A 72,089-nucleotide genomic window follows, 5' to 3' on the forward strand; every position below is an offset into this window, starting at 1 on the left:
ATTGTCCTAAGCTTAAAATATGGAAGAAAAAAAACATTTACTCGTGTCGATAAGACTTCACAACCTCAACACTTACGAAAAGACCCTCGTGGAGGCACCCGAATCACTATACGAAAAACCATTGTTTCTCTCGATCTTTTTCGACGAATCTGTAAGGAACGCTCAAGATTAAGAATCTTACACATATAATTGGTGAAAATACGAATTTTTTTCAGTTTCGCTTCCGGGCCATTTTGGACTCAAATTCCGTAGGTGTTAACATAGGAACTTTTTTCCCCTTTGAGACAGGGTCGTTAACTCGATCTGAAAAGTTGTTTTCTCGCTTTAGGATCATACCATATCCACTAAGGATTGTCCTAAGCTTAAAATATGGAAGAAAAAAAACATTTACTCGTGTCGATAAGACTTCACAACCTCAACCCTTACGAAAAGACCCTCGTGGAGGCACCCGAATGACTATACGAAAAACCATTGTTTCTCTCGATCTTTTTCGACGAATCTGTAAGGAACGCTCAAGATTAAGAATCTTACACATATAATTGGTGAAAATACGAATTTTTTTCAGTTTCGTTTCCGGGCCATTTTGGACTCAAATTCCATAGGTGTTAACATAGGAACTTTTTTCCCCTTTGAGACAGCGTCGTTAACTAGATCTGAAAAGTTGTTTTCTCGTTTTAGTATCATACCATATCCACTAAGGATTGTCCTAAGCTTAAAATATGGAAGAAAAAAAACATTTACTCGTGTCGAAAAGACTTCACAACCTCAACCCTTATGAAAAGACCCTCATGGAGGCACCCGAATCACTATCGGAAAAACCATTGTTTCTCTCGATATTTTTCGACGAATCTGTAAGGAACGCTCAAGATGAAGAATCTTACACATATAATTGGTGAAAATACGAATTTCTTTCAGTTTCGTTTCCGGGCCATTTTGGACTCAAATTCCATAGGTGTTAACATAGGAACTTTTTTCCCCTTTGAGACAGGGTCGTTAACTCGATCTGAAAAGTTGTTTTCTCGTTTTAGTATCATACCATATCCACTAAGGATTGTCCTAAGCTTAAAATATGGAAGAAAAAAAACATTTACTCGTGTCGATAAGACTTCACAACCTCAACCCTTCCGAAAAGACCCTCGTGGAGGCACCCGAATCACTATACGAAAAACCATTGTTTCTCTCGATCTTTTTCGACGAATCTGTAAGGAACGCTCAAGATTAAGAATCTTACACATATAATTGGTGAAAATACGAATTTTTTTCAGTTTCGTTTCCGGGCCATTTTGGACTCAAATTCCATAGGTGTTAACATAGGAACTTTTTTCCCCTTTGAGACAGGGTCGTTAACTCTATCTGAAAAGTTGTTTTCTCGCTTTAGGATCATAGCAAATCCACTAAGGATTGTCCTAAGCTTAAAATATGGAAGAAAAAAAACATTTACTCCTGTCGATAAGACTTCACAACCTCAACCCTTATGGAAAGACCCTCATGGATGCACCCGAATCACTATGGGAAAAACAATTGTTTCTCTCGATATTTTTCAACGAATCTGTAAGGAACGCTCAAGATTAAGAATCTTACACATATAATTGGTGAAAATACGAATTTTTTTCAGTTTCGTTTCCGGGCCATTTTGGACTCAAATTCCATAGGTGTTAACATAGGAACTTTTTTCCCCTTTGAGACAGGGTCGTTAACTCTATCTGAAAAGTTATTTTCTCGCTTTAGGATCATACCAAACCAACTAAGGATTGTCCTAAGCTTAAAATATGGAAGAAAAAAAACATTTACTCGTGTCGAAAAGACTTCACAACCTCAACCCTTATGAAAAGACCCTCGTGGAGGCACCCGAATGACTATGTGAAAAACCATTGTTTCTTTCGATGTTTTTCGACGAATCTGTAAGGAACGCTCAAGATTAAGAATCTTACACATATAATTGGTGAAAATACGAATTTTTTTCAGTTTCGCTTCCGGGCCATTTTGGACTCAAATTCCGTAGGTGTTAACATAGGAACTTTTTTCCCCTTTGAGACAGGGTCGTTAGCTCGATCTGAAAAGTTGTTTTCTCGCTTTAGGATCATACCATATCCACTAAGGATTGTCCTAAGCTTAAAATATGGAAGAAAAAAAACATTTACTCGTGTCGATAAGACTTCACAACCTCAACCCTTACGAAAAGACCCTCGTGGAGGCACCCGAATGACTATACGAAAAACCATTGTTTCTCTCGATCTTTTTCGACGAATCTGTAAGGAACGCTCAAGATTAAGAATCTTACACATATAATTGGTGAAAATACGAATTTTTTTCAGTTTCGTTTCCGGGCCATTTTGGACTCAAATTCCATAGGTGTTAACATAGGAACTTTTTTCCCCTTTGAGACAGCGTCGTTAACTAGATCTGAAAAGTTGTTTTCTCGTTTTAGTATCATACCATATCCACTAAGGATTGTCCTAAGCTTAAAATAAGGAAGAAAAAAAACATTTACTCGTGTCGAAAAGACTTCACAACCTCAACCCTTATGAAAAGACCCTCATGGAGGCACCCGAATCACTATCGGAAAAACCATTGTTTCTCTCGATATTTTTCGACGAATCTGTACGGAACACTCAACATTAAGAATCTTACACATATAATTGGTGAAAATACGAATTTTTTTCAGTTTTGTTTCCGGGCCATTTTGGACTCAAATTCCATAGGTGTTAACATAGGAACTTTTTTCCCCTTTGAGACAGCGTCGTTAACTCGATCTGAAAAGTTGTTTTCTCGTTTTAGTATCATACCATATCCACTAAGGATTGTCCTAAGCTTAAAATATGGAAGAAAAAAAACATTTACTCGTGTCGAAAAGACTTCACAACCTCAACCCTTCCGAAAAGACCCTCGTGGAGGCACCCGAATCACTATACGAAAAACCATTGTTTCTCTCGATCTTTTTCGACGAATCTGTAAGGAACGCTCAAGATTAAGAATCTTACACATATAATTGGTGAAAATACGAATTTTTTTCAGTTTCGTTTCCGGGCCATTTTGGACTCAAATTCCATAGGTGTTAACATAGGAACTTTTTTCCCCTTTGAGACAGGGTCGTTAACTCTATCTGAAAAGTTGTTTTCTCGCTTTAGGATCATACCAAACCAACTAAGGATTGTCCTAAGCTTAAAATATGGAAGAAAAAAAACATTTACTCGTGTCGAAAAGACTTCACAACCTCAACCCTTATGAAAAGACCCTCGTGGAGGCACCCGAATGACTATGTGAAAAACCATTGTTTCTTTCGATGTTTTTCGACGAATCTGTAAGGAACGCTCAAGATTAAGAATCTTACACATATAATTGGTGAAAATACGAATTTTTTTCAGTTTCGCTTCCGGGCCATTTTGGACTCAAATTCCGTAGGTGTTAACATAGGAACTTTTTTCCCCTTTGAGACAGGGTCGTTAGCTCGATCTGAAAAGTTGTTTTCTCGCTTTAGGATCATACCATATCCACTAAGGATTGTCCTAAGCTTAAAATATGGAAGAAAAAAAACATTTACTCCTGTCGATAAGACTTCACAACCTCAACCCTTATGAAAAGACCCTCATGGAGGCACCCGAATCACTATGGGAAAAACCATTGTTTCTCTCGATATTTTTCGACGAATCTATAAGGAACGCTCAAGATGAAGAATCTTACACATATAATTGGTGAAAATACGAATTTCTTTCAGTTTCGTTTCTGGGCCATTTTGGACTCAAATTCCATATGTGTTAACATAGGAACTTTTTTCCCCTTTGAGACAGGGTCGTTAACTCGATCTGAAAAGTTGTTTTCTCGTTTTAGTATCATACCATATCCACTAAGGATTGTCCTAAGCTTAAAATATGGAAGAAAAAAAACATTTACTCGTGTCGATAAGACTTCACAACCTCAACCCTTACGAAAAGACCCTTGTGGAGGCACCCGAATGACTATACGAAAAACCATTGTTTCTCTCGATCTTTTTCGACGAATCTGTAAGGAACGCTCAAGATTAAGAATCTTACATATATGATTGGTGAAAATACGAAATTTTTTCAGTTTTGTTTCCGGGCCATTTTGGACTCAAATTCCATAGGTGTTAACATAGGAACTTTTTTCCCCTTTGAGACAGGGTCGTTAACTCTATCTGAAAAGTTGTTTTCTCGCTTTAGGATCATACCAAATCCACTAAGGATTGTCCTAAGCTTAAAATATGGAAGAAAAAAAACATTTACTCGTGTCGAAAAGACTTCACAACCTCAACCCTTATGAAAAGACCCTCGTGGAGGCACCCGAATGACTATGTGAAAAACCATTGTTTCTTTCGATGTTTTTCGACGAATCTGTAAGGAACGCTCAAGATTAAGAATCTTACACATATAATTGGTGAAAATACGAATTTTTTTCAGTTTCGCTTCCGGGCCATTTTGGACTCAAATTCCATAGGTGTTAACATAGGAACTTTTTTCCCCTTTGAGACAGGGTCGTTAACTCTATCTGAAAAGTTGTTTTCTCGCTTTAGGATCATAGCAAATCCACTAAGGATTGTCCTAAGCTTAAAATATGGAAGAAAAAAAACATTTACTCCTGTCGATAAGACTTCACAACCTCAACCCTTATGGAAAGACCCTCATGGAGGCACCCGAATCACTATGGAAAAAACCATTGTTTCTCTCGATATTTTTCGACGAATCTGTACGGAACACTCAAGATTAAGAATCTTACACATATAATTGGTGAAAATACGAATTTTTTTCAGTTTTGTTTCCGGGCCATTTTGGACTCAAATTCCATAGGTGTTAACATAGGAACTTTCTTCCCCTTTGAGACAGGGTCGTTAACCTTATCTGAAAAGTTGTTTTCTCGCTTTAGGATCATACCTTATCCACTAAGGATTGTCCTAAGCTTAAAATATGGAAGAAAAAAAACATTTACTCCTGTCGATAAGACTTCACAACCTCAACCCTTATGAAAAGACCCTCATGGAGGCACCCGAATCACTATCGGAAAAACCATTGTTTCTCTCGATATTTTTCGACGAATCTGTAAGGAACACTCAAGATTAAGAATCTTACACATATAATTGGTGAAAATACGAATTTTTTTCAGTTTCGTTTCCGGGCCATATTTACTCAAATTCCATAGGTGTTAACATAGGAACTTTTTTCCCCTTTGAGACAGGGTCAATAACTCTATCTGAAAAGTTGTTTTCTCGCTTTAGGATCACACCATATCCACTAAGGATTGTCCTAAGCTTAAAATATGGAAGAAAAAAAACATTTACTCCTGTCGATAAGACTTCACAACCTCAACCCTTATGAAAAGACCCTCATGGAGGCACCCGAATCACTATGGGAAAAACCATTGTTTCTCTCGATATTTTTCGACGAATCTGTAAGGAACGCTCAAGATTAAGAATCTTACACATATAATTGGTGAAAATACGAATTTTTTTCAGTTTCGTTTCCGGGCCATTTTGGACTCAAATTCCATAGGTGTTAACATAGGAACTTTTTTCCCCTTTGAGACAGTGTCGTTAACTCGATCTGAAAAGTTGTTTTCTCGCTTTAGTATCATACCATATCCACTAAAGATTGTCCTAAGCTTTAAATATATAAGAAAAAAAACATTTACTCGTGTCGATAAGACTTCACAACCTCATCCCTTACGAAAAGACCCTCGTGGAGGCACCCGAATGACTATACGAAAAACCATTGTTTCTCTCGATCTTTTTCGACGAATCTGTAAGGAACACTCAAGATTAAGAATCTTACATATATAATTGGTGAAAATACGAATTTTTTTCAGTTTCGCTTCCGGGCCATTTTGGACTCAAATTCCATAGGTGTTAACATAGGAACTTTTTTCCCCTTTGAGACAGGGTCGTTAACTCGATCTGAAAAGTTGTTTTCTCGTTTTAGTATCATACCATATCCACTAAGGATTGTCCTAAGCTTAAAATATGGAAGAAAAAAAACATTTACTCCTGTCGATAAGACTTCACAACCTCAACCCTTATGAAAAGACCCTCATGGAGGCACCCGAATCACTATCGGAAAAACCATTGTTTCTCTCGATATTTTTCGACGAATCTGTACGGAACACTCAACATTAAGAATCTTACACATATAATTGGTGAAAATACGAATTTTTTTCAGTTTTGTTTTCGGGCCATTTTGGACTCAAATTCCATAGGTGTTAACATAGGAACTTTTTTCCCCTTTGAGACAGGGTCGTTAACTCGATCTGAAAAGTTGTTTTCTCCTTTTAGTATCATACCATATCCACTAAGGATTGTCCTAAGCTTAAAATATGGAAGAAAAAAAACATTTACTCGTGTCGATAAGACTTCACAACCTCAACCCTTACGAAAAGACCCTCGTGGAGGCAACCGAATGACTATACGAAAAACCATTGTTTCTCTCGATCTTTTTCGACGAATCTGTAAGGAACGCTCAAGATTAAGAATCTTACATATATAATTGGTGAAAATACGAATTTTTTTCAGTTTCGCTTCCGGGCCATTTTGGACTCAAATTCCATAGGTGTTAACATAGGAACTTTTTTCCCCTTTGAGACAGGGTCGTTAACTCGATCTGAAAAGTTGTTTTCTCATTTTAGTATCATACCATATCCACTAAGGATTGTCCTAAGCTTAAAATATGGAAGAAAAAAAACATTTACTCCTGTCGATAAGACTTCACAACCTCAACCCTTATGAAAAGACCCTCATGGAGGCACCCGAATCACTATCGGAAAAACCATTGTTTCTCTCGATATTTTTCGACAAATCTGTACGGAACACTCAACATTAAGAATCTTACACATATAATTGGTGAAAATACGAATTTTTTTCAGTTTCGCTTCCGGGCCATTTTGGACTCAAATTCCGTAGGTGTTAACATAGGAACTTTTTTCCCCTTTGAGACAGGGTCGTTAACTCGATCTGAAAAGTTGTTTTCTCGTTTTAGTATCATACCATATCCACTAAGGATTGTCCTAAGCTTAAAATATGGAAGAAAAAAAACATTTACTCCTGTCGATAAGACTTCACAACCTCAACCCTTATGAAAAGACCCTCATGGAGGCACCCGAATCACTATCGGAAAAACCATTGTTTCTCTCGATATTTTTCGACAAATCTGTACGGAACACTCAACATTAAGAATCTTACACATATAATTGGTGAAAATACGAATTTTTTTCAGTTTTGTTTCCGGGCCATTTTGGACTCAAATTCCATAGGTGTTAACATAGGAACTTTTTTCCCCTTTGAGACAGGGTCGTTAACTCGATCTGAAAAGATGTTTTCTCCTTTTAGTATCATACCATATCCACTAAGGATTGTCCTAAGCTTAAAATATGGAAGAAAAAAAACATTTACTCGTGTCGATAAGACTTCACAACCTCAACCCTTACGAAAAGACCCTCGTGGAGGCAACCGAATGACTATACGAAAAACCATTGTTTCTCTCGATCTTTTTCGACGAATCTGTAAGGAACGCTCAAGATTAAGAATCTTACATATATAATTGGTGAAAATACGAATTTTTTTCAGTTTTGTTTCCGGGCCATTTTGGACTCAAATTCCATAGGTGTTAACATAGGAACTTTTTTCCCCTTTGAGACAGGGTCGTTAACTCGATCTGAAAAGTTGTTTTCTCGCTTTAGGATCATACCATATCCACTAAGGATTGTCCTAAGCTTAAAATATGGAAGAAAAAAAACATTTACTCGTGTCGATAAGACTTCACAACCTCAACCCTTACGAAAAGACCCTCGTGGAGGCACCCGAATCACTATACGAAAAACCATTGTTTCTCTCGATCTTTTTCGACGAATCTGTAAGGAACGCTCAAGATTAAGAATCTTACACATATAATTGGTGAAAATACGAATTTTTTTCAGTTTCGCTTCCGGGCCATTTTGGACTCAAATTCCGTAGGTGTTAACATAGGAACTTTTTTCCCCTTTGAGACAGGGTCGTTAACTCGATCTGAAAAGTTGTTTTCTCGCTTTAGGATCATACCATATCCACTAAGGATTGTCCTAAGCTTAAAATATGGAAGAAAAAAAACATTTACTCGTGTCGATAAGACTTCACAACCTCAACCCTTACGAAAAGACCCTCGTGGAGGAACCCGAATGACTATACGAAAAACCATTGTTTCTCTCGATCTTTTTCGATGAATCTGTAAGGAACGCTCAAGATTAAGAATCTTACACATATAATTGGTGAAAATACGAATTTTTTTCAGTTTCGTTTCCGGGCCATTTTGGACTCAAATTCCATAGGTGTTAACATAGGAACTTTTTTCCCCTTTGAGACAGCGTCGTTAACTCGATCTGAAAAGTTGTTTTCTCGCTTTAGGATCATACCATATCCACTAAGGATTGTCCTAAGCTTAAAATATGGAAGAAAAAAAACATTTACTCCTGTCGATAAGACTTCACAACCTCAACCCTTATGAAAAGACCCTCATGGAGGCACCCGAATCACTATGGGAAAAACCATTGTTTCTCTCGATATTTTTCGACGAATCTGTAAGGAACGCTCAAGATGAAGAATCTTACACATATAATTGGTGAAAATACGAATTTCTTTCAGTTTCGTTTCTGGGCCATTTTGGACTCAAATTCCATATGTGTTAACATAGGAACTTTTTTCCCCTTTGAGACAGGGTCGTTAACTCGATCTGAAAAGTTGTTTTCTCGTTTTAGTATCATACCATATCCACTAAGGATTGTCCTAAGCTTAAAATATGGAAGAAAAAAAACATTTACTCGTGTCGATAAGACTTCACAACCTCAACCCTTACGAAAAGACCCTTGTGGAGGCACCCGAATGACTATACGAAAAACCATTGTTTCTCTCGATCTTTTTCGACGAATCTGTAAGGAACGCTCAAGATTAAGAATCTTACATATATGATTGGTGAAAATACGAAATTTTTTCAGTTTTGTTTCCGGGCCATTTTGGACTCAAATTCCATAGGTGTTAACATAGGAACTTTTTTCCCCTTTGAGACAGGGTCGTTAACTCTATCTGAAAAGTTGTTTTCTCGCTTTAGGATCATACCAAATCCACTAAGGATTGTCCTAAGCTTAAAATATGGAAGAAAAAAAACATTTACTCGTGTCGAAAAGACTTCACAACCTCAACCCTTATGAAAAGACCCTCGTGGAGGCACCCGAATGACTATGTGAAAAACCATTGTTTCTTTCGATGTTTTTCGACGAATCTGTAAGGAACGCTCAAGATTAAGAATCTTACACATATAATTGGTGAAAATACGAATTTTTTTCAGTTTCGCTTCCGGGCCATTTTGGACTCAAATTCCAAAGGTGTTAACATAGGAACTTTTTTCCCCTTTGAGACAGGGTCGTTAACTCTATCTGAAAAGTTGTTTTCTCGCTTTAGGATCATAGCAAATCCACTAAGGATTGTCCTAAGCTTAAAATATGGAAGAAAAAAAACATTTACTCCTGTCGATAAGACTTCACAACCTCAACCCTTATGGAAAGACCCTCATGGAGGCACCCGAATCACTATGGAAAAAACCATTGTTTCTCTCGATATTTTTCGACGAATCTGTACGGAACACTCAAGATTAAGAATCTTACACATATAATTGGTGAAAATACGATTTTTTTTCAGTTTTGTTTCCGGGCCATTTTGGACTCAAATTCCATAGGTGTTAACATAGGAACTTTCTTCCCCTTTGAGACAGGGTCGTTAACCTTATCTGAAAAGTTGTTTTCTCGCTTTAGGATCATACCTTATCCACTAAGGATTGTCCTAAGCTTAAAATATGGAAGAAAAAAAACATTTACTCCTGTCGATAAGACTTCACAACCTCAACCCTTATGAAAAGACCCTCATGGAGGCACCCGAATCACTATCGGAAAAACCATTGTTTCTCTCGATATTTTTCGACGAATCTGTAAGGAACACTCAAGATTAAGAATCTTACACATATAATTGGTGAAAATACGAATTTTTTTCAGTTTCGTTTCCGGGCCATATTTACTCAAATTCCATAGGTGTTAACATAGGAACTTTTTTCCCCTTTGAGACAGGGTCAATAACTCTATCTGAAAAGTTGTTTTCTCGCTTTAGGATCACACCATATCCACTAAGGATTGTCCTAAGCTTAAAATATGGAAGAAAAAAAACATTTACTCCTGTCGATAAGACTTCACAACCTCAACCCTTATGAAAAGACCCTCATGGAGGCACCCGAATCACTATGGGAAAAACCATTGTTTCTCTCGATATTTTTCGACGAATCTGTAAGGAACGCTCAAGATTAAGAATCTTACACATATAATTGGTGAAAATACGAATTTTTTTCAGTTTCGTTTCCGGGCCATTTTGGACTCAAATTCCATAGGTGTTAACATAGGAACTTTTTTCCCCTTTGAGACAGGGTCGTTAACTCGATCTGAAAAGTTGTTTTCTCGCTTTAGTATCATACCATATCCACTAAAGATTGTCCTAAGCTTTAAATATATAAGAAAAAAAACATTTACTCGTGTCGATAAGACTTCACAACCTCATCCCTTACGAAAAGACCCTCGTGGAGGCACCCGAATGACTATACGAAAAACCATTGTTTCTCTCGATCTTTTTCGACGAATCTGTAAGGAACACTCAAGATTAAGAATCTTACATATATAATTGGTGAAAATACGAATTTTTTTCAGTTTCGCTTCCGGGCCATTTTGGACTCAAATTCCATAGGTGTTAACATAGGAACTTTTTTCCCCTTTGAGACAGGGTCGTTAACTCGATCTGAAAAGTTGTTTTCTCGTTTTAGTATCATACCATATCCACTAAGGATTGTCCTAAGCTTAAAATATGGAAGAAAAAAAACATTTACTCCTGTCGATAAGACTTCACAACCTCAACCCTTATGAAAAGACCCTCATGGAGGCACCCGAATCACTATCGGAAAAACCATTGTTTCTCTCGATATTTTTCGACGAATCTGTACGGAACACTCAACATTAAGAATCTTACACATATAATTGGTGAAAATACGAATTTTTTTCAGTTTTGTTTTCGGGCCATTTTGGACTCAAATTCCATAGGTGTTAACATAGGAACTTTTTTCCCCTTTGAGACAGGGTCGTTAACTCGATCTGAAAAGTTGTTTTCTCCTTTTAGTATCATACCATATCCACTAAGGATTGTCCTAAGCTTAAAATATGGAAGAAAAAAAACATTTACTCGTGTCGATAAGACTTCACAACCTCAACCCTTACGAAAAGACCCTCGTGGAGGCAACCGAATGACTATACGAAAAACCATTGTTTCTCTCGATCTTTTTCGACGAATCTGTAAGGAACGCTCAAGATTAAGAATCTTACATATATAATTGGTGAAAATACGAATTTTTTTCAGTTTCGCTTCCGGGCCATTTTGGACTCAAATTCCATAGGTGTTAACATAGGAACTTTTTTCCCCTTTGAGACAGGGTCGTTAACTCGATCTGAAAAGTTGTTTTCTCATTTTAGTATCATACCATATCCACTAAGGATTGTCCTAAGCTTAAAATATGGAAGAAAAAAAACATTTACTCCTGTCGATAAGACTTCACAACCTCAACCCTTATGAAAAGACCCTCATGGAGGCACCCGAATCACTATCGGAAAAACCATTGTTTCTCTCGATATTTTTCGACAAATCTGTACGGAACACTCAACATTAAGAATCTTACACATATAATTGGTGAAAATACGAATTTTTTTCAGTTTCGCTTCCGGGCCATTTTGGACTCAAATTCCGTAGGTGTTAACATAGGAACTTTTTTCCCCTTTGAGACAGGGTCGTTAACTCGATCTGAAAAGTTGTTTTCTCGTTTTAGTATCATACCATATCCACTAAGGATTGTCCTAAGCTTAAAATATGGAAGAAAAAAAACATTTACTCCTGTCGATAAGACTTCACAACCTCAACCCTTATGAAAAGACCCTCATGGAGGCACCCGAATCACTATCGGAAAAACCATTGTTTCTCTCGATATTTTTCGACAAATCTGTACGGAACACTCAACATTAAGAATCTTACACATATAATTGGTGAAAATACGAATTTTTTTCAGTTTTGTTTCCGGGCCATTTTGGACTCAAATTCCATAGGTGTTAACATAGGAACTTTTTTCCCCTTTGAGACAGGGTCGTTAACTCGATCTGAAAAGATGTTTTCTCCTTTTAGTATCATACCATATCCACTAAGGATTGTCCTAAGCTTAAAATATGGAAGAAAAAAAACATTTACTCGTGTCGATAAGACTTCACAACCTCAACCCTTACGAAAAGACCCTCGTGGAGGCAACCGAATGACTATACGAAAAACCATTGTTTCTCTCGATCTTTTTCGACGAATCTGTAAGGAACGCTCAAGATTAAGAATCTTACATATATAATTGGTGAAAATACGAATTTTTTTCAGTTTTGTTTCCGGGCCATTTTGGACTCAAATTCCATAGGTGTTAACATAGGAACTTTTTTCCCCTTTGAGACAGGGTCGTTAACTCGATCTGAAAAGTTGTTTTCTCGCTTTAGGATCATACCATATCCACTAAGGATTGTCCTAAGCTTAAAATATGGAAGAAAAAAAACATTTACTCGTGTCGATAAGACTTCACAACCTCAACCCTTACGAAAAGACCCTCGTGGAGGCACCCGAATCACTATACGAAAAACCATTGTTTCTCTCGATCTTTTTCGACGAATCTGTAAGGAACGCTCAAGATTAAGAATCTTACACATATAATTGGTGAAAATACGAATTTTTTTCAGTTTCGCTTCCGGGCCATTTTGGACTCAAATTCCGTAGGTGTTAACATAGGAACTTTTTTCCCCTTTGAGACAGGGTCGTTAACTCGATCTGAAAAGTTGTTTTCTCGCTTTAGGATCATACCATATCCACTAAGGATTGTCCTAAGCTTAAAATATGGAAGAAAAAAAACATTTACTCGTGTCGATAAGACTTCACAACCTCAACCCTTACGAAAAGACCCTCGTGGAGGAACCCGAATGACTATACGAAAAACCATTGTTTCTCTCGATCTTTTTCGACGAATCTGTAAGGAACGCTCAAGATTAAGAATCTTACACATATAATTGGTGAAAATACGAATTTTTTTCAGTTTCGTTTCCGGGCCATTTTGGACTCAAATTCCATAGGTGTTAACATAGGAACTTTTTTCCCCTTTGAGACAGCGTCGTTAACTCGATCTGAAAAGTTGTTTTCTCGCTTTAGGATCATACCATATCCACTAAGGATTGTCCTAAGCTTAAAATATGGAAGAAAAAAAACATTTACTCCTGTCGATAAGACTTCACAACCTCAACCCTTATGAAAAGACCCTCATGGAGGCACCCGAATCACTATGGGAAAAACCATTGTTTCTCTCGATATTTTTCGACGAATCTGTAAGGAACGCTCAAGATGAAGAATCTTACACATATAATTGGTGAAAATACGAATTTCTTTCAGTTTCGTTTCCGGGCCATTTTGGACTCAAATTCCATAGGTGTTAACATAGGAACTTTTTTCCCCTTTGAGACAGGGTCGTTAACTCGATCTGAAAAGTTGTTTTCTCGTTTTAGTATCATACCATATCCACTAAGGATTGTCCTAAGCTTAAAATATGGAAGAAAAAAAACATTTACTCGTGTCGATAAGACTTCACAACCTCAACCCTTACGAAAAGACCCTTGTGGAGGCACCCGAATGACTATACGAAAAACCATTGTTTCTCTCGATCTTTTTCGACGAATCTGTAGGGAACGCTCAAGATTAAGAATCTTACATATATGATTGGTGAAAATACGAATTTTTTTCAGTTTTGTTTCCGGGCCATTTTGGACTCAAATTCCATAGGTGTTAACATAGGAACTTTTTTCCCCTTTGAGACAGGGTCGTTAACTCTATCTGAAAAGTTGTTTTCTCGCTTTAGGATCATACCAAATCCACTAAGGATTGTCCTAAGCTTAAAATATGGAAGAAAAAAAACATTTACTCGTGTCGAAAAGACTTCACAACCTCAACCCTTATGAAAAGACCCTCGTGGAGGCACCCGAATGACTATGTGAAAAACCATTGTTTCTTTGGATGTTTTTCGACGAATCTGTAAGGAACGCTCAAGATTAAGAATCTTACACATATAATTGGTGAAAATACGAATTTTTTTCAGTTTCGCTTCCGGGCCATTTTGTACTCAAATTCCGTAGGTGTTAACATAGGAACTTTTTTCCCCTTTGAGACAGGGTCGTTAACTCGATCTGAAAAGTTGTTTTCTCGCTTTAGGATCATACCATATCCACTAAGGATTGTCCTAAGCTTAAAATATTGAAGAAAAAAAACATTTACTCGTGTCGATAAGACTTCACAACCTAAACCCTTACGAAAAGACCCTCGTGGAGGCACCCGAATCACTATACGAAAAACCATTGTTTCTCTCGATCTTTTTCGACGAATCTGTAAGGAACGCTCAAGATTAAGAATCTTACACATATAATTGGTGAAAATACGAATTTTTTTCAGTTTCGCTTCCGGGCCATTTTGGACTCAAATTCCGTAGGTGTTAACATAGGAACTTTTTTCCCCTTTGAGACAGGGTCGTTAACTCGATCTGAAAAGTTGTTTTCTCGCTTTAGGATCATACCATATCCACTAAGGATTGTCCTAAGCTTAAAATATGGAAGAAAAAAAACATTTACTCGTGTCGATAAGACTTCACAACCTCAACCCTTACGAAAAGACCCTCGTGGAGGCACCCGAATGACTATACGAAAAACCATTGTTTCTCTCGATCTTTTTCGACGAATCTGTAAGGAACGCTCAAGATTAAGAATCTTACACATATAATTGGTGAAAATACGAATTTTTTTCAGTTTCGTTTCCGGGCCATTTTGGACTCAAATTCCATAGGTGTTAACATAGGAACTTTTTTCCCCTTTGAGACAGCGTCGTTAACTCGATCTGAAAAGTTGTTTTCTCGCTTTAGGATCATACCATATCCACTAAGGATTGTCCTAAGCTTAAAATATGGAAGAAAAAAAACATTTACTCCTGTCGATAAGACTTCACAACCTCAACCCTTATGAAAAGACCCTCATGGAGGCACCCGAATCACTATGGGAAAAACCATTGTTTCTCTCGATATTTTTCGACGAATCTGTAAGGAACGCTCAAGATGAAGAATCTTACACATATAATTGGTGAAAATACGAATTTCTTTCAGTTTCGTTTCCGGGCCATTTTGGACTCAAATTCCATAGGTGTTAACATAGGAACTTTTTTCCCCTTTGAGACAGGGTCGTTAACTCGATCTGAAAAGTTGTTTTCTCGTTTTAGTATCATACCATATCCACTAAGGATTGTCCTAAGCTTAAAATATGGAAGAAAAAAAACATTTACTCGTGTCGATAAGACTTCACAACCTCAACCCTTACGAAAAGACCCTTGTGGAGGCACCCGAATGACTATACGAAAAACCATTGTTTCTCTCGATCTTTTTCGACGAATCTGTAGGGAACGCTCAAGATTAAGAATCTTACATATATGATTGGTGAAAATACGAATTTTTTTCAGTTTTGTTTCCGGGCCATTTTGGACTCAAATTCCATAGGTGTTAACATAGGAACTTTTTTCCCCTTTGAGACAGGGTCGTTAACTCTATCTGAAAAGTTGTTTTCTCGCTTTAGGATCATACCAAATCCACTAAGGATTGTCCTAAGCTTAAAATATGGAAGAAAAAAAACATTTACTCGTGTCGAAAAGACTTCACAACCTCAACCCTTATGAAAAGACCCTCGTGGAGGCACCCGAATGACTATGTGAAAAACCATTGTTTCTTTCGATGTTTTTCGACGAATCTGTAAGGAACGCTCAAGATTAAGAATCTTACACATATAATTGGTGAAAATACGAATTTTTTTCAGTTTCGCTTCCGGGCCATTTTGTACTCAAATTCCGTAGGTGTTAACATAGGAACTTTTTTCCCCTTTGAGACAGGGTCGTTAACTCGATCTGAAAAGTTGTTTTCTCGCTTTAGGATCATACCATATCCACTAAGGATTGTCCTAAGCTTAAAATATTGAAGAAAAAAAACATTTACTCGTGTCGATAAGACTTCACAACCTCAACCCTTACGAAAAGACCCTCGTGGAGGCACCCGAATCACTATACGAAAAACCATTGTTTCTCTCGATCTTTTTCGACGAATCTGTAAGGAACGCTCAAGATTAAGAATCTTACACATATAATTGGTGAAAATACGAATTTTTTTCAGTTTCGCTTCCGGGCCATTTTGGACTCAAATTCCGTAGGTGTTAACATAGGAACTTTTTTCCCCTTTGAGACAGGGTCGTTAACTCGATCTGAAAAGTTGTTTTCTCGCTTTAGGATCATACCATATCCACTAAGGATTGTCCTAAGCTTAAAATATGTAAGAAAAAAAACATTTACTCGTGTCGATAAGACTTCACAACCTCAACCCTTACGAAAAGACCCTCGTGGAGGCACCCGAATCACTATACGAAAAACCATTGTTTCTCTCGATCTTTTTCGACGAATCTGTAAGGAACGCTCAAGATTAAGAATCTTACACATATAATTGGTGAAAATACGAATTTTTTTCAGTTTCGTTTCCGGGCCATTTTGGACTCAAATTCCATAGGTGTTAACATAGGAACTTTTTTCCCCTTTGAGACAGCGTCGTTAACTAGATCTGAAAAGTTGTTTTCTCGTTTTAGTATCATACCATATCCACTAAGGATTGTCCTAAGCTTAAAATATGGAAGAAAAAAAACATTTACTCGTGTCGAAAAGACTTCACAACCTCAACCCTTATGAAAAGACCCTCATGGAGGCACGCGAATCACTATCGGAAAAACCATTGTTTCTCTCGATATTTTTCGACGAATCTGTACGGAACACTCAACATTAAGAATCTTACACATATAATTGGTGAAAATACGAATTTTTTTCAGTTTTGTTTCCGGGCCATTTTGGACTCAAATTCCATAGGTGTTAACATAGGAACTTTTTTCCCCTTTGAGACAGCGTCGTTAACTCGATCTGAAAAGTTGTTTTCTCGTTTTAGTATCATACCATATCCACTAAGGATTGTCCTAAGCTTAAAATATGGAAGAAAAAAAACATTTACTCGTGTCGATAAGACTTCACAACCTCAACCCTTACGAAAAGACCCTCGTGGAGGCACCCGAATCACTATACGAAAAACCATTGTTTCTCTCGATCTTTTTCGACGAATCTGTAAGGAACGCTCAAGATTAAGAATCTTACACATACAATTGGTGAAAATACGAATTTTTTTCAGTTTCGTTTCCGGGCCATTTTGGACTCAAATTCCATAGGTGTTAACATAGGAACTTTTTTCCCATTTGAGACAGGGTCGTTAACTCTATCTGAAAAGTTGTTTTCTCGCTTTAGGATCATAGCAAATCCACTAAGGATTGTCCTAAGCTTAAAATATGGAAGAAAAAAAACATTTACTCCTGTCGATAAGACTTCACAACCTCAACCCTTATGGAAAGACCCTCATGGATGCACCCGAATCACTATGGGAAAAACAATTGTTTCTCTCGATATTTTTCGACGAATCTGTAAGGAACGCTCAAGATTAAGAATCTTACACATATAATTGGTGAAAATACGAATTTTTTTCAGTTTCGTTTCCGGGCCATTTTGGACTCAAATTCCATAGGTGTTAACATAGGAACTTTTTTCCCCTTTGAGACAGGGTCGTTAACTCTATCTGAAAAGTTGTTTTCTCGCTTTAGGATCATACCAAACCAACTAAGGATTGTCCTAAGCTTAAAATATGGAAGAAAAAAAACATTTACTCGTGTCGAAAAGACTTCACAACCTCAACCCTTATGAAAAGACCCTCGTGGAGGCACCCGAATGACTATGTGAAAAACCATTGTTTCTTTCGATGTTTTTCGACGAATCTGTAAGGAACACCCAAGATTAAGAATCTTACACATATAATTGGTGAAAATACGAATTTTTTTCAGTTTCGCTTCCGGGCCATTTTGGACTCAAATTCCGTAGGTGTTAACATAGGAACTTTTTTCCCCTTTGAGACAGGGTCGTTAGCTCGATCTGAAAAGTTGTTTTCTCGCTTTAGGATCATACCATATCCACTAAGGATTGTCCTAAGCTTAAAATATGGAAGAAAAAAAACATTTACTCGTGTCGATAAGACTTCACAACCTCAACCCTTACGAAAAGACCCTCGTGGAGGCACCCGAATGACTATACGAAAAACCATTGTTTCTCTCGATCTTTTTCGACGAATCTGTAAGGAATGCTCAAGATTAAGAATCTTACACATATAGTTGGTAAAAATACGAATTTTTTTCACTTTCGCTTCCGGGCCATTTTGGACTCAGATTCCATACGTGTTAACATAGGAACTTTTTTCCCCTTTGAGACAAGGTCGTTAACTCGATCTAAAAACTAGTTTTCTCGCTTTCGTATCATACCATATCCACTAAGGATGTTCGTAAGCTTAAAATATGGAAGAAAAAAAATATTTACTCGTGTCGATAAGACTTCACAACCTCAACCCTTATGAAAAGACCCTCATGGAGGCACCCGAATCACGATCGGAAAAACCATTGTTTCTCTCGATCTTTTTCGACGAATTTGTAAGGAACGCTCAAGATTAAGAATCTTACACATATAATTGGTGAAAATACGAATTTTTTTCAGTTTCGTTTCCGGGCCATTTTGGACTCAAATTCCATAGGTGTTAACATAGGAAATTTTTTCCCCTTTGAGACAGGGTCGTTAACTCGATCTGAAAAGTTGGTTTCTCGTTTTAGTATCATACCATATCCACTAAGGATTGTCCTAAGCTTAAAATATGGAAGAAAAAAAACATTTACTCCTGTCGATAAGACTTCACAACCTCAACCCTTATGAAAAGACCCTCATGGAGGCACCCGAATCACTATGGGAAAAACGATTGTTTCTCTCGATATTTTTCGACGAATCTGTAAAGAACGCTCAAGATTAAGAATCTTACACATATAATTGGTGAAAATACGAATTTTTTTCAGTTTCGTTTCCGGCCCATTTTGGACTCAAATTCCATAGGTGTACATAGGAACTTTTTTCCCCTTTGAGACAGGGTCGTTAACTCGATCTGAAAAGTTGTTTTCTCGCTTTAGTATCATACCATATCCACTAAGGATTGTCCTAAGCTTTAAATATATAAGAAAAAAAACATTTACTCGTGTCGATAAGACTTCACAACCTCATCCCTTACGAAAAGACCCTCGTGGAGGCACCCGAATGACTATACGAAAAACCATTGTTTCTCTCGATCTTTTTCGACGAATCTGTAAGGAACGCTCAAGATTAAGAATCTTACACATATAGTTGGTAAAAATACGAATTTTTTTCACTTTCGCTTCCGGGCCATTTTGGACTCAGATTCCATACGTGTTAACATAGGAACTTTTTTCCCCTTTGAGACAAGGTCGTTAACTCGATCTAAAAACTAGTTTTCTCGCTTTCGTATCATACCATATCCACTAAGGATGTTCGTAAGCTTAAAATATGGAAGAAAAAAAATATTTACTCGTGTCGATAAGACTTCACAACCTCAACCCTTATGAAAAGACCCTCATGGAGGCACCCGAATCACGATCGGAAAAACCATTGTTTCTCTCGATCTTTTTCGACGAATTTGTAAGGAACGCTCAAGATTAAGAATCTTACACATATAATTGGTGAAAATACGAATTTTTTTCAGTTTCGTTTCCGGGCCATTTTGGACTCAAATTCCATAGGTGTTAACATAGGAAATTTTTTCCCCTTTGAGACAGGGTCGTTAACTCGATCTGAAAAGTTGTTTTCTCGTTTTAGTATCATACCATATCCACTAAGGATTGTCCTAAGCTTAAAATATGGAAGAAAAAAAACATTTACTCCTGTCGATAAGACTTCACAACCTCAACCCTTATGAAAAGACCCTCATGGAGGCACCCGAATCACTATGGGAAAAACGATTGTTTCTCTCGATATTTTTCGACGAATCTGTAAGGAACGCTCAAGATTAAGAATCTTACACATATAATTGGTGAAAATACGAATTTTTTTCAGTTTCGTTTCCGGCCCATTTTGGACTCAAATTCCATAGGTGTTAACATAGGAACTTTTTTCCCCTTTGAGACAGGGTCGTTAACTCGATCTGAAAAGTTGTTTTCTCGCTTTAGTATCATACCATATCCACTAAGGATTGTCCTAAGCTTTAAATATATAAGAAAAAAAACATTTACTCGTGTCGATAAGACTTCACAACCTCATCCCTTACGAAAAGACCCTCGTGGAGGCACCCGAATGACTATACGAAAAACCATTGTTTCTCTCGATCTTTTTCGACGAATCTGTAAGGAACGCTCAAGATTAAGAATCTTACACATATAGTTGGTAAAAATACGAATTTTTTTCACTTTCGCTTCCGGGCAATTTTGGACTCAGATTCCATACGTGTTAACATAGGAACTTTTTTCCCCTTTGAGACAAGGTCGTTAACTCGATCTAAAAACTTGTTTTCTCGCTTTCGTATCATACCATATCCACTAAGGATGTTCGTAAGCTTAAAATATGGAAGAAAAAAAATATTTACTCGTGTCGATAAGACTTCACAACCTCAACCCTTATGAAAAGACCCTCATGGAGGCACCCGAATCACGATCGGAAAAACCATTGTTTCTCTCGATCTTTTTCGACGAATCTGTAAGGAACGCTCAAGATTAAGAATCTTACACATATAATTGGTGAAAATACGAATTTTTTTCACTTTCGCTTCCGGGCCATTTTGGAATCAAATTCCATAGGTGTTAACATACAAACTTTTTTCCCCTTTGAGACAGGGTCGTTAACTCGATCTGAAAAGTTGTTTTCTCGCTTTAGTATCATACCATATCCACTAAGGATGTTCGTAAGCTTAAAATATGGAAGAAAAAAAACATTTACTCGTGTCGATAAGACTTCACCACCTCAACCCTTATGAAAAGACCCTCATGGAGGCACCCGAATCACTATCAGAAAAACCATTGTTTCTCTCGATATTTTTCGACGAATCTGTACGGAACACTCAACATTAAGAATCTTACACATATAATTGGTGAAAATACGAATTTTTTTCAGTTTTGTTTCCGGGCCATTTTGGACTCAAATTCCATAGGTGTTAACATAGGAACTGTTTTCCCCTTTGAGACAGGGTCGTTAACTCTATCTGAAAAGTTGTTTTCTCGCTTTAGGATCATACCAAATCCACTAAGGATTGTCCTAAGCTTAAAATATGGAAGAAAAAAAACATTTACTCGTGTCGAAAAGACTTCACAACCTCAACCCTTATGAAAAGACCCTCGTGGAGGCACCCGAATGACTATGTGAAAAACCATTGTTTCTTTCGATGTTTTTCGACGAATCTGTAAGGAACGCTCAAGATTAATAATCTTACACATATAATTGGTGAAAATACGAATTTTTTTCAGTTTCGCTTCCGGGCCATTTTGGACTCAAATTCCGTAGGTGTTAACATAGGAACTTTTTTCCCCTTTGAGACAGGGTCGTTAACTCAATCTGAAAAGTTGTTTTCTCGCTTTAGGATCATACCATATCCACTAAGGATTGTCCTAAGCTTAAAATATGGAAGAAAAAAAACATTTACTCGTGTCGATAAGACTTCACCACCTCAACCCTTATGAAAAGACCCTCATGGAGGCACCCGAATCACTATCCGAAAAACCATTGTTTCTCTCGATATTTTTCGACGAATCTGTAAGGAACGCTCAAGATTAAGAATCTTACACATATAATTGGTGAAAATACAAATTTTTTTCACTTTCGCTTCCGGGCCATTTTGGACTCAAATTCCATAGGTGTTAACATAGGAACTTTTTTCCCCTTTGAGACAGGGTCGTTAACTCGATCTGAAAAGTTGTTTTCTCATTTTAGTATCATACCATATCTACTAAGGATTGTCCTATGCTTAAATTATGGAAGAAAAAAATATTTACTCGTGTCGATAAGACTTCACAACCTCAACCCTTATGAAAAGACCCTCATGGAGGCACCCGAATCACTATCAGAAAAACCATTGTTTCTCTCGATCTTTTTCGACGAATCTGTAAGGAACGCTCAAGATTAAGAATCTTACACATATAATTGGTGAAAATACGAATTTTTTTCAGTTTTGTTTCCGGGTCATTTTGGACTCAAATTCCATAGGTGTTAACATAGGAACTTTTTTCCCCTTTGAGACAGGGTCGTTAACTCTCTCTGAAAAGTTGTTTTCTCGCTTTAGGATCATACCAAATCCACTAAGGATTGTCCTAAGCTTAAAATATGGAAGAAAAAAAACATTTACTCGTGTCGAAAAGACTTCACAACCTCAACCCTTATGAAAAGACCCTCGTGGAGGCACCCGAATGACTATGTGAAAAACCATTGTTTCTTTCGATGTTTTTCGACGAATCTGTAAGGAACGCTCAAGATTAATAATCTTACACATATAATTGGTGAAAATACGAATTTTTTTCAGTTTCGCTTCCGGGCCATTTTGGACTCAAATTCCGTAGGTGTTAACATAGGAACTTTTTTCCCCTTTGAGACAGGGTCGTTAACTCTATCTGAAAAGTTGTTTTCTCGCTTTAGGATCATACCAAATCCACTAAGGATTGTCCTAAGCTTAAAATATGGAAGAAAAAAAACATTTACTCGTGTCGAAAAGACTTCACAACCTCAACCCTTATGAAAAGACCCTCGTGGAGGCACCCGAATGACTATGTGAAAAACCATTGTTTCTTTCGATGTTTTTCGACGAATCTGTAAGGAACGCTCAAGATTAATAATCTTACACATATAATTGGTGAAAATACGAATTTTTTTCAGTTTCGCTTCCGGGCCATTTTGGACTCAAATTCCGTAGGTGTTAACATAGGAACTTTTTTCCTCTTTGAGACAGGGTCGTTAACTCGATCTGAAAAGTTGTTTTCTCGCTTTAGGATCATACCATATCCACTAAGGATTGTCCTAAGCTTAAAATATGGAAGAAAAAAAACATTTACTCGTGTCGATAAGACTTCACAACCTCAACCCTTACGAAAAGACCCTCGTGGAGGCACCCGAATCACTATACGAAAAACCATTGTTTCTCTCGATCTTTTTCGACGAATCTGTAAGGAACGCTCAAGATTAAGAATCTTACACATATAATTGGTGAAAATACGAATTTTTTTCAGTTTCGTTTCCGGGCCATTTTGGACTCAAATTCCATAGGTGTTAACATAGGAACTTTTTTCCCCTTTGAGACAGGGTCGTTAACTCGATCTGAAAAGTTGTTTTCTCGTTTTAGTATCATACCATATCCACTAAGGATTGTCCTAAGCTTAAAATATGGAAGAAAAAAAACATTTACTCCTGTCGATAAGACTTCACAACCTCAACCCTTATGAAAAGACCCTCATGGAGGCACCCGAATCACTATCCGAAAAACCATTGTTTCTCTCGATATTTTTCGACGAATCTGTAAGGAACGCTCAAGATTAAGAATCTTACACATATAATTGGTGAAAATACGAATTTTTTTCAGTTTCGTTTCCGGGCCATTTTGGACTCAAATTCCATAGGTGTTAACATAGGAACTTTTTTCCCCTTTGAGACAGGGTCGTTAACTCGATCTGAAAAGTTGTTTTCTCGCTTTAGTATCATACCATATCCACTAAGGATTGTCCTAAGCTTTAAATATATAAGAAAAAAAACATTTACTCGTGTCGATAAGACTTCACAACCTCATCCCTTACGAAAAGACCCTCGTGGAGGCACCCGAATGACTATACGAAAAACCATTGTTTCTCTCGATCTTTTTCGACGAATCTATAAGGAACGCTCAAGATTAAGAATCTTACACATATAGTTGGTGAAAATACGAATTTTTTTCACTTTCGCTTCCGGGCCATTTTGGACTCAGATTCCATACGTGTTAACATAGGAACTTTTTTCCCCTTTGAGACAAGGTCGTTAACTCGATCTAAAAACTTGTTTTCTCGCTTTCGTATCATACCATATCCACTAAGGATGTTCGTAAGCTTAAAATATGGAAGAAAAAAAATATTTACTCGTGTCGATAAGACTTCACAACCTCAACCCTTATGAAAAGACCCTCATGGAGGCACCCGAATCACGATCGGAAAAACCATTGTTTCTCTCGATCTTTTTCGACGAATCTGTAAGGAACGCTCAAGATTAAGAATCTTACACATATAATTGGTGAAAATACGAATTTTTTTCACTTTCGCTTCCGGGCCATTTTGGAATCAAATTCCATAGGTGTTAACATACGAACTTTTTTCCCCTTTGAGACAGGGTCGTTAACTCGATCTGAAAAGTTGTTTTCTCGCTTTAGTATCATACCATATCCACTAAGGATGTTCGTAAGCTTAAAATATGGAAGAAAAAAAACATTTACTCGTGTCGATAAGACTTCACCACCTCAACCCTTATGAAAAGACCCTCATGGAGGCACCCGAATCACTATCAGAAAAACCATTGTTTCTCTCGATATTTTTCGACGAATCTGTACGGAACACTCAACATTAAGAATCTTACACATATAATTGGTGAAAATACGAATTTTTTTCAGTTTTGTTTCCGGGCCATTTTGGACTCAAATTCCATAGGTGTTAACATAGGAATTTTTTTCCCCTTTGAGATAGGGTCGTTAACTCTATCTGAAAAGTTGTTTTCTCGCTTTAGGATCATACCAAATCCACTAAGGATTGTCCTAAGCTTAAAATATGGAAGAAAAAAAACATTTACTCGTGTCGAAAAGACTTCACAACCTCAACCCTTATGAAAAGACCCTCGTGGAGGCACCCGAATGACTATGTGAAAAACCATTGTTTCTTTCGATGTTTTTCGACGAATCTGTAAGGAACGCTCAAGATTAATAATCTTACACATATAATTGGTGAAAATACGAATTTTTTTCAGTTTCGCTTCCGGGCCATTTTGGACTCAAATTCCGTAGGTGTTAACATAGGAACTTTTTTCCCCTTTGAGACAGGGTCGTTAACTCGATCTGAAAAGTTGTTTTCTCGCTTTAGGATCATACCATATCCACTAAGGATTGTCCTAAGCTTAAAATATGGAAGAAAAAAAACATTTACTCGTGTCGATAAGACTTCACCACCTCAACCCTTATGAAAAGACCCTCATGGAGGCACCCGAATCACTATCCGAAAAACCATTGTTTCTCTCGATATTTTTCGACGAATCTGTAAGGAACGCTCAAGATTAAGAATCTTACACATATAATTGGTGAAAATACAAATTTTTTTCACTTTCGCTTCCGGGCCATTTTGGACTCAAATTCCATAGGTGTTAACATAGGAACTTTTTTCCCCTTTGAGACAGGGTCGTTAACTCGATCTGAAAAGTTGTTTTCTCATTTTAGTATCATACCATATCTACTAAGGATTGTCCTATGCTTAAATTATGGAAGAAAAAAATATTTACTCGTGTCGATAAGACCTTACAACCTCAACCCTTATGAAAAGACCCTCATGGAGGCACCCGAATCACTATCAGAAAAACCATTGTTTCTCTCGATCTTTTTCGACGAATCTGTAAGGAACGCTCAAGATTAAGAATCTTACACATATAATTGGTGAAAATACGAATTTTTTTCAGTTTTGTTTCTGGGTCATTTTGGACTCAAATTCCATAGGTGTTAACATAGGAACTTTTTTCCCCTTTGAGACAGGGTCGTTAACTCTATCTGAAAAGTTGTTTTCTCGCTTTAGGATCATACCAAATCCACTAAGGATTGTCCTAAGCTTAAAATATGGAAGAAAAAAAACATTTACTCGTGTCGAAAAGACTTCACAACCTCAACCCTTATGAAAAGACCCTCGTGGAGGCACCCGAATGACTATGTGAAAAACCATTGTTTCTTTCGATGTTTTTCGACGAATCTGTAAGGAACGCTCAAGATTAATAATCTTACACATATAATTGGTGAAAATACGAATTTTTTTCAGTTTCGCTTCCGGGCCATTTTGGACTCAAATTCCGTAGGTGTTAACATAGGAACTTTTTTCCCCTTTGAGACAGGGTCGTTAACTCTATCTGAAAAGTTGTTTTCTCGCTTTAGGATCATACCAAATCCACTAAGGATTGTCCTAAGCTTAAAATATGGAAGAAAAAAAACATTTACTCGTGTCGAAAAGACTTCACAACCTCAACCCTTATGAAAAGACCCTCGTGGAGGCACCCGAATGACTATGTGAAAAACCATTGTTTCTTTCGATGTTTTTCGACGAATCTGTAAGGAACGCTCAAGATTAATAATCTTACACATATAATTGGTGAAAATACGAATTTTTTTCACTTTCGCTTCCGGGCCATTTTGGACTCAAATTCCGTAGGTGTTAACATAGGAACTTTTTTCCCCTTTGAGACAGGGTCGTTAACTCGATCTGAAAAGTTGTTTTCTCGCTTTAGGATCATACCAAATCCACTAAGGATTGTCCTAAGCTTAAAATATGGAAGAAAAAAAACATTTACTCGTGTCGATAAGACTTCACAACCTCAACCCTTATGAAAAGACCCTCGTGGAGGCACCCGAATGACTATGTGAAAAACCATTGTTTCTTTCGATGTTTTTCGACGAATCTGTAAGGAACGCTCAAGATTAATAATCTTACACATATAATTGGTGAAAATACGAATTTTTTTCACTTTCGCTTCCGGGCCATTTTGGACTCAAATTCCGTAGGTGTTAACATAGGAACTTTTTTCCCCTTTGAGACAGGGTCGTTAACTCGATCTGAAAAGTTGTTTTCTCGTTTTAGTATCATACCATATCCACTAAGGATGTTCGTAAGCTTAAAATATGGAAGAAAAAAAACATTTACTCGTGTCGATAAGACTTCACAACCTCAACCCTTACGAAAAGACCCTCGTGGAGGCACCCGAATCACTATACGAAAAACCATTGTTTCTCTCGATCTTTTTCGACGAATCTGTAAGGAACGCTCAAGATTAAGAATCTTACACATATAATTGGTGAAAATACGAATTTTTTTCAGTTTCGTTTCCGGGCCATTTTGGACTCAAATTCCATAGGTGTTAACATATGAACTTTTTTCCCCTTTGAGACAGGGTCGTTAACTCGATCTGAAAAGTTGTTTTCTCGTTTTAGTATCATACCATATCCACTAAGGATTGTCCTAAGCTTAAAATATGGAAGAAAAAAAACATTTACTCCTGTCGATAAGACTTCACAACCTCAACCCTTATGAAAAGACCCTCATGGAGGCACCCGAATCACTATCCGAAAAACCATTGTTTCTCTCGATATTTTTCGACGAATCTGTAAGGAACGCTCAAGATTAAGAATCTTACACATATAATTGGTGAAAATACGAATTTTTTTCAGTTTCGTTTCCGGGCCATTTTGGACTCAAATTCCATAGGTGTTAACATAGGAACTTTTTTCCCCTTTGAGACAGGGTCGTTAACTCGATCTGAAAAGTTGTTTTCTCGTTTTAGTATCATACCATATCCACTAAGGATGTTCGTAAGCTTAAAATATGGAAGAAAAAAAACATTTACTCGTGTCGATAAGACTTCACAACCTCAACCCTTATGAAAAGACCCTCATGGAGGCACCCGAATCACTATCAGAAAAACCATTGTTTCTCTCGATCTTTTTCGACGAATCTGTAAGGAACGCTCAAGATTAAGAATCTTACACATATAATTGGTGAAAATACGAATTTTTTTCACTTTCGCTTCCGGGCCATTTTCGAATCAAATTCCATAGGTGTTAACATAGGAACTTTTTTCCCCTTTGAGACAGGGTCGTTAACTCGATCTGAAAAGTTATTTTCTCGTTTTAGTATCATACCATATCCACTAAGGATTGTCCTAAGCTTAAAATATGGAAGAAAAAAAACATTTACTCCTGTCGATAAGACTTCACAACCTCAACCCTTATGAAAAGACCCTCATGGAGGCACCCGAATCACTATTGGAAAAACGATTGTTTCTCTCGATCTTTTTCGACGAATCTGTAAGGAACGCTCAAGATTAAGAATCTTACACATATAATTGGTGAAAATACAAATTTTTTTCACTTTCGCTTCCGGGCCATTTTGGAATCAAATTCCATAGGTGTTAACATACGAACTTTTTTCCCCTTTGAGACAGGGTCGTTAATTCGATCTGAAAAGTTGTTTTCTCGCTTTAGTATCATACCATATCCACTAAGGATGTTCGTAAGCTTAAAATATGGAAGAAAAAAAACATTTACTCCTGTCGATAAGACTTCACCACCTCAACCCTTATGAAAAGACCCTCATGGAGGCACCCGAATCACTATCCGAAAAACCATTGTTTCTCTCGATGTTTTTCGACGAATCTGTAAGGAACGCTCAAGATTAAGAATCTTACACATATAATTGGTGAAAATACAAATTTTTTTCACTTTCGCTTCCGGGCCATTTTGGAATCAAATTCCATAGGTGTTAACATACGAACTTTTTTCCCCTTTGAGACAGGGTCGTTAACTCGATCTGAAAAGTTGTTTTCTCGCTTTAGTATCATACCATATCTACTAAGGATTGTCCTAAGTTTAAAATATGGAAGAAAAAAAACATTTACACGTGTCGATAAGACTTCACAACCTCAACCCTTATGAAAAGACCCTCATGGAGGCACCCGAATCAATATCAGAAAAACCATTGTTTCTCTCGATCTTTTTCGACGAATCTGTAAGGAACGTTCAAGATTAAGAATCTTACACATATAATTGGTGAAAATACGAATTTTTTTCACTTTCGCTTCCGGGCCATTTTGGAATCAAATTCCATAGGTGTTAACATACGAACTTTTTTCCCCTTTGAGACAGGGTCGTTAACTCGATCTGAAAAGTTGTTTTCTCGCTTTAGTATCATACCATATCCACTAAGGATGTTCGTAAGCTTAAAATATGGAAGAAAAAAAACATTTACTCGTGTCGATAAGACTTCACCACCTCAACCCTTATGAAAAGACCCTCATGGAGGCACCCGAATCACGATCGGAAAAACCATTGTTTCTCTCGATCTTTTTTGACGAATCTGTAAGGAACGCTCAAGATTAAGAATCTTACACATATAATTGGTGAAAATACGAATTTTTTTCACTTTCGCTTCCGGGCCATTTTGGACTCAAATTCCATAGGTGTAAACATAGGAACTTTTTTCCCCTTTGAGACATGGTCGTTAACTCGATCTGAAAAGTTGTTTTCTCGCTTTAGTATCATACCATATCCACTAAGGATTGTCCTAAGCTTAAAATATGGAAGAAAAAAAAACATTTACTCGTGTCGATAAGACTTCACAACCTCATCCCTTACGAAAAGACCCTCGTGGAGGCACCCGGATCACTATCGGAAAAACCATTGTTTCTCTCGATCTTTTTCAACGAATCTGTAAGGAACACTCAAGATTAAGAATCTTACATATATAATTGGTGAAAATACGAATTTTTTTCAGTTTCGCTTCCGGGCCATTTCGGACTCAAATTCCATAGGTGTTAACATAGGAACTTTTTTCCCCTTTGAGACAGGGTCGTTAACTCTATCTGAAAAGTTGTTTTCTCGCTTTAGGATCATACCAAATCTACTAAGGATTGTCCTAAGCTTAAAATATGGAAGAAAAAAAACATTTACTCGTGTCGAAAAGACTTCACAACCTCAACCCTTATGAAAAGACCCTCGTGGAGGCACCCGAATGACTATGTGAAAAACCATTGTTTCTTTCGATGTTTTTCGACGAATCTGTAAGGAACGCTCAAGATTAAGAATCTTACACATATAATTGGTGAAAATACGAATTTTTTTCAGTTTCGCTTCCGGGCCATTTTGGACTCAAATTCCGTAGGTGTTAACATAGGAACTTTTTTCCCCTTTGAGACAGGGTCGTTAACTCGATCTGAAAAGTTGTTTTCTCGCTTTAGGATCATACCATATCCACTAAGGATTGTCCTAAGCTTAAAATATGGAAGAAAAAAAACATTTACTCGTGTCGATAAGACTTCACAACCTCAACCCTTACGAAAAGACCCTCGTGGAGGCACCCGAATCACTATACGAAAAACCATTGTTTCTCTTGATGTTTTTCGACGAATCTGTAAGGAACGCTCAAGATTAAGAATCTTACACATATAATTGGTGAAAATACAAATTTTTTTCACTTTCGCTTCTGGGCCATTTTGGACTCAAATTCCATAGGTGTTAACATAGGAACTTTTTTCCCCTTTGAGACAGGGTCGTTAACTCGATCTGAAAAGTTGTTTTCTCATTTTAGTATCATACCATATCTACTAAGGATTGTCCTAAGCTTAAAATATGGAAGAAAAAAAACATTTACTCGTGTCGATAAGACTTCACAACCTTAACCCTTATGAAAAGACCCTCATGGAGGCACCCGAATCACGATTGGAAAAACCATTGTTTCTCTCGATCTTTTTCGACGAATCTGTAAGGAACGCTCAAGATTAAGAATCTTACACATATAGTTGGTGAAAATACGAATTTTTTTCACTTTCGCTTCCGGGCCATTTTGGACTCAGATTCCATACGTGTTAACATAGGAACTTTTTTCCCCTTTGAGACAGGGTCGTTAACTCGATATAAAAACTTGTTTTCTTGATTTAGTATCAAACCATATCCACTAAGGATTGTCCTAAGCTGAAAATATGGAAGAAAAAAAAATATTTACTCGTGTCGATAAGACTTCACAACCTCAACCCTTATGAAAAGACCCTCATGGAGGCACCCGAATCACGATCGGAAAAACCATTGTTTCTCTCGATCTTTTTCGACGAATCTGTAAGGAACGCTCAAGATTAAGAATCTTACACATATAATTGGTGAAAATACGAATTTTTTTCACTTTCGCTTCCGGGCCATTTTGGACTCAAATTCCATAGGTGTAAACATAGGAACTTTTTTCCCCTTTGAGACATGGTCGTTAACTCGATCTGAAAAGTTGTTTTCTCGCTTTAGTATCATACCATATCCACTAAGGATTGTCCTAAGCTTTAAATATATAAGAAAAAAAACATTTACTCGTGTCGATAAGACTTCACAACCTCATCCCTTACGAAAAGACCCTCGTGGAGGCACCCGAATGACTATACGAAAAACCATTTTTTCTCTCGATCTTTTTCAACGAATCTGTAAGGAACACTCAAGATTAAGAATCTTACATATATAATTGGTGAAAATACGAATTTTTTTCAGTTTCGCTTCCGGGCCATTTTGGACTCAAATTCCATAGGTGTTAACATAGGAACTTTTTTCCCCTTTGAGACAGGGTCGTTAACTCGATCTGAAAAGTTGTTTTCTCGTTTTAGTATCATACCATATCCACTAAGGATTGTCCTAAGCTTAAAATATGGAAGAAAAAAAACATTTACTCGTGTCGATAAGACTTCACAACCTCAACCCTTATGAAAAGACCCTCATGGAGGCACCCGGATCACTATCGGAAAAACCATTGTTTCTCTCGATATTTTTCGACGAATCTGTACGGAACACTCAATATTAAGAATCTTACACATATAATTGGTGAAAATACGAATTTTTTTCAGTTTTGTTTCCGGGCCATTTTGGACTCAAATTCCATAGGTGTTAACATAGGAACTTTTTTCCCCTTTGAGACAGGGTCGTTAACTCTATCTGAAAAGTTGTTTTCTCGCTTTAGGATCATACCAAATCCACTAAGGATTGTCCTAAGCTTAAAATATGGAAGAAAAAAAACATTTACTCGTGTCGAAAAGACTTCACAACCTCAACCCTTATGAAAAGACCCTCGTGGAGGCACCCGAATGACTATGTGAAAAACCATTGTTTCTTTCGATGTTTTTCGACGAATCTGTAAGGAACGCTCAAGATTAAGAATCTTACACATATAATTGGTGAAAATACGAATTTTTTTCAGTTTTGTTTCCGGGCCATTTTGGACTCAAATTCCATAGGTGTTAACATAGGAACTTTTTTCCCCTTTGAGACAGGGTCGTTAACTCTATCTGAAAAGTTGTTTTCTCGCTTTAGGATCATACCAAATCCACTAAGGATTGTCCTAAGCTTAAAATATGGAAGAAAAAAAACATTTACTCGTGTCGAAAAGACTTCACAACCTCAACCCTTATGAAAAGACCCTCGTGGAGGCACCCGAATGACTATGTGAAAAACCATTGTTTCTTTCGATGTTTTTCGACGAATCTGTAAGGAACGCTCAAGATTAAGAATCTTACACATATAATTGGTGAAAATACGAATTTTTTTCAGTTTCGCTTCCGGGCCATTTTGGACTCAAATTCCGTAGGTGTTAACATAGGAACTTTTTTCCCCTTTGAGACAGGGTCGTTAACTCGATCTGAAAAGTTGTTTTCTCGCTTTAGGATCATACCATATCCACTAAGGATTGTCCTAAGCTTAAAATATGGAAGAAAAAAAACATTTACTCGTGTCGATAAGACTTCACAACCTCAACCCTTACGAAAAGACCCTCGTGGAGGCACCCGAATCACTATACGAAAAACCATTGTTTCTCTCGATGTTTTTCGACGAATCTGTAAGGAACGCTCAAGATTAAGAATCTTACACATATAATTGGTGAAAATACAAATTTTTTTCACTTTCGCTTCTGGGCCATTTTGGACTCAAATTCCATAGGTGTTAACATAGGAACTTTTTTCCCCTTTGAGACAGGGTCGTTAACTCGATCTGAAAAGTTGTTTTCTCATTTTAGTATCATACCATATCTACTAAGGATTGTCCTAAGCTTAAAATATGGAAGAAAAAAAACATTTACTCGTGTCGATAAGACTTCACAACCTCAACCCTTATGAAAAGACCCTCATGGAGGCACCCGAATCACGATTGGAAAAACCATTGTTTCTCTCGATCTTTTTCGACGAATCTGTAAGGAACGCTCAAGATTAAGAATCTTACACATATAGTTGGTGAAAATACGAATTTTTTTCACTTTCGCTTCCGGGCCATTTTGGACTCAGATTCCATACGTGTTAACATAGGAACTTTTTTCCCCTTTGAGACAGGGTCGTTAACTCGATCTGAAAAGTTGTTTTCTCATTTTAGTATCATACCATATCTACTAAGGATTGTCCTAAGCTTAAAATATGGAAGAAAAAAAACATTTACTCGTGTCGATAAGACTTCACAACCTCAACCCTTATGAAAAGACCCTCATGGAGGCACCCGAATCACGATTGGAAAAACCATTGTTTCTCTCGATCTTTTTCGACGAATCTGTAAGGAACGCTCAAGATTAAGAATCTTACACATATAGTTGGTGAAAATACGAATTTTTTTCACTTTCGCTTCCGGGCCATTTTGGACTCAGATTCCATACGTGTTAACATAGGAACTTTTTTCCCCTTTGAGACAGGGTCGTTAACTCGATCTAAAAACTTGTTTTCTTGATTTAGTATCAAACCATATCCACTAAGGATTGTCCTAAGCTGAAAATATGGAAGAAAAAAAATATTTACTCGTGTCGATAAGACTTCACAACCTCAACCCTTATGAAAAGACCCTCATGGAGGCACCCGAATCACGATCGGAAAAACCATTGTTTCTCTCGATCTTTTTCGACGAATCTGTAAGGAACGCTCAAGATTAAGAATCTTACACATATAATTGGTGAAAATACGAATTTTTTTCACTTTCGCTTCCGGGCCATTTTGGACTCAAATTCCATAGGTGTAAACATAGGAACTTTTTTCCCCTTTGAGACATGGTCGTTAACTCGATCTGAAAAGTTGTTTTCTCGCTTTAGTATCATACCATATCCACTAAGGATTGTCCTAAGCTTTAAATATGGAAGAAAAAAAACATTTACTCCTGTCGATAAGACTTCACAACCTCAACCCTTATGAAAAGACCCTCATGGAGGCACCCGAATCACTATCGGAAAAACCATTGTTTCTCTCGATATTTTTCGACGAATCTGTACGGAACACTCAACATTAAGAATCTTACACATATAATTGGTGAAAATACGAATTTTTTTCAGTTTTGTTTCCGGGCCATTTTGGACTCAAATTCCATAGGTGTTAACATAGGAACTTTTTTCCCCTTTGAGACAGGGTCGTTAACTCTATCTGAAAAGTTGTTTTCTCGCTTTAGGATCATACCAAATCCACTAAGGATTGTCCTAAGCTTAAAATATGGAAGAAAAAAAACATTTACTCGTGTCGAAAAGACTTCACAACCTCAACCCTTATGAAAAGACCCTCGTGGAGGCACCCGAATCACGATTGGAAAAACCATTGTTTCTCTCGATCTTTTTCGACGAATCTGTAAGGAACGCTCAAGATTAAGAATCTTACACATATAGTTGGTGAAAATATGAATTTTTTTCACTTTCGCTTCCGGGCCATTTTGGACTCAGATTCCATACGTGTTAACATAGGAACTTTTTTCCCCTTTGAGACAGGGTCGTTAACTCGATCTAAAAACTTGTTTTCTTGCTTTAGTATCAAACCATATCCACTAAGGATTGTCCTAAGCTTAAAATATGGAAGAAAAAAAACATTTACTCGTGTCGATAAGACTTCACAACCTCAACCCTTATGAAAAGACCCTCATGGAGGCACCCGAATCACCATTGGAAAAACCATTGTTTCTCTCGATCTTTTTCGACGAATCTGTAAGGAACGCTCAAGATTAAGAATCTTACACATATAGTTGGTGAAAATACGAATTTTTTTCACTTTCGCTTCCGGGCCATTTTGGACTCAGATTCCATACGTGTTAACATAGGAACTTTTTTCCCCTTTGAGACAGGGTCGTTAACTCGATCTAAAAACTTGTTTTCTTGATTTAGTATCAAACCATATCCACTAAGGATTGTCCTAAGTTTAAAATATGGAAGAAAAAAAATATTTACTCGTGTCGATAAGACTTCACAACCTCAACCCTTATGAAAAGACCCTCATGGAGGCACCCGAATCACGATCGGAAAAACCATTGTTTCTCTCGATCTTTTTCGACGAATCTGTAAGGAACGCTCAAGATTAAGAATCTTACACATATAATTGGTGAAAATACGAATTTTTTTCACTTTCGCTTCCGGGCCATTTTGGACTCAAATTCCATAGGTGTAAACATAGGAACTTTTTTCCCCTTTGAGACATGGTCGTTAACTCGATCTGAAAAGTTGTTTTCTCGCTTTAGTATCATACCATATCCACTAAGGATTGTCCTAAGCTTTAAATATGGAAGAAAAAAAACATTTACTCCTGTCGATAAGACTTCACAACCTCAACCCTTATGAAAAGACCCTCATGGAGGCACCCGAATCACTATCGGAAAAACCATTGTTTCTCTTGATATTTTTCGACGAATCTGTACGGAACACTCAACATTAAGAATCTTACACATATAATTGGTGAAAATACGAATTTTTTTCAGTTTTGTTTCCGGGCCATTTTGGACTCAAATTCCATAGGTGTTAACATAGGAACTTTTTTCCCCTTTGAGACAGGGTCGTTAACTCTATCTGAAAAGTTGTTTTCTCGCTTTAGGATCATACCAAATCCACTAAGGATTGTCCTAAGCTTAAAATATGGAAGAAAAAAAACATTTACTCGTGTCGAAAAGACTTCACAACCTCAACCCTTATGAAAAGACCCTCGTGGAGGCACCCGAATCACGATTGGAAAAACCATTGTTTCTCTCGATCTTTTTCGACGAATCTGTAAGGAACGCTCAAGATTAAGAATCTTACACATATAGTTGGTGAAAATATGAATTTTTTTCACTTTCGCTTCCGGGCCATTTTGGACTCAGATTCCATACGTGTTAACATAGGAACTTTTTTCCCCTTTGAGACAGGGTCGTTAACTCGATCTAAAAACTTGTTTTCTTGCTTTAGTATCAAACCATATCCACTAAGGATTGTCCTAAGCTTAAAATATGGAAGAAAAAAAACATTTACTCGTGTCGATAAGACTTCACAACCTCAACCCTTATGAAAAGACCCTCATGGAGGCACCCGAATCACCATTGGAAAAACCATTGTTTCTCTCGATCTTTTTCGACGAATCTGTAAGGAACGCTCAAGATTAAGAATCTTACACATATAGTTGGTGAAAATACGAATTTTTTTCACTTTCGCTTCCGGGCCATTTTGGACTCAGATTCCATACGTGTTAACATAGGAACTTTTTTCCCCTTTGAGACAGGGTCGTTAACTCGATCTAAAAACTTGTTTTCTTGATTTAGTATCAAACCATATCCACTAAGGATTGTCCTAAGTTTAAAATATGGAAGAAAAAAAATATTTACTCGTGTCGATAAGACTTCACAACCTCAACCCTTATGAAAAGACCCTCATGGAGGAACCCGAATCACGATCGGAAAAACCATTGTTTCTCTCGATCTTTTTCGACGAATCTGTAAGGAACGCTCAAGATTAAGAATCTTACACATATAATTGGTGAAAATACGAATTTTTTTCAGTTTTGTTTCCGGGCCATTTTGGACTCAAATTCCATAGGTGTTAACATAGGAACTTTTTTCCCCTTTGAGACAGGGTCGTTAACTCTATCTGAAAAGTTGTTTTCTCGCTTTAGGATCATACCAAATCAACTAAGGATTGTCCTAAGCTTAAAATATGGAAGAAAAAAAACATTTACTCGTGTCGAAAAGACTTCACAACCTCAACCCTTATGAAAAGACCCTCGTGGAGGCACCCGAATCACGATTGGAAAAACCATTGTTTCTCTCGATCTTTTTCGACGAATCTATAAGGAACGCTCAAGATTAAGAATCTTACACATATAGTTGGTGAAAATATGAATTTTTTTCACTTTCGCTTCCGGGCCATTTTGGACTCAGATTCCATACGTGTTAACATAGGAACTTTTTTCCCCTTTGAGACAGGGTCGTTAACTCGATCTAAAAACTTGTTTTCTTGCTTTAGTATCAAACCATATCCACTAAGGATTGTCCTAAGCTTAAAATATGGAAGAAAAAAAACATTTACTCGTGTCGATAAGACTTCACAACCTCAACCCTTATGAAAAGACCCTCATGGAGGCACCCGAATCACCATTGGAAAAACCATTGTTTCTCTCGATCTTTTTCGACGAATCTGTAAGGAACGCTCAAGATTAAGAATCTTACACATATAGTTGGTGAAAATACGAATTTTTTTCACTTTCGCTTCCGGGCCATTTTGGACTCAGATTCCATACGTGTTAACATAGGAACTTTTTTCCCCTTTGAGACAGGGTCGTTAACTCGATCTAAAAACTTGTTTTCTTGATTTAGTATCAAACCATATCCACTAAGGATTGTCCTAAGTTTAAAATATGGAAGAAAAAAAATATTTACTCGTGTCGATAAGACTTCACAACCTCAACCCTTATGAAAAGACCCTCATGGAGGAACCCGAATCACGATCGGAAAAACCATTGTTTCTCTCGATCTTTTTCGACGAATCTGTAAGGAACGCTCAAGATTAAGAATCTTACACATATAATTGGTGAAAATACAAATTTTTTTCACTTTCGCTTCCGGGCCATTTTGGAATCAAATTCCATAGGTGTTAACATACGAACTTTTTTCCCCTTTGAGACAGGGTCGTTAACTCGATCTGAAAAGTTGTTTTCTCGCTTTAGTATCATACCATATCCACTAAGGATGTTCGTAAGCTTAAAATATGGAAGAAAAAAAACATTTACTCCTGTCGATAAGACTTCACCACCTCAACCCTTATGAAAAGACCCTCATGGAGGCACCCGAATCACTATCCGAAAAACCATTGTTTCTCTCGATGTTTTTCGAAGAATCTGTAAGGAACGCTCAAGATTAAGAATCTTACACATATAATTGGTGAAAATACAAATTTTTTTCACTTTCGCTTCTGGGCCATTTTGGACTCAAATTCCATAGGTGTTAACATAGGAACTTTTTTCCCCTTTGAGACAGGGTCGTTAACTCGATCTGAAAAGTAGTTTTCTCGCTTTAATATCATACCATGTCCACTAAGGATTGTCCTAAGCTTAAAATATGGCAGAAAAAAAACATTTACTCGTGTCGAAAAGACTTCACAACCTCAACCCTTATGAAAAGACCCTCATGGAGGCACCCGAATCACTATCCGAAAAACCATTGTTTCTCTCGATGTTTTTCGACGAATCTGTAAGGAACGCTCAAGATTAAGAATCTTACACAAATAATTGGTGAAAATACAAATTTTTTTCACTTTCGCTTCCGGGCCATTTTGGAATCAAATTCCATAGGTGTTAACATACGAACTTTTTTCCCCTTTGAGACAGGGTCGTTAACTCGATCTGAAAAGTTGTTTTCTCGCTTTAGTATCATACCATATCCACTAAGGATGTTCGTAAGCTTAAAATATGGAAGAAAAAAAACATTTACTCCTGTCGATAAGACTTCACCACCTCAACCCTTATGAAAAGACCCTCATGGAGGCACCCGAATCACTATCCGAAAAACCATTGTTTCTCTCGATGTTTTTCGAAGAATCTGTAAGGAACGCTCAAGATTAAGAATCTTACACATATAATTGGTGAAAATACAAATTTTTTTCACTTTCGCTTCTGGGCCATTTTGGACTCAAATTCCATAGGTGTTAACATAGGAACTTTTTTCCCCTTTGAGACAGGGTCGTTAACTCGATCTAAAAAGTTGTTTTCTAGCTTTAGTATCATACCATATCCACTAAGGATGTTCGTAAGCTTAAAATATGGAAGCAAAAAAACATTTACTCCTGTCGATAAGACTTCACCACCTCAACCCTTATGAAAAGACCCTCATGGAGGCACCCGAATCACTATCCGAAAAACCATTGTTTCTCTCGATGTTTTTCGACGAATCTGTAAGGAACGCTCAAGATTAAGAATCTTACACATATAATTGGTGAAAATACAAATTTTTTTCACTTTCGCTTCTGGGCCATTTTGGACTCAAATTCCATAGGTGTTAACATAGGAACTTTTTTCCCCTTTGAGACAGGGTCGTTAACTCGATCTGAAAAGTTGTTTTCTCATTTTAGTATCATACCATATCTACTAAGGATTGTCCTAAGCTTAAAATATGGAAGAAAAAAAACATTTACTCGTGTCGATAAGACTTCACAACCTCAACCCTTATGAAAAGACCCTCATGGAGGCACCCGAATCACGATTGGTAAAACCATTGTTTCTCTCGATCTTTTTCGACGAATCTGTAAGCAACGCTCAAGATTAAGAATCTTACACATATAGTTGGTGAAAATATGAATTTTTTTCACTTTCGCTTCCGGGCCATTTTGGACTCAGATTCCATACGTGTTAACATAGGAACTTTTTTCCCCTTTGAGACAGGGTCGTTAACTCGATCTAAAAACTTGTTTTCTTGCTTTAGTATCAAACCATATCCACTAAGGATTGTCCTAAGCTTAAAATATGGAAGAAAAAAATATTTACTCGTGTCGATAAGACTTCACAACCTCAACCCTTATGAAAAGACCATCATGGAGGCACCCGAATCACGATCGGAAAAACCATTGTTTCTCTCGATATTTTTGACGAATCTGTAAGGAACGCTCAAGATTAAGAATCTTACACATATAATTGGTGAAAATACAAATTTTTTTCACTTTCGCTTCCGGGCCATTTTGGAATCAAATTCCATAGGTGTTAACATAGGAACTTGTTTCCCCTTTGAGACAGGGTCGTTAACTCGATCTGAAAAGTAGTTTTCTCGCTTTAATATCATACCATGTCCACTAAGGATTGTCCTCAGCTTAAAATATGGCAGAAAAAAAACATTTACTCGTGTCGAAAAGACTTCACAACCTCAACCCTTATGAAAAGACCCTCATGTTGGCACCCGAATCACTATCCGAAAAACCATTGTTTCTCTCGATGTTTTTCGACGAATCTGTAAGGAACGCTCAAGATTAAGAATCTTATACATATAATTGGTGAAAATACAAATTTTTTTCACTTTCGCTTCCGGGCCATTTTGGAATCAAATTCCATAGGTGTTAACATACGAACTTTTTTCCCCTTTGAGACAGGGTCGTTAACTCGATCTGAAAAGTTGTTTTCTCGCTTTAGTACCATACCATATCCACTAAGGATGTTCGTAAGCTTAAAATATGGAAGAAAAAAAACATTTACTCCTGTCGATAAGACTTCACCACCTCAACCCTTATGAAAAGACCCTCATGGAGGCACCCGAATCACTATCCGAAAAACCATTGTTTCTCTCGATGTTTTTCGAAGAATCTGTAAGGAACGCTCAAGATTAAGAATCTTACACATATAATTGGTGAAAATACAAATTTTTTTCACTTTCGCTTCTGGGCCATTTTGGACTCAAATTCCATAGGTGTTAACATAGGAACTTTTTTCCCCTTTGAGACAGGGTCGTTAACTCGATCTAAAAAGTTGTTTTCTAGCTTTAGTATCATACCATATCCACTAAGGATGTTCGTAAGCTTAAAATATGGAAGAAAAAAAACATTTACTCCTGTCGATAAGACTTCACCACCTCAACCCTTATGAAAAGACCCTCATGGAGGCACCCGAATCACTATCCGAAAAACCATTGTTTCTCTCGATGTTTGTCGACGAATCTGTAAAGAACGCTCAAGATTAAGAATCTTACACATATAGTTGGTGAAAATATGAATTTTTTTCACTTTCGCTTCCGGGCCATTTTGGACTCAGATTCCATACGTGTTAACATAGGAACTTTTTTCCCCTTTGAGACAGGGTCGTTAACTCGATCTAAAAACTTGTTTTCTTGCTTTAGTATCAAACCATATCCACTAAGGATTGTCCTAAGCTTAAAATATGGAAGAAAAAAAACATTTACTCGTGTCGATAAGACTTCACAACCTCAACCCTTATGAAAAGACCCTCATGGAGGCACCCGAATCACCATTGGAAAAACCATTGTTTCTCTCGATCTTTTTCGACGAATCTGTAAGGAACGCTCAAGATTAAGAATCTTACACATATAGTTGGTGAAAATACGAATTTTTTTCACTTTCGCTTCCGGGCCATTTTGGACTCAGATTCCATACGTGTTAACATAGGAACTTTTTTCCCCTTTGAGACAGGGTCATTAACTCGATCTAAAAACTTGTTTTCTTGATTTAGTATCAAACCATATCCACTAAGGATTGTCCTAAGCTTAAAATATGGAAGAAACAAAATATTTACTCGTGTCGATAAGACTTCACAACCTCAACCCTTATGAAAAGACCCTCATGGAGGAACCCGAATCACGATCGGAAAAACCATTGTTTCTCTCGATCTTTTTCGACAAATCTGTAAGGAACGCTCAAGATAAGAATTTTACACATATAATTGGTGAAAATACGAATTTTTTTCACTTTCGCTTCCGGGCCATTTTGGAATCAAATTCCATAGGTGTTAACATAGGAACTTTTTTCCCCTTTGAGACAGGGTCGTTAACTCGATCTAAAAACTTGTTTTCTCGCTTTAGTATCATACCATATCCACTAAGGATGTTCGTAAGCTTAAAATATGGAAGAAAAAAAACATTTACTCCTGTCGATAAGACTTCACCACCTCAACCCTTATGAAAAGACCCTCATGGAGGCACCCGAATCACTATCCGAAAAACCATTGTTTCTCTCGATGTTTTTCGACGAATCTGTAAGGAACGCTCAAGATTAAGAATCTTACACATATAATTGGTGAAAATACAAATTTTTTTCACTTTCGCTTCTGGGCCATTTTGGACTCAAATTCCATAGGTGTTAACATAGGAACTTTTTTCCCCTTTGAGACAGGGTCGTTAACTCGATCTGAAAAGTTGTTTTCTCATTTTAGTATCATACAATATCTACTAAGGATTGTCCTAAGCTTAAAATATGGAAGAAAAAAAACATTTACTCGTGTCGATAAGACTTCACAACCTCAACCCTTATGAAAAGACCCTCATGGAGGCACCCGAATCACGATTGGAAAAACCATTGTTTCTCTCGATCTTTTTCGACGAATCTGTAAGGAACGCTCAAGATTAAGAATCTTACACATATAGTTGGTGAAAATACAAATTTTTTTCACTTTCGCTTCCGGGCCATTTTGGACTTAAATTCCATAGGTGTTAACATAGGAACTTTTTTCCCCTTTGAGACAGGGTCGTTAACTCGATCTGAAAAGTTGTTTTCTCATTTTAGTATCATACCATATCTACTAAGGATTGTCCTAAGCTTAAAATATGGAAGAAAAAAATATTTACTCGTGTCGATAAGACTACACAACCTCAACCCTTATGAAAAGACCCTCATGGAGGCACCCGAATCACTATCAGAAAAACCATTGTTTCTCTCGATCTTTTTCGACGAATCTGTAAGGAACGCTCAAATATAGAATCTTACACATATAATTGGTGAAAATACGAATTTTTTTCACTTTCGCTTCCGGGCCATTTTGGAATCAAATTCCATAGGTGTTAACATACGAACTTTTTTCCCCTTTGAGACAGGGTCGTTAACTCGATCTGAAAAGTTGTTTTCTCGCTTTAGTGTCATACCATATCCACTAAGAATGTTCGTAAGCTTAAAATATGGAAGAAAAAAAACATTTACTCGTGTCGATAAGACTTCACCACCTCAACCCTTATGAAAAGACCCTCATGGAGGCACCCGAATCACTATCCGAAAAACCATTGTTTCTCTCGATGTTTTTCGACGAATCTGTAAGGAACGCTCAAGATTAAGAATCTTACACATATAATTGGTGAAAATACAAATTTTTTTCACTTTCGCTTCCGGGCCATTTTGGACTCAAATTCCATAGGTGTTAACATAGGAACTTTTTTCCCCTTTGAGACAGGGTCGTTAACTCGATCTAAAAACTTGTTTTCTTGCTTTAGTATCAAACCATATCCACTAAGGATTGTCCTAAGCTTAAAATATGGAAGAAAAAAAATATTTACTCGTGTCGATAAGACTTCACAACCTCAACCCTTATGAAAAGACCCTCATGGAGGCACCCGAATCACGATCGGAAAAACCATTGTTTCTCTTGATCTTTTTCGACGAATCTGTAAGGAACGCTCAAGATTAAGAATCTTACACATATAATTGGTGCAAATACGAATTTTTTTCACTTTCGCTTCCGGGCCATTTTGGACTCAAATTCCATAGGTGTTAACATAGGAACTTTTTTCCCCTTTGAGACAGGGTCGTTAACTCGATCTGAAAAGTTGTTTTCTCGCTTTAGTATCATACCATATCCACTAAGGATGTTCCTAAGCTTAAAATATGGAAGAAAAAAAACATTTACTCGTGTCGATAAGACTTCACAACCTCAACCCTTATGAAAAGACCCTCATGGAGGCACCCGATCACGATCGGAAAAACCATTGTTTCTCTCGATCTTTTTCGACGAATCTGTAAGGAACGCTCAAGATTAAGAATCTTACACATATAATTGGTGAAAATACAAAATTTTTTCACTTTCGCTTCCGGGCCATTTTGGACTCAAATTCCATAGGTGTTAACATAGGAACTTTTTTCCCCTTTGAGACAGGGTCGTTAACTCGATCTAAAAACTTGTTTTCTTGCTTTAGTATCAAACCATATCTACTAAGGATTGTCCTAAGCTTAAAATATGGAAGAAAAAAAACATTTACTCGTGTCGATAAGACTTCACAACCTCAACCCTTATGAAAAGACCCTCATGGAGGCAACCGAATCACGATCGGAAAAACCATTGTTTCTCTCGATCTTTTTCGACGAATCTGTAAGGAACGCTCAAGATTAAGAATCTTACACATATAATTGGTGCAAATACAAATTTTTTTCACTTTCGCTTCCGGGCCATTTTGGACTCAAATTCCATAGGTGTTAACATAGGAACTTTTTTCCCCTTTGAGACAGGGTCGTTAACTCGGTCTGAAAAGTTGTTTTCTCATTTTAGTATCATACCATATCTACTAAGGATTGTCCTAAGCTTAAAATATGGAAGAAAAAAATATTTACTCGTGTCGATAAGACTTCACAACCTCAACCCTTATGAAAAGACCCTCATGGAGGCACCCGAATCACTATCAGAAAAACCATTGTTTCTCTCGATCTTTTTCGACGAATCTATAAGGAACGCTCAAGATTAAGAATCTTACACATATAATTGGTGAAAATACGAATTTTTTTCACTTTCGCTTCCGGGCCATTTTGGAATCAAATTCCATAGGTGTTAACATAGGAACTTTTTTCCCCTTTGAGACAGGGTCGTTAACTCGATCTGAAAAGTTGTTTTCTCGCTTTAGTATCATACCATATCCACTAAGGATGTTCCTAAGCTTAAAATATGGAAGAAAAAAAACATTTACTCGTGTCGATAAGACTTCACAACCTCAACCCTTATGAAAAGACCCTCATGGAGGCACCCGAATCACTATCCGAAAAACCATTGTTTCTCTCGATCTTTTTCGACGAATCTGTAAGGAACGCTCAAGATTAAGAATCTTACACATATAATTGGTGAAAATACGAATTTTTTTCACTTTCGCTTCCGGGCCATTTTGGAATCAAATTCCATAGGTGTTAACATACGAACTTTTTTCCCCTTTGAGACAGGGTCGTTAACTCGATCTGAAAAGTTGTTTTCTCGCTTTAGTATCATACCATATCCACTAAGAATGTTCGTAAGCTTAAAATATGGAAGAAAAAAAACATTTACTCGTGTCGATAAGACTTCACCACCTCAACCCTTATGAAAAGACCCTCATGGAGGCACCCGAATCACTATCCGAAAAACCATTGTTTCTCTCGATGTTTTTCGACGAATCTGTAAGGAACGCTCAAGATTAAGAATCTTACACATATAATTGGTGAAAATACAAATTTTTTTCACTTTCGCTTCCGGGCCATTTTGGACTCAAATTCCATAGGTGTTAACATAGGAACTTTTTTCCCCTTTGAGACAGGGTCGTTAACTCGATCTAAAAACTTGTTTTCTTGCTTTAGTATCAAACCATATCCACTAAGGATTGTCCTAAGCTTAAAATATGGAAGAAAAAAAATATTTACTCGTGTCGATAAGACTTCACAACCTCAACCCTTATGAAAAGACCCTCATGGAGGCACCCGAATCACGATCGGAAAAACCATTGTTTCTCTCAATCTTTTTCGACGAATCTGTAAGGAACGCTCAAGATTAAGAATCTTACACATATAATTGGTGCAAATACGAATTTTTTTCACTTTCGCTTCCGGGCCATTTTGGACTCAAATTCCATAGTTGTTAACATAGGAACTTTTTTCCCCTTTGAGACAGGGTCGTTAACTCGATCTGAAAAGTTGTTTTCTCGCTTTAGTATCATACCATATCAACTAAGGATGTTCCTAAGCTTAAAATATGGAAGAAAAAAAACATTTACTCGTGTCGATAAGACTTCACAACCTCAACCCTTATGAAAAGACCCTCATGGAGGCACCCGAATCACTATCCGAAAAACCATTGTTTCTCTCGATCTTTTTCGACGAATCTGTAAGGAACGCTCAAGATTAAGAATCTTACACATATAATTTGTGAAAATACAAATTTTTTTCACTTTCGCTTCCAGGCCATTTTGGACTCAAATTCCATAGGTGTTAACATAGTAACTTTTTCCCCATTTGAGACAGGGTCGTTAACTCGATCTGAAAAGTTGTTTTCTCATTTTAGTATCATACCATATCTACTAAGGATTGTCCTAAGCTTAAAATATGGAAGAAAAAAAATATTTACTCGTGTCGATAAGACTTCACAACCTCAACCCTTATGAAAAGACCCTCATGGAGGCACCCGAAACACGATCGGAAAAACCATTGTTTCTCTCGATCTTTTTCGACGAATCTGTAAGGAACAGTCAAGATTAAGAATCTTACACATATAATTGGTGAAAATACGAATTTTTTTCACTTTCGCTTCCGGGCCATTTTGGAATCAAATTCCATAGGTGTTAACATAGGAACTTTTTTCCCCTTTGAGACAGGGTCGTTAACTCGATCTGAAAAGTTGTTTTCTCGCTTTAGTATCATACCATATCCACTAAGGATGTTCCTAAGCTTAAAATATGGAAGAAAAAAAACATTTACTCGTGTCGATAAGACTTCACAACCTCAACCCTTATGAAAAGACCCTCATGGAGGCACCCGAATCACGATCGTAAAAACCATTGTTTCTCTCGATCTTTTTCGACGAATCTGTAAGGAACGCTCAAGATTAAGAATCTTACACATATAATTGGTGAAAATACGAATTTTTTTCACTTTCGCTTCCGGGCCATTTTGGACTCAGATTCCATACGTGTTAACATAGGAACTTTTTTCCCCTTTGAGACAGGGTCGTTAACTCGATCTAAAAATTTGTTTTCTTGCTTTAGTATCAAACCATATCCACTAAGGATTGTCCTAAGCTTAAAATATGGAAGAAAAAAAATATTTACTCGTGTCGATAAGACTTCACAACCTCAACCCTTATGAAAACACCCTCATGGAGGCACCCGAATCACGATCGGAAAAACCATTGTTTCTCTCGATCTTTTTCGACGAATCTGTAAGGAACGCTCAAGATTAAGAATCTTACACATATAATTGGTGAAAATACGAATTTTTTTCACTTTCGCTTCCGGGCCATTTTGGAATCAAATTCCATAGGTGTTAACATAGGAACTTTTTTCCCCTTTGAGACAGGGTCGTTAACTCGATCTGAAAAGTTGTTTTCTCGCTTTAGTATCATACCATATCCACTAAGGATTGTCCTAAGCTTAAAATATGGAAGAAAAAAATATTTACTCGTGTCGATAAGACTTCACAACCTCAACCCTTATGAAAAGACCCTCATGGAGGCACCCGAATCACGATCGGAAAAACCATTGTTTCTCTCGATCTTTTTCGACGAATCTGTAAGGAACGCTCAAGATTAAGAATCTTACACATATAATTGGTGAAAATACGAATTTTTTTCACTTTCGCATCCGGGCCATTTTGGAATCAAATTCCATAGGTGTTAACATACGAACTTTTTTCCCCTTTGAGACAGGGTCGTTAACTCGATCTGAAAAGTTGTTTTCTCGCTTTAGTATCATACCATATCCACTAAGGATGTTCGTAAGCTTAAAATATGGAAGAAAAAAAACATTTACTCGTGTCGATAAGACTTCACCACCTCAACCCTTATGAAAAGACCCTCATGGAGGCACCCGAATCACTATCCGAAAAACCATTGTTTCTCTCGATATTTTTCGACGAATCTGTAAGGAACGCTCAAGATTAAGAATCTTACACATATAATTGGTGAAAATACAAATTTTTTTCACTTTCGCTTCTGGGCCATTTTGGACTCAGATTCCATACGTGTTAACATAGGAACTTTTTTCCCCTTTGAGACAGGGTCGTTAACTCGATCTAAAAACTTGTTTTCTTGCTTTAGTATCAAACCATATCCACTAAGGATTGTCCTAAGCTTAAAATATGGAAGAAAAAAACATTTACTCGTGTCGAAAAGACTTCACAACCTCAACCCTTATGAAAAGACCCTCATGGAGGCACCCGAATCACTATCCGAAAAACCATTGTTTCTCTCGATGTTTTTCGACGAATCTGTAAGGAACGCTCAAGATTAAGAATCTTACACATATAATTGGTGAAAATACAAATTTTTTTCACTTTCGCTTCAGGGCCATTTTGGAATCAAATTCCATAGGTGTTAACATACGAACTTTTTTCCCCTTTGAGACAGGGTCGTTAACTCGATCTGAAAAGTTGTTTTCTCGCTTTAGTATCATACCATATCCACTAAGGATGTTCGTAAGCTTAAAATATGGAAGAAAAAAAACATTTACTCCTGTCGATAAGACTTCACCACCTCAACCCTTATGAAAAGACCCTCATGGAGGCACCCGAATCACTATCCGAAAAACCATTGTTTCTCTCGATGTTTTTCGAAGAATCTGTAAGGAACGCTCAAGATTAAGAATCTTACACATATAATTGGTGAAAATACAAATTTTTTTCACTTTCGCTTCTGGGCCATTTTGGACTCAAATTCCATAGGTGTTAACATAGGAACTTTTTTCCCCTTTGAGACAGGGTCGTTAACTCGATCTGAAAAGTTGTTTTCTCGCTTTAGTATCATACCATATCCACTAAGGATGTTCGTAAGCTTAAAATATGGAAGAAAAAAAACATTTACTCCTGTCGATAAGACTTCACCACCTCAACCCTTATGAAAAGACCCTCATGGAGGCACCCGAATCACTATCCGAAAAACCATTGTTTCTCTCGATGTTTTTCGACGAATCTGTAAGGAACGCTCAAGATTAAGAATCTTACACATATAATTGGTGAAAATACAAATTTTTTTCACTTTCGCTTCTGGGTCATTTTGGACTCAAATTCCATAGGTGTTAACATAGGAACTTTTTTCCCCTTTGAGACAGGGTCGTTAACTCGATCTGAAAAGTTGTTTTCTCATTTTAGTATCATACAATATCTACTAAGGATTGTCCTAAGCTTAAAATATGGAAGAAAAAAAACATTTACTCGTGTCGATAAGACTTCACAACCTCAACCCTTATGAAAAGACCCTCATGGAGGCACCCGAATCACGATTGGAAAAACCATTGTTTCTCTCGATCTTTTTCGACGAATCTGTAAGGAACGCTCAAGATTAATAATCTTACACATATAGTTGGTGAAAATACAAATTTTTTTCACTTTCGCTTCCGGGCCATTTTGGACTTAAATTCCATAGGTGTTAACATAGGAACTTTTTTCCCCTTTGAGACAGGGTCGTTAACTCGATCTGAAAAGTTGTTTTCTCATTTTAGTATCATACCATATCTACTAAGGATTGTCCTAAGCTTAAAATATGGAAGAAAAAAATATTTACTCGTGTCGATAAGACTACACAACCTCAACCCTTATGAAAAGACCCTCATGGAGGCACCCGAATCACTATCAGAAAAACCATTGTTTCTCTCGATCTTTTTCGACGAATCTGTAAGGAACGCTCAAATATAGAATCTTACACATATAATTGGTGAAAATACGAATTTTTTTCACTTTCGCTTCCGGGCCATTTTGGAATCAAATTCCATAGGTGTTAACATAGGAACTTTTTTCCCCTTTGAGACAGGGTCGTTAACTCGATCTGAAAAGTTGTTTTCTCGCTTTAGTATCATACCATATCCACTAAGGATGTTCCTAAGCTTAAAATATGGAAGAAAAAAAACATTTACTCGTGTCGATAAGACTTCACAACCTCAACCCTTATGAAAAGACCCTCATGGAGGCACCCGAATCACTATCCGAAAAACCATTGTTTCTCTCGATCTTTTTCGACGAATCTGTAAGGAACGCTCAAGATTAAGAATCTTACACATATAATTGGTGAAAATACGAATTTTTTTCACTTTCGCTTCGGGCCATTTTGGAATCAAATTCCATAGGTGTTAACATACGAACTTTTTTCCCCTTTGAGACAGGGTCGTTAACTCGATCTGAAAAGTTGTTTTCTCGCTTTAGTATCATACCATATCCACTAAGAATGTTCGTAAGCTTAAAATATGGAAGAAAAAAAACATTTACTCGTGTCGATAAGACTTCACCACCTCAACCCTTATGAAAAGACCCTCATGGAGGCACCCGAATCACTATCCGAAAAACCATTGTTTCTCTCGATGTTTTTCGACGAATCTGTAAGGAACGCTCAAGATTAAGAATCTTACACATATAATTGGTGAAAATACAAATTTTTTTCACTTTCGCTTCCGGGCCATTTTGGACTCAAATTCCATAGGTGTTAACATAGGAACTTTTTTCCCCTTTGAGACAGGGTCGTTAACTCGATCTAAAAACTTGTTTTCTTGCTTTAGTATCAAACCATATCCACTAAGGATTGTCCTAAGCTTAAAATATGGAAGAAAAAAAATATTTACTCGTGTCGATAAGACTTCACAACCTCAACCCTTATGAAAAGACCCTCATGGAGGCACCCGAATCACGATCGGAAAAACCATTGTTTCTCTTGATCTTTTTCGACGAATCTGTAAGGAACGCTCAAGATTAAGAATCTTACACATATAATTGGTGCAAATACGAATTTTTTTCACTTTCGCTTCCGGGCCATTTTGGACTCAAATTCCATAGGTGTTAACATAGGAACTTTTTTCCCCTTTGAGACAGGGTCGTTAACTCGATCTGAAAAGTTGTTTTCTCGCTTTAGTATCATACCATATCCACTAAGGATGTTCCTAAGCTTAAAATATGGAAGAAAAAAAACATTTACTCGTGTCGATAAGACTTCACAACCTCAACCCTTATGAAAAGACCCTCATGGAGGCACCCGATCACGATCGGAAAAACCATTGTTTCTCTCGATCTTTTTCGACGAATCTGTAAGGAACGCTCAAGATTAAGAATCTTACACATATAATTGGTGAAAATACAAATTTTTTTCACTTTCGCTTCCGGGCCATTTTGGACTCAAATTCCATAGGTGTTAACATAGGAACTTTTTTCCCCTTTGAGACAGGGTCGTTAACTCGATCTAAAAACTTGTTTTCTTGCTTTAGTATCAAACCATATCTACTAAGGATTGTCCTAAGCTTAAAATATGGAAGAAAAAAAACATTTACTCGTGTCGATAAGACTTCACAACCTCAACCCTTATGAAAAGACCCTCATGGAGGCACCCGAATCACGATCGGAAAAACCATTGTTTCTCTCGATCTTTTTCGACGAATCTGTAAGGAACGCTCAAGATTAAGAATCTTACACATATAATTGGTGCAAATACAAATTTTTTTCACTTTCGCTTCCGGGCCATTTTGGACTCAAATTCCATAGGTGTTAACATAGGAACTTTTTTCCCCTTTGAGACAGGGTCGTTAACTCGGTCTGAAAAGTTGTTTTCTCATTTTAGTATCATACCATATCTACTAAGGATTGTCCTAAGCTTAAAATATGGAAGAAAAAAATATTTACTCGTGTCGATAAGACTTCACAACCTCAACCCTTATGAAAAGACCCTCATGGAGGCACCCGAATCACTATCAGAAAAACCATTGTTTCTCTCGATCTTTTTCGACGAATCTATAAGGAACGCTCAAGATTAAGAATCTTACACATATAATTGGTGAAAATACGAATTTTTTTCACTTTCGCTTCCGGGCCATTTTGGAATCAAATTCCATAGGTGTTAACATACGAACTTTTTTCCCCTTTGAGACAGGGTCGTTAACTCGATCTGAAAAGTTGTTTTCTCGCTTTAGTATCATACCATATCCACTAAGAATGTTCGTAAGCTTAAAATATGGAAGAAAAAAAATATTTACTCGTGTCGATAAGACTTCACAACCTCAACCCTTATGAAAAGACCCTCATGGAGGCACCCGAATCACGATCGGAAAAACCATTGTTTCTCTCAATCTTTTTCGACGAATCTGTAAGGAACGCTCAAGATTAAGAATCTTACACATATAATTGGTGCAAATACGAATTTTTTTCACTTTCGCTTCCGGGCCATTTTGGACTCAAATTCCATAGGTGTTAACATAGGAACTTTTTTCCCCTTTGAGACAGGGTCGTTAACTCGATCTGAAAAGTTGTTTTCTCGCTTTAGTATCATACCATATCCACTAAGGATGTTCCTAAGCTTAAAATATGGAAGAAAAAAAACATTTACTCGTGTCGATAAGACTTCACAACCTCAACCCTTATGAAAAGACCCTCATGGAGGCACCCGAATCACTATCCGAAAAACCATTGTTTCTCTCGATCTTTTTCGACGAATCTGTAAGGAACGCTCAAGATTAAGAATCTTACACATATAATTTGTGAAAATACAAATTTTTTTCACTTTCGCTTCCAGGCCATTTTGGACTCAAATTCCATAGGTGTTAACATAGTAACTTTTTCCCCATTTGAGACAGGGTCGTTAACTCGATCTGAAAAGTTGTTTTCTCATTTTAGTATCATACCATATCTACTAAGGATTGTCCTAAGCTTAAAATATGGAAGAAAAAAAATATTTACTCGTGTCGATAAGACTTCACAACCTCAACCCTTATGAAAAGACCCTCATGGAGGCACCCGAAACACGATCGGAAAAACCATTGTTTCTCTCGATCTTTTTCGACGAATCTGTAAGGAACGCTCAAGATTAAGAATCTTACACATATAATTGGTGAAAATACGAATTTTTTTCACTTTCGCTTCCGGGCCATTTTGGAATCAAATTCCATAGGTGTTAACATAGGAACTTTTTTCCCCTTTGAGACAGGGTCGTTAACTCGATCTGAAAAGTTGTTTTCTCGCTTTAGTATCATACCATATCCACTAAGGATGTTCCTAAGCTTAAAATATGGAAGAAAAAAAACATTTACTCGTGTCGATAAGACTTCACAACCTCAACCCTTATGAAAAGACCCTCATGGAGGCACCCGAATCACTATCCGAAAAACCATTGTTTCTCTCGATCTTTTTCGACGAATCTGTAAGGAACGCTCAAGATTAAGAATCTTACACATATAATTGGTGAAAATACGAATTTTTTTCACTTTCGCTTCCGGGCCATTTTGGAATCAAATTCCATAGGTGTTAACATACGAACTTTTTTCCCCTTTGAGACAGGGTCGTTAACTCGATCTGAAAAGTTGTTTTCTCGCTTTAGTATCATACCATATCCACTAAGAATGTTCGTAAGCTTAAAATATGGAAGAAAAAAAACATTTACTCGTGTCGATAAGACTTCACCACCTCAACCCTTATGAAAAGACCCTCATGGAGGCACCCGAATCACTATCCGAAAAACCATTGTTTCTCTCGATCTTTTTCGACGAATCTGTAAGGAACGCTCAAGATTAAGAATCTTACACATATAATTGGTGAAAATACGAATTTTTTTCACTTTCGCTTCCGGGCCATTTTGGAATCAAATTCCATAGGTGTTAACATACGAACTTTTTTCCCCTTTGAGACAGGGTCGTTAACTCGATCTGAAAAGTTGTTTTCTCGCTTTAGTATCATACCATATCCACTAAGAATGTTCGTAAGCTTAAAATATGGAAGAAAAAAAATATTTACTCGTGTCGATAAGACTTCACAACCTCAACCCTTATGAAAAGACCCTCATGGAGGCACCCGAATCACGATCGGAAAAACCATTGTTTCTCTCAATCTTTTTCGACGAATCTGTAAGGAACGCTCAAGATTAAGAATCTTACACATATAATTGGTGCAAATACGAATTTTTTTCACTTTCGCTTCCGGGCCATTTTGGACTCAGATTCCATACGTGTTAACATAGGAACTTTTTTCCCCTTTGAGACAGGGTCGTTAACTCGATCTGAAAAGTTGTTTTCTCGCTTTAGTATCATACCATATCCACTAAGGATGTTCCTAAGCTTAAAATATGGAAGAAAAAAAACATTTACTCGTGTCGATAAGACTTCACAACCTCAACCCTTATGAAAAGACCCTCATGGAGGCACCCGAATCACTATCCGAAAAACCATTGTTTCTCTCGATCTTTTTCGACGAATCTGTAAGGAACGCTCAAGATTAAGAATCTTACACATATAATTTGTGAAAATACAAATTTTTTTCACTTTCGCTTCCAGGCCATTTTGGACTCAAATTCCATAGGTGTTAACATAGTAACTTTTTCCCCATTTGAGACAGGGTCGTTAACTCGATCTGAAAAGTTGTTTTCTCATTTTAGTATCATACCATATCTACTAAGGATTGTCCTAAGCTTAAAATATGGAAGAAAAAAAATATTTACTCGTGTCGATAAGACTTCACAACCTCAACCCTTATGAAAAGACCCTCATGGAGGCACCCGAAACACGATCGGAAAAACCATTGTTTCTCTCGATCTTTTTCGACGAATCTGTAAGGAACGCTCAAGATTAAGAATCTTACACATATAATTGGTGAAAATACGAATTTTTTTCACTTTCGCTTCCGGGCCATTTTGGAATCAAATTCCATAGGTGTTAACATAGGAACTTTTTTCCCCTTTGAGACAGGGTCGTTAACTCGATCTAAAAACTTGTTTTCTTGCTTTAGTATCAAACCATATCCACTAAGGATTGTCCTAAGCTTAAAATATGGAAGAAAAAAAATATTTACTCGTGTCGATAAGACTTCACAACCTCAACCCTTATGAAAAGACCCTCATGGAGGCACCCGAATCACGATCGGAAAAACCATTGTTTCTCTTGATCTTTTTCGACGAATCTGTAAGGAACGCTCAAGATTAAGAATCTTACACATATAATTGGTGCAAATACGAATTTTTTTCACTTTCGCTTCCGGGCCATTTTGGACTCAAATTCCATAGGTGTTAACATAGGAACTTTTTTCCCCTTTGAGACAGGGTCGTTAACTCGATCTGAAAAGTTGTTTTCTCGTTTTAGTATCATACCATATCCACTAAGGATTGTCCTAAGCTTAAAATATGGAAGAAAAAAAATATTTACTCGTGTCGATAAGACTTCACAACCTCAACCCTTATGAAAAGACCCTCATGGAGGCACCCGAATCACGATCGGAAAAACCATTGTTTCTCTTGATCTTTTTCGACGAATCTGTAAGGAACGCTCAAGATTAAGAATCTTACACATATAATTGGTGCAAATACGAATTTTTTTCACTTTCGCTTCCGGGCCATTTTGGACTCAAATTCCATAGGTGTTAACATAGGAACTTTTTTCCCCTTTGAGACAGGGTCGTTAACTCGATCTGAAAAGTTGTTTTCAAATTTTAGTATCATACCATATCTACTAAGGATTGTCCTAAGCTTAAAATATGGAAGAAAAATAAACATTTACTCGTGTCGATAAGACTTCACAACCTCAACCCTTATGAAAAGACCCTCATGGAGGCACCCGAATCAATATCAGAAAAACCATTGTTTCTCTCGATCTTTTTCGACGAATCTTTAAGGAACGCTCAAGATTAAGAATCTTACACATATAATTGGTGAAAATACGAATTTTTTTCACTTTCGCTTCCGGGCCATTTTGGACTCAAATTCCATAGGTGTTAACATAGGAACTTTTTTCCCCTTTGAGACAGGGTCGTTAACTCGATCTGAAAAGTTGTTTTCTCGCTTTAGTATCATACCATATCCACTAAGGATGTTCCTAAGCTTAAAATATGGAAGAAAAAAAACATTTACTCGTGTCGATAAGACTTCACAACCTCAACCCTTATGAAAAGACCCTCATGGAGGCACCCGATCACGATCGGAAAAACCATTGTTTCTCTCGATCTTTTTCGACGAATCTGTAAGGAACGCTCAAGATTAAGAATCTTACACATATAATTGGTGAAAATACAAATTTTTTTCACTTTCGCTTCCGGGCCATTTTGGACTCAAATTCCATAGGTGTTAACATAGGAACTTTTTTCCCCTTTGAGACAGGGTCGTTAACTCGATCTAAAAACTTGTTTTCTTGCTTTAGTATCAAACCATATCTACTAAGGATTGTCCTAAGCTTAAAATATGGAAGAAAAAAAACATTTACTCGTGTCGATAAGACTTCACAACCTCAACCCTTATGAAAAGACCCTCATGGAGGCACCCGAATCACGATCGGAAAAACCATTGTTTCTCTCGATCTTTTTCGACGAATCTGTAAGGAACGCTCAAGATTAAGAATCTTACACATATAATTGGTGCAAATACAAATTTTTTTCACTTTCGCTTCCGGGCCATTTTGGACTCAAATTCCATAGGTGTTAACATAGGAACTTTTTTCCCCTTTGAGACAGGGTCGTTAACTCGGTCTGAAAAGTTGTTTTCTCATTTTAGTATCATACCATATCTACTAAGGATTGTCCTAAGCTTAAAATATGGAAGAAAAAAATATTTACTCGTGTCGATAAGACTTCACAACCTCAACCCTTATGAAAAGACCCTCATGGAGGCACCCGAATCACTATCAGAAAAACCATTGTTTCTCTCGATCTTTTTCGACGAATCTATAAGGAACGCTCAAGATTAAGAATCTTACACATATAATTGGTGAAAATACGAATTTTTTTCACTTTCGCTTCCGGGCCATTTTGGAATCAAATTCCATAGGTGTTAACATAGGAACTTTTTTCCCCTTTGAGACAGGGTCGTTAACTCGATCTGAAAAGTTGTTTTCTCGCTTTAGTATCATACCATATCCACTAAGGATGTTCCTAAGCTTAAAATATGGAAGAAAAAAAACATTTACTCGTGTCGATAAGACTTCACAACCTCAACCCTTATGAAAAGACCCTCATGGAGGCACCCGAATCACTATCCGAAAAACCATTGTTTCTCTCGATCTTTTTCGACGAATCTGTAAGGAACGCTCAAGATTAAGAATCTTACACATATAATTGGTGAAAATACGAATTTTTTTCACTTTCGCTTCCGGGCCATTTTGGAATCAAATTCCATAGGTGTTAACATACGAACTTTTTTCCCCTTTGAGACAGGGTCGTTAACTCGATCTGAAAAGTTGTTTTCTCGCTTTAGTATCATACCATATCCACTAAGAATGTTCGTAAGCTTAAAATATGGAAGAAAAAAAACATTTACTCGTGTCGATAAGACTTCACCACCTCAACCCTTATGAAAAGACCCTCATGGAGGCACCCGAATCACTATCCGAAAAACCATTGTTTCTCTCGATCTTTTTCGACGAATCTGTAAGGAACGCTCAAGATTAAGAATCTTACACATATAATTGGTGAAAATACGAATTTTTTTCACTTTCGCTTCCGGGCCATTTTGGAATCAAATTCCATAGGTGTTAACATACGAACTTTTTTCCCCTTTGAGACAGGGTCGTTAACTCGATCTGAAAAGTTGTTTTCTCGCTTTAGTATCATACCATATCCACTAAGAATGTTCGTAAGCTTAAAATATGGAAGAAAAAAAATATTTACTCGTGTCGATAAGACTTCACAACCTCAACCCTTATGAAAAGACCCTCATGGAGGCACCCGAATCACGATCGGAAAAACCATTGTTTCTCTCAATCTTTTTCGACGAATCTGTAAGGAACGCTCAAGATTAAGAATCTTACACATATAATTGGTGCAAATACGAATTTTTTTCACTTTCGCTTCCGGGCCATTTTGGACTCAAATTCCATAGGTGTTAACATAGGAACTTTTTTCCCCTTTGAGACAGGGTCGTTAACTCGATCTGAAAAGTTGTTTTCTCGCTTTAGTATCATACCATATCCACTAAGGATGTTCCTAAGCTTAAAATATGGAAGAAAAAAAACATTTACTCGTGTCGATAAGACTTCACAACCTCAACCCTTATGAAAAGACCCTCATGGAGGCACCCGAATCACTATCCGAAAAACCATTGTTTCTCTCGATCTTTTTCGACGAATCTGTAAGGAACGCTCAAGATTAAGAATCTTACACATATAATTTGTGAAAATACAAATTTTTTTCACTTTCGCTTCCAGGCCATTTTGGACTCAAATTCCATAGGTGTTAACATAGTAACTTTTTCCCCATTTGAGACAGGGTCGTTAACTCGATCTGAAAAGTTGTTTTCTCATTTTAGTATCATACCATATCTACTAAGGATTGTCCTAAGCTTAAAATATGGAAGAAAAAAAATATTTACTCGTGTCGATAAGACTTCACAACCTCAACCCTTATGAAAAGACCCTCATGGAGGCACCCGAAACACGATCGGAAAAACCATTGTTTCTCTCGATCTTTTTCGACGAATCTGTAAGGAACGCTCAAGATTAAGAATCTTACACATATAATTGGTGAAAATACGAATTTTTTTCACTTTCGCTTCCGGGCCATTTTGGAATCAAATTCCATAGGTGTTAACATAGGAACTTTTTTCCCCTTTGAGACAGGGTCGTTAACTCGATCTGAAAAGTTGTTTTCTCGCTTTAGTATCATACCATATCCACTAAGGATGTTCCTAAGCTTAAAATATGGAAGAAAAAAAACATTTACTCGTGTCGATAAGACTTCACAACCTCAACCCTTATGAAAAGACCCTCATGGAGGCACCCGAATCACGATCGGAAAAACCATTGTTTCTCTCGATCTTTTTCGACGAATCTGTAAGGAACGCTCAAGATTAAGAATCTTACACATATAATTGGTGAAAATACGAATTTTTTTCACTTTCGCTTCCGGGCCATTTTGGACTCAGATTCCATACGTGTTAACATAGGAACTTTTTTCCCCTTTGAGACAGGGTCGTTAACTCGATCTAAAAATTTGTTTTCTTGCTTTAGTATCAAACCATATCCACTAAGGATTGTCCTAAGCTTAAAATATGGAAGAAAAAAAATATTTACTCGTGTCGATAAGACTTCACAACCTCAACCCTTATGAAAACACCCTCATGGAGGCACCCGAATCACGATCGGAAAAACCATTGTTTCTCTCGATCTTTTTCGACGAATCTGTAAGGAACGCTCAAGATTAAGAATCTTACACATATAATTGGTGAAAATACGAATTTTTTTCACTTTCGCTTCCGGGCCATTTTGGAATCAAATTCCATAGGTGTTAACATAGGAACTTTTTTCCCCTTTGAGACAGGGTCGTTAACTCGATCTGAAAAGTTGTTTTCTCGCTTTAGTATCATACCATATCCACTAAGAATGTTCGTAAGCTTAAAATATGGAAGAAAAAAAACATTTACTCGTGTCGATAAGACTTCACCACCTCAACCCTTATGAAAAGACCCTCATGGAGGCACCCGAATCACTATCCGAAAAACCATTGTTTCTCTCGATCTTTTTCGACGAATCTGTAAGGAACGCTCAAGATTAAGAATCTTACACATATAATTGGTGAAAATACGAATTTTTTTCACTTTCGCTTCCGGGCCATTTTGGAATCAAATTCCATAGGTGTTAACATACGAACTTTTTTCCCCTTTGAGACAGGGTCGTTAACTCGATCTGAAAAGTTGTTTTCTCGCTTTAGTATCATACCATATCCACTAAGAATGTTCGTAAGCTTAAAATATGGAAGAAAAAAAATATTTACTCGTGTCGATAAGACTTCACAACCTCAACCCTTATGAAAAGACCCTCATGGAGGCACCCGAATCACGATCGGAAAAACCATTGTTTCTCTCAATCTTTTTCGACGAATCTGTAAGGAACGCTCAAGATTAAGAATCTTACACATATAATTGGTGCAAATACGAATTTTTTTCACTTTCGCTTCCGGGCCATTTTGGACTCAAATTCCATAGGTGTTAACATAGGAACTTTTTTCCCCTTTGAGACAGGGTCGTTAACTCGATCTGAAAAGTTGTTTTCTCGCTTTAGTATCATACCATATCCACTAAGGATGTTCCTAAGCTTAAAATATGGAAGAAAAAAAACATTTACTCGTGTCGATAAGACTTCACAACCTCAACCCTTATGAAAAGACCCTCATGGAGGCACCCGAATCACTATCCGAAAAACCATTGTTTCTCTCGATCTTTTTCGACGAATCTGTAAGGAACGCTCAAGATTAAGAATCTTACACATATAATTTGTGAAAATACAAATTTTTTTCACTTTCGCTTCCAGGCCATTTTGGACTCAGATTCCATACGTGTTAACATAGGAACTTTTTTCCCCTTTGAGACAGGGTCGTTAACTCGATCTAAAAATTTGTTTTCTTGCTTTAGTATCAAACCATATCCACTAAGGATTGTCCTAAGCTTAAAATATGGAAGAAAAAAAATATTTACTCGTGTCGATAAGACTTCACAACCTCAACCCTTATGAAAACACCCTCATGGAGGCACCCGAATCACGATCGGAAAAACCATTGTTTCTCTCGATCTTTTTCGACGAATCTGTAAGGAACGCTCAAGATTAAGAATCTTACACATATAATTGGTGAAAATACGAATTTTTTTCACTTTCGCTTCCGGGCCATTTTGGAATCAAATTCCATAGGTGTTAACATAGGAACTTTTTTCCCCTTTGAGACAGGGTCGTTAACTCGATCTGAAAAGTTGTTTTCTCGCTTTAGTATCATACCATATCCACTAAGGATGTTCGTAAGCTTAAAATATGGAAGAAAAAATACATTTACTCCTGTCGATAAGACTTCACCACCTCAACCCTTATGAAAAGACCCTCATGGAGGCACCCGAATCACTATCCGAAAAACCATTGTTTCTCTCGATGTTTTTCGAAGAATCTGTAAGGAACGCTCAAGATTAAGAATCTTACACACATAATTGGTGAAAATACAATTTTTTTTCACTTTCGCTTCTGGGCCATTTTGGACTCAAATTCCATAGGTGTTAACATAGGAACTTTTTTCCCCTTTGAGACAGGGTCGTTAACTCGATCTGAAAAGTTGTTTTCTCGCTTTAGTATCATACCATATCCACTAAGGATGTTCCTAAGCTTAAAATATGGAAGAAAAAAAACATTTACTCGTGTCGATAAGACTTCACAACCTCAACCCTTATGAAAAGACCCTCATGGAGGCACCCGAATCACGATCGGAAAAACCATTGTTTCTCTCGATCTTTTTCGACGAATCTGTAAGGAACGCTCAAGATTAAGAATCTTACACATATAATTGGTGAAAATACGAATTTTTTTCACTTTCGCTTCCGGGCCATTTTGGACTCAGATTCCATACGTGTTAACATAGGAACTTTTTTCCCCTTTGAGACAGGGTCGTTAACTCGATCTAAAAATTTGTTTTCTTGCTTTAGTATCAAACCATATCCACTAAGGATTGTCCTAAGCTTAAAATATGGAAGAAAAAAAATATTTACTCGTGTCGATAAGACTTCACAACCTCAACCCTTATGAAAACACCCTCATGGAGGCACCCGAATCACGATCGGAAAAACCATTGTTTCTCTCGATCTTTTTCGACGAATCTGTAAGGAACGCTCAAGATTAAGAATCTTACACATATAATTGGTGAAAATACGAATTTTTTTCACTTTCGCTTCCGGGCCATTTTGGACTCAGATTCCATACGTGTTAACATAGGAACTTTTTTCCCCTTTGAGACAGGGTCGTTAACTCGATCTAAAAATTTGTTTTCTTGCTTTAGTATCAAACCATATCCACTAAGGATTGTCCTAAGCTTAAAATATGGAAGAAAAAAAATATTTACTCGTGTCGATAAGACTTCACAACCTCAACCCTTATGAAAACACCCTCATGGAGGCACCCGAATCACGATCGGAAAAACCATTGTTTCTCTCGATCTTTTTCGACGAATCTGTAAGGAACGCTCAAGATTAAGAATCTTACACATATAATTGGTGAAAATACGAATTTTTTTCACTTTCGCTTCCGGGCCATTTTGGAATCAAATTCCATAGGTGTTAACATAGGAACTTTTTTCCCCTTTGAGACAGGGTCGTTAACTCGATCTGAAAAGTTGTTTTCTCGCTTTAGTATCATACCATATCCACTAAGGATGTTCGTAAGCTTAAAATATGGAAGAAAAAATACATTTACTCCTGTCGATAAGACTTCACCACCTCAACCCTTATGAAAAGACCCTCATGGAGGCACCCGAATCACTATCCGAAAAACCATTGTTTCTCTCGATGTTTTTCGAAGAATCTGTAAGGAACGCTCAAGATTAAGAATCTTACACACATAATTGGTGAAAATACAATTTTTTTTCACTTTCGCTTCTGGGCCATTTTGGACTCAAATTCCATAGGTGTTAACATAGGAACTTTTTTCCCCTTTGAGACAGGGTCGTTAACTCGATCTGAAAAGTTGTTTTCTCGCTTTAGTATCATACCATATCCACTAAGGATGTTCCTAAGCTTAAAATATGGAAGAAAAAAAACATTTACTCGTGTCGATAAGACTTCACAACCTCAACCCTTATGAAAAGACCCTCATGGAGGCACCCGAATCACGATCGGAAAAACCATTGTTTCTCTCGATCTTTTTCGACGAATCTGTAAGGAACGCTCAAGATTAAGAATCTTACACATATAATTGGTGAAAATACGAATTTTTTTCACTTTCGCTTCCGGGCCATTTTGGACTCAGATTCCATACGTGTTAACATAGGAACTTTTTTCCCCTTTGAGACAGGGTCGTTAACTCGATCTAAAAATTTGTTTTCTTGCTTTAGTATCAAACCATATCCACTAAGGATTGTCCTAAGCTTAAAATATGGAAGAAAAAAAATATTTACTCGTGTCGATAAGACTTCACAACCTCAACCCTTATGAAAACACCCTCATGGAGGCACCCGAATCACGATCGGAAAAACCATTGTTTCTCTCGATCTTTTTCGACGAATCTGTAAGGAACGCTCAAGATTAAGAATCTTACACATATAATTGGTGAAAATACGAATTTTTTTCACTTTCGCTTCCGGGCCATTTTGGAATCAAATTCCATAGGTGTTAACATAGGAACTTTTTTCCCCTTTGAGACAGGGTCGTTAACTCGATCTGAAAAGTTGTTTTCTCGCTTTAGTATCATACCATATCCACTAAGAATGTTCGTAAGCTTAAAATATGGAAGAAAAAAAACATTTACTCGTGTCGATAAGACTTCACCACCTCAACCCTTATGAAAAGACCCTCATGGAGGCACCCGAATCACTATCCGAAAAACCATTGTTTCTCTCGATGTTTTTCGAAGAATCTGTAAGGAACGCTCAAGATTAAGAATCTTACACACATAATTGGTGAAAATACAATTTTTTTTCACTTTCGCTTCTGGGCCATTTTGGACTCAAATTCCATAGGTGTTAACATAGGAACTTTTTTCCCCTTTGAGACAGGGTCGTTAACTCGATCTGAAAAGTTGTTTTCTCGCTTTAGTATCATACCATATCCACTAAGGATGTTCCTAAGCTTAAAATATGGAAGAAAAAAAACATTTACTCGTGTCGATAAGACTTCACAACCTCAACCCTTATGAAAAGACCCTCATGGAGGCACCCGAATCACGATCGGAAAAACCATTGTTTCTCTCAATCTTTTTCGACGAATCTGTAAGGAACGCTCAAGATTAAGAATCTTACACATATAGTTGGTGAAAATACGAATTTTTTTCACTTTCGCTTCCGGGCCATTTTGGACTCAGATTCCATACGTGTAAACATAGGAACTTTTTTCCCCTTTGAGACAGGGTCGTTAACTCGATCTGAAAAGTTGTTTTCTCGCTTTAGTATCATACCATATCCACTAAGGATTGTCCTAAGCTTAAAATATGGAAGAAAAAAAAATTTACTCGTGTCGATAAGACTTCACTACCTCAACCCTTATGAAAAGACCCTCATGGAGGCAACCGAATCACTATCGGAAAAACCATTGTTTCTCTCGATCTTTTTCGACGAATCTGTAAGGAACGCTCAAGATTATGAATCTTACACATATAATTGGTGAAAATACGAATTTTTGTCACTTTCCCTTCCGGGCCATTTTGGACTCAAATTCCATAGGTGTTAACATAGGAACTTTTTTCCCCTTTGAGACAGGGTCGTTAACTCGATCTGAAAAGTTGTTTTTTCGCTTTAGTATCATACCATATCCACTAAGGATGTTCCTAAGCTTAAAATATGGAAGAAAAAAAACATTTACTCGTGTCGATAAGACTTCACAACCTCAACCCTTATGAAAAGACCCTCATGGAGGCACCCGAATCACGATCGGAAAAACCATTGTTTCTCTCGATCTTTTTCGACGAATCTGTAAGGAACGCTCAAGATTAAGAATCTTACACATATAATTGGTGAAAATACGAATTTTTTTCACTTTCGCTTCCGGGCCATTTTGGACTCAGATTCCATACGTGTTAACATAGGAACTTTTTTCCCCTTTGAGACAGGGTCGTTAACTCGATCTAAAAATTTGTTTTCTTGCTTTAGTATCAAACCATATCCACTAAGGATTGTCCTAAGCTTAAAATATGGAAGAAAAAAAATATTTACTCGTGTCGATAAGACTTCACAACCTCAACCCTTATGAAAACACCCTCATGGAGGCACCCGAATCACGATCGGAAAAACCATTGTTTCTCTCGATCTTTTTCGACGAATCTGTAAGGAACGCTCAAGATTAAGAATCTTACACATATAATTGGTGAAAATACGAATTTTTTTCACTTTCGCTTCCGGGCCATTTTGGAATCAAATTCCATAGGTGTTAACATAGGAACTTTTTTCCCCTTTGAGACAGGGTCGTTAACTCGATCTGAAAAGTTGTTTTCTCGCTTTAGTATCATACCATATCCACTAAGGATGTTCGTAAGCTTAAAATATGGAAGAAAAAATACATTTACTCCTGTCGATAAGACTTCACCACCTCAACCCTTATGAAAAGACCCTCATGGAGGCACCCGAATCACTATCCGAAAAACCATTGTTTCTCTCGATGTTTTTCGAAGAATCTGTAAGGAACGCTCAAGATTAAGAATCTTACACACATAATTGGTGAAAATACAATTTTTTTTCACTTTCGCTTCTGGGCCATTTTGGACTCAAATTCCATAGGTGTTAACATAGGAACTTTTTTCCCCTTTGAGACAGGGTCGTTAACTCGATCTGAAAAGTTGTTTTCTCGCTTTAGTATCATACCATATCCACTAAGGATGTTCCTAAGCTTAAAATATGGAAGAAAAAAAACATTTACTCGTGTCGATAAGACTTCACAACCTCAACCCTTATGAAAAGACCCTCATGGAGGCACCCGAATCACGATCGGAAAAACCATTGTTTCTCTCGATCTTTTTCGACGAATCTGTAAGGAACGCTCAAGATTAAGAATCTTACACATATAATTGGTGAAAATACGAATTTTTTTCACTTTCGCTTCCGGGCCATTTTGGACTCAGATTCCATACGTGTTAACATAGGAACTTTTTTCCCCTTTGAGACAGGGTCGTTAACTCGATCTAAAAATTTGTTTTCTTGCTTTAGTATCAAACCATATCCACTAAGGATTGTCCTAAGCTTAAAATATGGAAGAAAAAAAATATTTACTCGTGTCGATAAGACTTCACAACCTCAACCCTTATGAAAAGACCCTCATGGAGGCACCCGAATCACTATCCGAAAAACCATTGTTTCTCTCGATCTTTTTCGACGAATCTGTAAGGAACGCTCAAGATTAAGAATCTTACACATATAATTTGTGAAAATACAAATTTTTTTCACTTTCGCTTCCAGGCCATTTTGGACTCAAATTCCATAGGTGTTAACATAGTAACTTTTTCCCCATTTGAGACAGGGTCGTTAACTCGATCTGAAAAGTTGTTTTCTCATTTTAGTATCATACCATATCTACTAAGGATTGTCCTAAGCTTAAAATATGGAAGAAAAAAAATATTTACTCGTGTCGATAAGACTTCACAACCTCAACCCTTATGAAAAGACCCTCATGGAGGCACCCGAAACACGATCGGAAAAACCATTGTTTCTCTCGATCTTTTTCGACGAATCTGTAAGGAACGCTCAAGATTAAGAATCTTACACATATAATTGGTGAAAATACGAATTTTTTTCACTTTCGCTTCCGGGCCATTTTGGAATCAAATTCCATAGGTGTTAACATAGGAACTTTTTTCCCCTTTGAGACAGGGTCGTTAACTCGATCTGAAAAGTTGTTTTTTCGCTTTAGTATCATACCATATCCACTAAGGATGTTCCTAAGCTTAAAATATGGAAGAAAAAAAACATTTACTCGTGTCGATAAGACTTCACAACCTCAACCCTTATGAAAAGACCCTCATGGAGGCACCCGAATCACGATCGGAAAAACCATTGTTTCTCTCGATCTTTTTCGACGAATCTGTAAGGAACGCTCAAGATTAAGAATCTTACACATATAATTGGTGAAAATACGAATTTTTTTCACTTTCGCTTCCGGGCCATTTTGGACTCAGATTCCATACGTGTTAACATAGGAACTTTTTTCCCCTTTGAGACAGGGTCGTTAACTCGATCTAAAAATTTGTTTTCTTGCTTTAGTATCAAACCATATCCACTAAGGATTGTCCTAAGCTTAAAATATGGAAGAAAAAAAATATTTACTCGTGTCGATAAGACTTCACAACCTCAACCCTTATGAAAACACCCTCATGGAGGCACCCGAATCACGATCGGAAAAACCATTGTTTCTCTCGATCTTTTTCGACGAATCTGTAAGGAACGCTCAAGATTAAGAATCTTACACATATAATTGGTGAAAATACGAATTTTTTTCACTTTCGCTTCCGGGCCATTTTGGAATCAAATTCCATAGGTGTTAACATAGGAACTTTTTTCCCCTTTGAGACAGGGTCGTTAACTCGATCTGAAAAGTTGTTTTCTCGCTTTAGTATCATACCATATCCACTAAGGATGTTCGTAAGCTTAAAATATGGAAGAAAAAATACATTTACTCCTGTCGATAAGACTTCACCACCTCAACCCTTATGAAAAGACCCTCATGGAGGCACCCGAATCACTATCCGAAAAACCATTGTTTCTCTCGATGTTTTTCGAAGAATCTGTAAGGAACGCTCAAGATTAAGAATCTTACACACATAATTGGTGAAAATACAATTTTTTTTCACTTTCGCTTCTGGGCCATTTTGGACTCAAATTCCATAGGTGTTAACATAGGAACTTTTTTCCCCTTTGAGACAGGGTCGTTAACTCGATCTGAAAAGTTGTTTTCTCGCTTTAGTATCATACCATATCCACTAAGGATGTTCCTAAGCTTAAAATATGGAAGAAAAAAAACATTTACTCGTGTCGATAAGACTTCACAACCTCAACCCTTATGAAAAGACCCTCATGGAGGCACCCGAATCACGATCGGAAAAACCATTGTTTCTCTCGATCTTTTTCGACGAATCTGTAAGGAACGCTCAAGATTAAGAATCTTACACATATAATTGGTGAAAATACGAATTTTTTTCACTTTCGCTTCCGGGCCATTTTGGACTCAGATTCCATACGTGTTAACATAGGAACTTTTTTCCCCTTTGAGACAGGGTCGTTAACTCGATCTAAAAATTTGTTTTCTTGCTTTAGTATCAAACCATATCCACTAAGGATTGTCCTAAGCTTAAAATATGGAAGAAAAAAAATATTTACTCGTGTCGATAAGACTTCACAACCTCAACCCTTATGAAAACACCCTCATGGAGGCACCCGAATCACGATCGGAAAAACCATTGTTTCTCTCGATCTTTTTCGACGAATCTGTAAGGAACGCTCAAGATTAAGAATCTTACACATATAATTGGTGAAAATACGAATTTTTTTCACTTTCGCTTCCGGGCCATTTTGGAATCAAATTCCATAGGTGTTAACATAGGAACTTTTTTCCCCTTTGAGACAGGGTCGTTAACTCGATCTGAAAAGTTGTTTTCTCGCTTTAGTATCATACCATATCCACTAAGGATGTTCGTAAGCTTAAAATATGGAAGAAAAAATACATTTACTCCTGTCGATAAGACTTCACCACCTCAACCCTTATGAAAAGACCCTCATGGAGGCACCCGAATCACTATCCGAAAAACCATTGTTTCTCTCGATGTTTTTCGAAGAATCTGTAAGGAACGCTCAAGATTAAGAATCTTACACACATAATTGGTGAAAATACAATTTTTTTTCACTTTCGCTTCTGGGCCATTTTGGACTCAAATTCCATAGGTGTTAACATAGGAACTTTTTTCCCCTTTGAGACAGGGTCGTTAACTCGATCTGAAAAGTTGTTTTCTCGCTTTAGTATCATACCATATCCACTAAGGATGTTCGTAAGCTTAAAATATGGAAGAAAAAAAACATTTACTCGTGTCGATAAGACTTCACCACCTCAACCCTTATGAAAAGACCCTCATGGAGGCACCCGAATCACTATCCGAAAAACCATTGTTTCTTTCGATGTTTTTCGACGAATCTGTAAGGAACGCTCAAGATTAAGAATCTTACACATATAATTGGTGAAAATACAAATTTTTTTCACTTTCGCTTCTGGGCCATTTTGGACTCAAATTCCATAGATGTTAGCATAGGAACTTTTTTCCCCTTTGAGACAGGGTCGTTAACTCGATCGGAAAAGTTGTTTTCTCATTTTAGTATCATACCATATCTACTAAGGATTGTCCTAAGCTTAAAATATGGAAGAAAAAAAACATTTACTCGTGTCGATAAGACTTCACAACCTCAACCCTTATGAAAAGACCCTCATGGAGGCACCCGAATCACGATTGGAAAAACCATTGTTTCTCTCGATCTTTTTCGACGAATCTGTAAGGAACGCTCAAGATTAAGAATCTTACATATATAGTTGGTGAAAATATGAATTTTTTTCACTTTCGCTTCCGGGCCATTTTGGACTCAGATTCCATACGTGTTAACATAGGAACTTTTTTCCCCTTTGAGACAGGGTCGTTAACTCGATCTAAAAATTTGTTTTCTTGCTTTAGTATCAAACCATATCCACTAAGGATTGTCCTAAGCTTAGAATATGGAAGAAAAAAAATATTTACTCGTGTCGATAAGACTTCACAACCTCAACCCTTATGAAAAGACCCTCATGGAGGCACCCGAAACACGATCGGAAAAACCATTGTTTCTCTCGATGTTTTTCGACGAATCTGAAAGGAACTCTCAAGATTAAGAATCTTACACATATAATTGGTGAAAATACAAATTTTTTTCACTTTCGCTTCCGGGCCATTTTGGACTCAAATTCCATAGGTGTTAACATAGGAACTTTTTTCCCCTTTGAGACAGGGTCGTTAACTCGATCTGAAAAGTTGTTTTCTCATTTTAGTATCATACCATATCTACTAAGGATTGTCCTAAGCTTAAAATATGGAAGAAAAAAAACATTTACTCGTGTCGATAAGACTTCACAACCTCAACCCTTATGAAAAGACCCTCATGGAGGCACCCGAATCACGATCCGAAAAACCATTGTTTCTCTCGATCTTTTTCGACGAATCTGTAAGGAACGCTCAAGATTAAGAATCTTACACATATAATTGGTGAAAATACGAATTTTTTTCACTTTCGCTTCCGGGCCATTTTGGAATCAAATTCCATAGGTGTTAACATAGGAACTTTTTTCCCCTTTGAGACAGGGTCGTTAACTCGATCTGAAAAATTGTTTTCTCGCTTTAGTATCATACCATATCCACTAAGGATGTTCCTAAGCTTAAAATATGGAAGAAAAAAAACATTTACTCGTGTCGATAAGACTTCACAACCTCAACCCTTATGAAAAGACCCTCATGGAGGCACCCGAATCACTATCCGAAAAACCATTGTTTCTCTCGATCTTTTTCGACGAATCTGTAAGGAACGCTCAAGATTAAGAATCTTACACATATAATTGGTGAAAAGACGAATTTTTTTCACTTTCGCTTCCGGGCCATTTTGGAATCAAATTCCATAGGTGTTAACATACGAACTTTTTTCCCCTTTGAGACAGGGTCGTTAACTCGATCTGAAAAGTTGTTTTCTCGCTTTAGTATCATACCATATCCACTAAGGATGTTCCTAAGCTTAAAATATGGAAGAAAAAAAACATTTACTCGTGTCGATAATACTTCACAACCTCAACCCTTATGAAAAGACCCTCATGGAGGCACCCGAATCACTATCAGAAAAACCATTGTTTCTCTCGAACTTTTTCGACGAATCTGTAAGGAACGCTCAAGATTAAGAATCTTACACATATAATTGGTGAAAATACGATTTTTTTTCACTTTCGCTTCCGGGCCATTTTGGAATCAAATTCCATAGGTGTTAACATAGGAACTTTTTTCCCCTTTGAGACAGGGTCGTTAACTCGATCTGAAAAATTGTTTTCTCGCTTTAGTATCATACCATATCCACTAAGGATGTTCCTAAGCTTAAAATATGGAAGAAAAAAAACATTTACTCGTGTCGATAAGACTTCACAACCTCAACCCTTATGAAAAGACCCTCATGGAGGCACCCGAATCACGATCCGAAAAACCATTGTTTCTCTCGATGTTTTTCGACGAATCTGTAAGGAACGCTCAAGATTAAGAATCTTACACATATAATTGGTGAAAATACAAATTTTTTTCACTTTCGCTTCCGGGCCATTTTGGACTCAAATTCCATAGGTGTTAACATAGGAACTTTTTTCCCCTTTGAGACAGGGTCGTTAACTCGATCTGAAAAGTTGTTTTCTCATTTTAGTATCATACCATATCTACTAAGGATTGTCCTAAGCTTAAAATTTGGAAGAAAAAAAAACATTTACTCGTGTCGATAAGACTTCACAACCTCAACCCTTATGAAAAGACCCTCATGGAGGCACCCGAATCACTATCAGAAAAACCATTGTTTCTCTCGATCTTTTTCGACGAATCTGTAAGGAACGCTCAAGATTAAGAATCTTACACATATAATTGGTGAAAATACGAATTTTTTTCATTTTCGCTTCCGGGCCATTTTGGAATCAAATTCCATAGGTGTTAACATAGGAACTTTTTTCCCCTTTGAGACAGGGTCGTTAACTCGATCTGAAAAATTGTTTTCTCGCTTTAGTATCATACCATATCCACTAAGGATGTTCCTAAGCTTAAAATATGGAAGAAAAAAAACATTTACTCGTGTCGATAAGACTTCACAACCTCAACCCTTATGAAAAAACCCTCATGGAGGCACCCGAATCACGATCCGAAAAACCATTGTTTCACTCGATGTTTTTCGACGAATCTGTAAGGAACGCTCAAGATTAAGAATCTTACACATATAATTGGTGAAAATACAAATTTTTTTCACTTTCGCTTCCGGGCCATTTTGGACTCAAATTCCATAGGTGTTAACATAGGAACTTTTTTCCCCTTTGAGACAGGGTCGTTAACTCGATCTGAAAAGTTGTTTTCTCATTTTAGTATCATACCATATCTACTAAGGATTGTCCTAAGCTTAAAATATGGAAGAAAAAAAAACATTTACTCGTGTCGATAAGACTTCACAACCTCAACCCTTATGAAAAGACCCTCATGGAGGCACCCGAATCACTATCAGAAAAACCATTGTTTCTCTCGATCTTTTTCGACGAATCTGTAAGGAACGCTCAAGATTAAGAATCTTACACATATAATTGGTGAAAATACAAATTTTTTTCACTTTCGCTTCCGGGCCATTTTGGACTCAAATTCCATAGGTGTTAACATAGGAACTTTTTTCCCCTTTGAGACAGGGTCGTTAACTCGATCTGAAAAGTTGTTTTCTCATTTTAGTATCATACCATATCTACTAAGGATTGTCCTAAGCTTAAAATATGGTAGAAAAAAAAACATTTACTCGTGTCGATAAGACTTCACAACCTCAACCCTTATGAAAAGACCCTCATGGAGGCACCCGAATCACTATCAGAAAAACCATTGTTTCTCTCGATCTTTTTCGACGAATCTGTAAGGAACGCTCAAGATTAAGAATCTTACACATATAATTTGTGAAAATACGAATTTTTTTCATTTTCGCTTCCGGGCCATTTTGGAATCAAATTCCATAGGTGTTAACATAGGAACTTTTTTCCCCATTGAGATTGGGTCGTTAACTCGATCTGAAAAATTGTTTTCTCGCTTTAGTATCATACCATATCCACTAAGGATGTTCCTAAGCTTAAAATATGGAAGAAAAAAAACATTTACTCGTGTCGATAAGACTTCACAACCTCAACCCTTATGAAAAGACCCTCATGGAGGCACCCGAATCACTATCCGAAAAACCATTGTTTCTCTCGATGTTTTTCGACGAATCTGTAAGGAACGCTCAAGATTAAGAATCTTACACATATAATTGGTGAAAATACAAATTGTTTTCACTTTCGCTTCCGGGCCATTTTGGACTCAAATTCCATAGGTGTTAACATAGGAACTTTTTTCCCCTTTGAGACAGGGTCGTTAACTCGATCTGAAAAGTTGTTTTCTCATTTTAGTATCATACCATATCTACTAAGGATTGTC

The sequence above is a fragment of the Cucurbita pepo genome, chromosome 13, assembly GCF_057944985.1.
Source record: "Cucurbita pepo subsp. pepo isolate OVF chromosome 13, ASM5794498v1, whole genome shotgun sequence".
Classification (NCBI taxonomy): domain Eukaryota; kingdom Viridiplantae; phylum Streptophyta; class Magnoliopsida; order Cucurbitales; family Cucurbitaceae; genus Cucurbita; species Cucurbita pepo.